Raw genomic sequence first — 70763 nt, forward strand, 5'->3', positions numbered from 1 at the left:
GCAGCCTGGGAGGGGCCGCCCCATGCTTCTGCCCCTGGCATTGCATATGCCCACATGCCAGTGCCCATCCCGGGAAGAGCCCTGAGCAAGGAGGGAGGGACAGGATCTGCCTGGCCAGGGGCTGGGGCTCAAACCTGGGCCCTTTGCCTTCCTCAAACACATCCAGGTTTGCTCAGCACCAGAGACACCTTTCCCTTGCTTGTCCCCACCTGTCATCACTGCCTGCAGGGCTCGGCTGTAGCTGGAATCTGGGGACACTTTCTCACTTGTGTCCCTGACACGGGTCTCTTCAAAGTACAAGAAAATTCAGTGTTTCAATAGAACTGAGTTCTTGATGGTTCTGTGACATCACTCAGGGGCTGGTGGCATCTCAGAGCTAGCTGTAACATCACAGGGCTGGTTGTGACATCACAGAGTAGGGTGTGAGGGCATAGAGCAGAGTCTGCCATCATAGAGGGTGGCTCTGTGGCACCAGAGAGTGGGTTGTGACATCACCAGGTGACTGTGTAACATCATGGAGCAGGCTGTGACATCACAGAACAGATTGTGACATCACAGGGTGACATTCTGACATCAGTCTTCTGTGACATCACAGCACTGCTGTATGACATCATAAGGGGACAGAGTTTGCTCTGTGACATCAAAGGGGCAGTGTGACATCACAGAGATGGCTGTGTGACATCAGAGGGACTGTGTGACATCACAGATGGCTGTGTGACATCACAAGGTCTGTGTGACAACACATGGGCAGTGTGACATCACAGGGGCTGTGTGACATCACAGGGGCAGTGTGAGGCCTCTGGGGAGGTCACTCTGCCCCGGCCCCCCTCACAGCTCGCCCCAGAGCAGGGTCCCCTGTCCCCCCAGGTCCCCCCACCCCCGGCCCCGCAGCCTCCCCCAGAGGATGTTCCATGAGATCGACCCCAGAGCCTGACAGGGGACGGGGGACTGGGGCCCTGGGGGTGGGACAGGGGGACAGGGACCCCCCGGCAGCGTCCCCGTGTCCCCCAGGGCCAGAGCCTGGGCCAGGGCTCCTTCACCCTGCTATAGATAAATATCATAATATTGGCTTTTTGCAAATATTAAAATGAATTTAATATGTGTTATGTTACAATAGCTTTGTTGTAAAGATATAATTTTTATTTCTGTTTTTAATTGAGCTTAGACATAGTAGCAAAATATCTGATAGAAGTGTGCTTGTGTTAAACTGCCTGCTTGGATGGGATCACATCCAATGCACACAAGATGAGGACGCCTGTACAGATCTGCCAACTATCAGCACTCACTGTCTGAAGGCAGAGTGGACCAAGGCCCAGAAACTGGAGGTGATAAAGAGGAGCCAGAACCACAGCCAAGAAACACACATGCTCTGAAAAGGCAGACCCAAGGAGCGGTCATGTAAAATTGTTCCTGGAATATGTAAAGTAGTTTATGGATTTGCATGAGGGTCTATGAATATGCAACAGGCTGATGTAAGGGGAAAGGTATTTCAGGGGGATCCCCGAAGGTAACAGGGTGCTTCTGGCTGAGAGCCATAATAACCTTTGCTCCATGGCCCTGGTCTCCCATTGTCCTTTATTAAACTTTTTACATTTTCACAGGAGGGTGAACGTGCTTTTCACCAATGGAATCTCAAGGAAACAAGGGTCAGTTGTTAAGCCAAGGCTCTCCTGTGACCAAGTGGGGCCTCATGGGACACAGGTACAACTGGGACATTGCCAAGTCTGCTAGGAACAAGGCTCCATTATTGCGCAGCAATGCCTCAGGGCGCCCAGGAGAGCGGCGTGACAATGACATCTTGGGGAACCAAGTGTCACCTGCAAACACAACGGGGCCTCATGGAAGCCAGGTGCCATTTGGATATTGCCAGGGCAGGTGGAACTCAGTGTTTACTGTGACACAGCACAGCCTCATGGAACTCAGCAGAGCACTGGGACAGCCTGGAATCTCATGGAGCCAAGGCTCTGCTTCGGCAAAGTGGGGCCCACAGGACACAGGTGCCACCGGGACAATGCCAGCTCTTGTGGAACCCAGTGTCCACTGTGACACAGCAGAACCTCATGGAAGCAAGTGTCAGTTGTGAACGCAGCATGGCCTCACAGAAACCAGGGGCAATGGGGACCGTGCTGTGGCTCATGGGAGCAAGGGGCCATTGTGACACAGCGGGGCCTCTTAGAACCCAGGAGAACATTGTGGGTCCATGGATCCTCATAGAAGCACGGCCCCATTGTGACAAAGGGCAGTGTCACAATGGTCTCCTGGGTTCCATGAGTCCTCGCTGTGTTTAGAATTGACACTTGCTTCCCCAAGATTCCATGGCATCCCTCTGCTCTCCTGTGATTTGAGGCTGTGCTGTGTCACAATGGACACTTGTTTACACCAAGGCTGGAGATGTCCCAGTAGCACTGGGCTTCCATGAGGCCATGCTTTGTCACAATGGGGCCTTGGTTCCATGAGATTCCAATGTCCCACAATGGTCTCCTGGGTTCCACGAGGCCTGCCTTTGTCACAGTGCAACCTTGCTTGCACGAGCCTTGGCAATGTCCCAGTGGCACAGGGGTTCCATGAGACCCTGTTGTGTCACAATGGGCTCTTGGTTCCATCAGGTTCCATTGTGTCACAGTGCTCTCCCAGGTCCCATGAGGCCTTGGTCTGACACAGTGGTGTCTTGTTCCTACTAGGCCTGACAATGTCCCTGTGGCACCTGTGTCCCATGAGGTCCCACTTGATCAAAGCAGAGCCTTGCTCCCATGGGATTCCACTGTGTCACAATGTTCTGCTTGGTTTCATGAGAACCTGATGTGTTGACAATTGATCCTTGGATCCTAGAGATTCCACTGCATCATGGCAGTGTCCTTGGTTCCATAAGGCCCAGCTTTGCCACAGCTGGACCTTGGTTCCATGAGATTCCATTGTATCACAGTGGCGTCCTTCGTTCCATGAGGCCCTGCTGGGTCACAGTGGAGCCTTTGTGCCGTTTGTTTCCACAGTGCCACAATGGTCTCCAGCATTCCATGAGGCCATGCAGCAAAAGAGTGGACCCTTGAATCCATGAGTTTCCATTCCATCACAATGGTCTCCAGAACTCCATGAGGCCATGCAGCAAAAGAGTGAACCCTTGAATCCATGAGTTTCCATTCCATCAGGATTATCTCTTGCATTCCATGAGGCCCTGCTGTGTCACTAAGGAGCCTTTGTTCCATGTGTTCCCATTGGGACACAATGGTCTCCAGCGCTCCATGAGGCTGAGCCATGAAACTCTGGGCACTTGGTTCCATGAGATTCCACCATGGTGTCACCATGGTCTCCTGGGTCCTGTAACAGTTCACACTTGGTTCCATGAGATTCCATGGTGTCACCCACTCGATCTCCTTTATCCTTCAGTTCCATTTTAAAAGTCATAATTACAACACTTCATTAGCATACTCCCATTTGCATAAAGCTGTGTCACAGTTTTACAAGCCTGTGCGGCTTCAGCACCTGCATCAGTTCCTCCTGTGGTGCTCATCAGTCTTCTGGTGGTCTTTTGATGAAGGCTTCTATCGTCCTTCTCACATTGGAACTTTTTACCTGGATCATCAGCCCATGCCTGGTGCTCCTTGTTCTGCAGTCTAACCTGGTTTGAGCTGATTTTGCCCTTTGCAAGTTCTGTTCAAACTTGCTCTCTTGCTCTTGGTGCGTTTGTTGTGTCACTTGCTCTGCTCTCTCGCTTTCTCTGCTGTCTCACTGGCTTTGCCTGCATGTGAAAAATGCATGTATTTTATGATTGGCTTTTCGCAAATATTCAAATGAATATTATATGTGTTGTGTTAGAAAGTAATGCTGTATTAATTCTCTTAAGTACTGTGTTAAATATAGTTTTAGGTTATAAAAACTGTTAAAATAGAAACTATGCTATGTAGGATTCTTTTTTTAAAGAAAGGACTCACAGGGAGATAGCAGCCACAGGACACCTAAATCGTTCAGAGAAAAAGAATTTGTTGCTCTCTTATGAAAAGAAATGAACTTCTTCCCGCCTCGAAGGCGCTGTTAGGATTCAGAGGAAGAAGGTGGCACTGACCAGACAGAATCCTGTGTTTGAATGGAATTTATGCATCATGGAGGAAGTGTCTGAATATGCAACAGGCTGTTGTTTTTAATGGTTAATCCTCTGTTACTGGGTGTCCTTTTTCGGGCTCATGCTGCCCAGAGAAATGTACTTGGACGTCCCTAACTCTTTGTCTCTATTCTCTCATATTGTCCTAATTCAAATTGTCCAAATTGTTATTACTCTAATTGTATTGCTATTTTTTATAACCATTTTATTGCTATTAAACTTCTAAAATTTTAAAAACAAGTGATTGGTGTTTTTCACACTTATTAACACCCCCCTCCATAAAAGAGGGACCACCCCCGTCTACCTGAGACCCTGAGCTCGGCTCTCCCTGCCCTGCAGCCACTGTTATAGATACATATTATAATAGTGGCTTTTCACAAATGTAAAAATGGATTTTATATCTGTGGTGTTGAAATAACTTTGCTATATCGTTTCTGTTTCTGTTGTTAATTAAGGTTAGACATAGTAGTGAAATAGCCGATATCATTATGCTTGTGCTAAAATGCCTGCTTTGGTTGGGATAACATCCAATTGAGAGGAACAGCAGATTTGTCTTTACAAACCAGCTGTGGGTCTGCTGGTAGATAAAACTAGCACTGAGAGATAAAAGAAACAATGGGAAGGATTCCATTGATTAATGGAAAAAAATAGTTGCCTTTATATGTAAACTTCAGGATTGGTGATAAATGAAATTAGACATTGAAAGATGAAAGAAACAATGGGGAAACCACTAAATTCCATAAGAATTAAAAATAAAAGGGAGGGTTATACATTAGAGGGAAATCTTTGGTATCAGGTGTTTCAGGAAGTCTGTGCTTCTCAAGTACCTCAGCCAATGGGGAAAGAGAGAAGGGAAATACAGCTGGGAAATTGGGATAAAAAGGAGGCTGCGTCCTCCAAAATTTTGAGAGACCCCAGGGGAATGCCCCATGGCCTCTCCCTTTATTTGAATAAGTAAAAGGACTCCTCTGTCTCCTTTCTGGACATAAATCTCTGATGTTTGTGGATTCATTTTCCTAACACAATGAACACAGGATGAGGACACCTGTACAGATCTGCCAACTGTCAGCAACCACTGTCTGAGGGCAGTGTGGTCTGGACCCAAAACTGAAGATGATGATAAAAAATGGACTAAAACCATAAGCCAGGAATACTCATGCTCTAAAAAGGCAGATCCAAGGGCAAGATAGGCTTAGGAGTTCTCGGAACATGTAAACTGGTTAGGGGAAATGTTTACTATGCATGAGGGTCTATGAATATGCAAAAGGTTGGTGTAAGAGAAAAGGTATTTAAGGAGTATTCCCAGCTGAGTGCCAAGATGCACCTGGCTGTAATAACCTTTGCTCTATGTTCCTTGTTTCCTATTGTCCTTTTATAATTTTTTAAATTTTCACAGGAGATTGAATGTGTTTTTCACACCCCACACCCCCTGCCTGCTGATACATCTTGCCAGCCCAGCCTGATGCCCTCCTGGGGCAACGGGATCGGCTACCCCTGTGGCTTTGCGCAGCAAAGCCTTTGTTAGTGCTGTAGTTTTTGTTGTTGTTTGTTTGCTTTATTATACACACCAGTAAATAGCTGTTATTCCTATTCCCATATGTTTGCCTGAGAGCCCCTTAATTTCATGATTCTAATAATTCAGAGGGACAGGGTTTACATTTTCCATTCCAAGGAGGGCTCCTGCCTTCCTTAGCAGACACCTGTCTTTCAAACCACGACAAGGTAAAAATCAGCTCTTCCCAAGGGGTTTCCAATATGGAGCTGAGACCCAATGGATGTTCCTGCCCCAGCGTTGAGTCAGGTGCCTACTGGGATCCAGGATGACGAGGAGACCACCAGCCAGGCGTCTTCCCAACTTGTCTTCCACAAGGTTCTGCTGCCATGGGGATTTGTCCTCCCTGCTCTCCATCCTCAGCTCCTGGTCTGGGGGAGGAAGGGCAAGGAGAGGATAGGATTTGCCTCCATGCCAGAGGGAAGGACATCCTACCAATGTGTCCCTGGCAGGATGGCATCAGCAGCAGGATTGTCCTGCAGCCAGGGGCCGTGGTGGGCTGGGAGATGGAGCAGGAGAGAGTGGGAAAGGGGCACTGACTTCCTCCTCAGCTGACCCCAGGAGCCTCCAGTATGAGGCCCGAGGGTGCCAATCCTGACCTGTCCCGGCTCCATCCCCGCTCCTGCCGCGGGCTGCAAGGGCTGCGGGGAACGGGGCACCGAGGGTGTGGCTGCTGCTGGGGGAGGAGAAGGAGGGAGGGAAGGGCAGGGATGAAGGGGGAGAGCCGGAAGGGATGAAAGACGAGAAGGAGGTGGGCTGAGGGAGGAGGAGGAGGAGGAGAAGGAGGGATGGAAGAGGAGGAGTGGGAGGAAGAGGAGGGACTAAGGCAGATCGAGGAAAGCAGAAGGAAGCCCCAGCCCTGAAAGCCTCCCTGAGCCTGGACTGAGCCCCCATGTGGGCAGCAGAGAAGGGGGGGATTCTGCTCCTCTGCCCCACTCAGGTGAGTCCCCACCTGCAGAGCTGCCCCAGCCCTGGGGCCCAGCACAGGAAGGAGCTGGAGCTGCTAGATCCAGTCCAGAGGAGGCACCAGAGATGCTCCAAGAGCTGGTGCCCCTCTGATCTGGAGCCAGGCTGGGAGCTCACCTGAAGAAGACAAGGATCCAGGGAGAGCTGAGAGGTCCTGCAGCTCCCTCTGTGCTCTCAGCCAGGCAGAGGAGGCTCTGGATTCAGCCCTGGAGCAGGGCAGGTGTTGGGGGTGTGTCATGGAGCTGCTCTCCTGTGGGATATTTCCTCCAGGCTGGAAGCACCTTGGAGGAGGAGTGAATCCAGGAATGTGACTGTGGTAGTCCTTCCTCATGGCTTGTCCCCAGCCCTGCTGTTCCCTTGCCCACTCCTTTGGGATATAGTGCAGGTTCAGGTGCCTCAGCACCACCCAACCCTCCCTGAATTTGCAGCCCTCACCCATGGGATCGTGACTGGGGAGGGGGAGCTTGGCGCAGATATCCTGGGGGGTCCCTTGGATTTTTCTGGGGGGATGTTTGGAGAATGAAGAAGCTGAGCAGAAAAGGCCTCTTGTGGGGACAGCAGAGCCCTGTGTCCCCCAGGAGCCCAAAGTGGGGAGCCCAGAGGCGGGGGAGTGCCACCATTGGCAGGAGCCTCCAGAGCCTGGAGAGGGGCAGGGGGGACTCCTTGGAGCCGCTGCAGGCCAGAGCAGAGAATGAAGGGAGAAGGGACCCCCAAAACCCCCAGCATGCCTTAATGGGGAGACAGAATAGAGAGGAGCTTTTGGGATTGCTGGGACACCCAGCATCCTGGACAGGGAGGAATCCCAGAACCCCAAAACTGAGAGACCAGAGATAGGGAACTCCTGGGAGGCTTTTTTAGAGCAGATTTTTATGGACACATGATGCTGACATCTAGACATGGACTTGGGCAGGGGGACCTTCAAACCCAATATGCTCATCCCTTCTTTTCCTTGCTAAGCAGGATTTCCCTTTCCCAAATCTTGGCCGGATGGAGGGGGATGTGAGGAAGAGGAAGATGCCCTGGAACACCCAGGCAGCTGAGGAGGAAGTCAGTGCCCCTTTCCCACTCTCTCCTGCTCCATCTCCCAGCCCACCACAGCCCCTGGCTGCAGGACAATCCTGCTGCTGATGCCGTCCTGCTGGGGATACATTGGGAGGATGTCCTTCCCTCTGGCATGGAGGCAAATCCCATCCTCTCCTTGTCCTTCCTTCCCCAGAGCATGAGCTGAGCATGGAGAGCAGGGAGGACAAATCCCCGTGGCAGAACCTGGTGGCAGAGACCATTTTGAGTGACTCCACAGTGCAGGAATCTGATGGGGAGGAAAATCCCCACATATCTCCCAGGAGGAGGGGCTGCAAACCCAGCCCAGGGTGCTCTGAGGAGGAAAGAGCCAGCCTGAGCCAGGAAGGTGGACAGAGCTTCAGCCAGAGCTCAGGGCTGGTGCTCCATGAGCAGCTCGATGATGGGGAGAAGCCCCACAAGTGCTTGGAATGTGGGAAGGGATTCAGCTGGAGGTCCCGCCTGCTCCGCTACCAGATGATCCACACTGGGGAGAAGCCCTACGAGTGTCCTGAGTGGGGGAAGGGCTTCAGAGACAGCCCCCAGCTCACCATCCACCATCGCATCCACACCGGGGAGCAGCCCTAAGAGTGTTGGGAATGTGGCCAGAACTTCCTCCAGAGCTCCCACCTGACTTCCCACCAGAAGATTCACTCAGGGGAGAGGCCCTACGAGCGTTCCGAGTGTGGGAAATCATTTCCAACCAGCTCCCTTCTCCTCACCCACCAGCGGAATCACACTGAGGAGAGGCCCTTCTGCTGCCCCGACTGCAGGAAGGGCTTCAAGCACAATTTCCACCTCACCAGGCACTGGCGCATCCACAGCAGGGAGAGGCTCCATGAGTGCCCGAAGTGTGGGAAGAGGTTCAGCTCAGTCTTGAATCAACACCAGCGGAGGCACCGCTAAGGGAAGCCCTGCAATTGCCCCAGCTGCAGGAGGAGCTTCGTGCACTGCTCCAACTTCCTCCCCCATCAGAGAACCCTCATTGCAGAGAGCCCTGGTGACCCACATTCCCAATAATCCAAGTTGGAAAAGCCCTGCTGATCCCCATTTCCAATAATCCAAGTTGGAAAAGGCCTGCTGATCCCCATTCCCAATAATCCAAGTTGGAAAAGGCCTGGCTGGTGGTCTCCACGTCATCCTGGATCCCAGTAGGCACCTGACTCAACGCTGGGGCAGGAACATCCATTGGGTCTCAGCTCCATATTGGAAACCCCTTGGGAAGAGCTGATTTTTTACCTTGTCATGGTTTGAAAGACAGGTGTCTGCTAAGGAAGGCAGGAGCCCTCCTTGGAATGGAAAATGTAAACCCTGTCCCTCTGAATTATTAGAATCATGAAATTAAGGGGCTCTCAGGCAAACATATGGGAATAGGAATAACAGCTATTTACTGGTGTGTATAATAAAGCAAACAAACAACAACTACAGCATTGACAGAGGCTTTGCTGCACAAACCCACAGGGGTGGGTTGGATGATCCAGGTGCCCCAGCAGGGCTTGGGCAGCACCAGGCTGGGCTGGCAAGATATGTCAGCAGGCAGGGGGTGTGGGGTGTGAAAAATACATTCAATCTCCTGTGAAAATTTAAAAAATTATAAAAGGACAATAGGAAACAAGGAACATAGAGCAAAGGTTATTACAGCCAGGTGCATCTTGGCACTCAGCTGGGAATACTCCTTAAATACCTTTTCTCTTACACCAACCTTTTGCATATTCATAGACCCTCATGCATAGTAAACATTTCCCCTAACCAGTTTACATGTTCCGAGAACTCCTAAGCCTATCTTGCCCTTGGATCTGCCTTTTTAGAGCATGAGTATTCCTGGCTTATGGTTTTAGTCCATTTTTTATCATCATCTTCAGTTTTGGGTCCAGACCACACTGCCCTCAGACAGTGGTTGCTGACAGTTGGCAGATCTGTACAGGTGTCCTCATCCTGTGTTCATTGTGTTAGGAAAATGAATCCACAAACATCAGAGATTTATGTCCAGAAAGGAGACAGAGGAGTCCTTTTACTTATTCAAATAAAGGGAGAGGCCATGGGGCATTCCCCTGGGGTCTCTCAAAATTTTGGAGGACGCAGCCTCCTTTTTATCCCAATTTCCCAGCTGTATTTCCCTTCTCTCTTTCCCCATTGGCTGAGGTACTTGAGAAGCACAGACTTCCTGAAACACCTGATACCAAAGATTTCCCTCTAATGTATAACCCTCCCTTTTATTTTGTAATTCTTATGGAATTTAGTGGTTTCCCCATTGTTTCTTTCATCTTTCAATGTCTAATTTCATTTATCAGCAGACCTAAATTTTTTTGTTATTTATAAAGGCAACTATTTTTTTCCATTAATCAATGGAATCCTTCCCATTGTTTCTTTTATCTCTCAGTGCTAGTTTTATCTACCAGCAGACCCACAGCTGGTTTGTAAAGACAAATCTGCTGTTCCTCTCAATTGGATGTTATCCCAACCAAAGCAGGCATTTTAGCACAAGCATAATTATATCGGCTATTTCACTACTATGTCTAACCTTAATTAACAACAGAAACAGAAACGACATAGCAAAGTTATTTCAACACCACAGATATAAAATCCATTTTTACATTTGTGAAAAGCCACTATTATATTATGTATCTATAACAGTGGCTGCAGGGCAGGGAGAGCCGAGCTCAGGGTCCCAGGCAGAGGGGGAAGGGTGCCTCTCTCAGTGAGGTGGGTGTTAATAAGTGTGAAAAATGCCAATCACTTGTTTTTAAAATTTTAGAAGTTTAATAGTAATAAAATGGTTATAAAAATAGTAACACAATTAGAGTAATAACAATTTGGACAATTTGAATTAGGACAATATGAGACAATAGAGACAAAGAGTTACGGATGTCCGGGTAAATTTTCTGGTAGCACAAACCCAAAAAAGGACACCCGTTAACAAAGGATTAACCATTAAAAACAACCGCCTCTTACATATTCATACACTTCATCCATGATGCATAAATTGCATTCAAACACAGGATTCTGTCTGGTCAGTGTCAGCTTCTTCCTCTGAATCCTAAAAGCACCTTCGAGGCAGGACGAAGGTAGTTTTTTCTGATAAGCTGGCAATAAATCAATAAATTCTTTTTCTCTGAAAGATTTAGGTGTCCTTTGGCTGCTATCTCAAGTCCTTTCTTTAAAAAAGGAATCCTACATAGCATAGTTTCTATTTTAACATTTTTTATAACCTAAAACTATATTTAACAAAGTACTTAAGAGAATTAATACAGCATTACTTTCTAACACAACACATATAATATTCATTTGAATATTTGCAAAAAGCCAATCATAAAATACATGCATTTTACACAAAAACGTTCCAGTGCAGTCTCACAAGCAAAGGCTCACCCTGATTTGCAGAAAAAACCCACAATTCGTAGAGGCTGTAAAGCCAGTATGATTGATTTCAGTACTGCCCTAAGGACATGGGCACCCCCAAAAATTACCAAGGCTATTTTACCTCTTAACTTGTTGCATATGCATATGAGAGGAATGTGGGATTTGTCTTTACAAACCAGCTGTGGGTCTGCTGCTAGATAAAACCAGCACTGAGAGATAAAAGAAACAATGGGAAGGATTCCAATCATTGATGAATGGAAAAAGATATTTGCTTTTACAAATAAACTCTAGGTTTGCTGATAAATGAAATTGGACATTGAAAGATGAAAGAAACAATCGGGGAAACCCCTAAATTCCATAAGATTTAAAAATTAAAAGGGGGGGGTGATACTTTAGAGGGAAATCTTTGGCATCAGGCATTTTGGGAAGTCTGTACCTCTCAAGTACCTCAGAAATGGGGAAAGAGAGAAGGGAAATTGGGATAAAAAGGAGGCTGCATCCTCCAAAATTTTGAGAGACCCCAGGGAAATGCCCCATGGTCTCTCCCTTTATTCAAATAAAGTCAAAGGACTCCTCTGTCTCCTTTCTGGACATAAACCTCTGATGTTTGTGGATTCATTTTCCTGGTACACATGTATTAAACTGTCTTATAAACTCTATAAGCCTGCCAGTTGTTTAGTCATGTAGTTGTAACCCAGATTCAGTTTTTCCATCTGCTTCAGCCCCAGGGTCGGTGCGGAGGCCCACTCTCCTTATCTCTCTTCAGCTTGGGTGTTTGCATTCCTTTCTAGGTAGCCTTGAATCTCCTTTGTTTCCTCTGCAGGCTTTTTTGAGAGCACACAAGTTAACAGACTACAGGAGATTAAACAGCAGACTTCAGCTAAATCTAAAATTGCTTTCTATCCCGACTTAAATTTCTAACCCACAGCTGGAGAAGCAGCTCTGGGCTGGGCTCAGGAGAAACTCCCAGATAAGAGAAGTGCAGCCAGATGCCCTCCTCCCTAAGCTTGATCACATCTTTTGTTTTCTTAAGTATCCAGTTGTTAGTGTTTCCTAGCAATTCTCTAAGTAAAAAGGAACAAAAGGAACCACCAACATACCTTTGCACCCTAAAAATTCTGCTCTGTCCAATCATTTCTTCTGGTGGCATCGAGGATAGCTGGATGATCCTTGCAGGTCTTTTCCAACTTAAATAATTTCCATCTTTATCCCATCAAAACACCCAGAACTCAGGTAAAAATAAAGAAATTAAACAAAGAGATCTAAAGCTGCACCACTTCACTGGGATTTGGAAGTGAATTGGGGGTTCAGAGGAATATCCAGGAGGATGTGGGTGTTGTAGGGCCATGGAGCCAGGCAGATGGGGCCACAATCTTGTAGCTGTGCTGGCAGAGTTTGTCCCCCTGAGCCCGTCTGCTCTCCAGGAATTCTGGTTTTGTCCCAGTCCCTGGCCTGGGTCTCCCCGTTTGGGGTGTCCTCCCAAAGTGCCCAAATCTCTGCTGAAGTGCCTGGGCTGCCCCTGGCTGGGGATGTTCCTGCCCACCAACCTCTCCTGGTCAGTGCCATGGGGGGGTGGGAGGGGGTTTGGGGGGTCCTGGGGGAACGGGGAGAGGCTTCTGTGGCTCTTGGGGTGTTTGTGGTGCTGGGAGGGGGTTTGGGGGGCTTTTGGGGCACACTGTGAGGGGGGTTTGAGGTCCTGGCCGGGCTGTGTGGCTTGGAGAGAATTTGGGTGGATTTTGGGGGAGATGGGAAGGGGCTTTGGTGGCTCTTAGGGCCATTTACATTGCAGGGAGTGTCACGGACATATTTCCTAAAAAATCCTTTCACTAGGATTTTTCTCCTGAGGAGCTGAGAGGCCTCAGAAAAGAAATGTAAACAATAACTATCTGATGGCTGTGGAATGTGATCTGGAGATGATTTACCAACAGGTGCATCTTTGATTGGTCTCAGGTGGTTGTTTATAATTAATGACCAATCATAGGTCCAGCTGTGTCAGGACTCTGAGCAGTCACAAGATTTTATGACTTTCTTTGCTAGCCTTCTGATGTCTCCTTTCTCTTTCTTTAGTGTAGTTTTAATATATCATTTTCTTATCCTATATATCATAAAATAATAAATCAGCCTTCTGAAACATGGAGTCAAGATTCTCATATCTTCCCTCTTCCTGGGGACTCTCAACCACCACCACAGACGGAGTGCTTTGGGGGAGTCCTGGCCAGGAGCTGTGGGGTGGTTTGAGGGGTCTGGGAGGGGTTTTAGGGTAGATGTGACCCCCCAAAGCAACCACCAGACCCCACCCTCCAAGATGCTGCCAGGGCTCTGTGGCTCCATGTTGGGGTTCATCCTCCTGGTGCTGCAGCAGAAGGTGAGGGGGGGTCCCCAGGGGCTGTGTGTGTCCCCCCCATGCCGGTGTCACCCCTTTGTCCCTCCCCACAGGGCTCTTGCCCCAGCTCCTGCTCCCCAGAGGGAATTTGGGGAGGGGGCAGAGGGGGTGCACAGCCCCCATCAGGGGATGACCCCAGCCCAGCCCCTTTGTTCAGCACCAGGCTGGGCTCAGGGCTGATGGCAAGCAGATCCTGCAGCTGGGACAGTGTCACTGTGATGTTTTCTGAAAAATCCCTTTGCCAGTGGGAAAAATGCCAATCAATTGTTCTTAAAATTTTACAAGTTGAATAGTAATAAAATGGTTATAAAAATAGTAATATAATTAGAGTGATAACACTTTGGACAATTTGAATTAGGACAGTATGAGAGAATAGAGACAAAGAGTTACGGACCTCCGGGTACCTTTTTCTGGGCAGCATGAGCCTGAAAGAGGACCCATGTTAACAAAGGATTGACCCTTAAAAGCAATAGCCTGTTGCATATTCATACACCTCATCCATGACGCATAAATTCCATTCAAACACAGGATTCTGTCTGGTAATTGTCACCATCTTCCTCTGAATCCTAACAGAGCCTTCGAGGTGGGAAGAAGTTCATTTCTTTTCATAAGAGAGCAACAAATTCTTTTTCTCTGAACGATTTAGGTGTCCTGTGGCTGCTATCTCCCTGTGAGTCCTTTCTTTAAAAAAAGAATCCTACATAGCATAGTTTCTATTTTAACATTTTTTATAACCTAAAACTATATTTAACACAGTACTTCAGAGAATTAATACAGCTTTATTTTCTAACACAACACATATAATATTAATTTGAATGTTTGCGAAAAGCCAATCATAAAATACATGCATTTTTCACATGCAGGCAAAGCCAGCGAGACCGAGACAGCAGAGAAAGCAAGAGAGCAGAGCAAGCGACACAACAAACACACCAAGAGCAAGAGAGCAAGCTTGAAAAGAACTTGCAAAGGGCAAAATCCGCTCAAACCAGGTTAGACTGCAGAACAAGGAGCACCAGGCATGGGCTGATGATCCAGGTAAAAAGTTCCAATGTGAGAAGGACAATAGAAGCCTTCATCAAAAGACCACCAGAAGACTGACGAGCACCACAGGAGGAACTGATGCAGGCGCTGAGGCCACACAGGGTTGTAAAACCGGGACACAGCTTTATGCAAATGTGAGTCTGCTAATGAAGTGTTGTAATTATGACTTTTAAAATGGAACTGAAGGCTAAAGAAGATCAAGGGGGTAACACCGTGGAATCTCATGGAACCAAGTGTGAATTCGGACAGGACCCAGGAGGCCATGGTGACACCATGGTGGAATCTCATGGAACCAAGTGTGAATTGTTGCAGGACCCAGGAGACCATGCTGATACTGTGGTGGAATCTCATGGAACCAAGTGCCCAGAGTTTCATGGCTCAGCCTCATGGAGCGCTGGAGACCATTGTGTCCCAATGGGAACACATAGAACAAAGGCTCCTTAGTTACACAGCAGGGCCTCATGGAATGCAAGAGATCATCCTGATGGAATGGAAACTCATGGAACCAAAGGTCCACCATTTTACAGTATGGCCTCGTGGAATGCAAGAGACCATTGTGATGGAATGGAAACTCATGGATTCAAGGGTCCACTCTTTTGCTGCATGGCCTCATGGAGTGCTGGAGACCATTGTGGCACCATGGAAACGAATGGCACAAAGGCTCTACTGTGACCCAGCAGGGCCTCATGGAACCAAGGACACCACGTGATACAATGGAATCTCATGGAACCAAGGCTGTAGGATAACCCCACTGCCAATCCCGTCCTGCTGGGGAAGCACTGGGGACATCTCCTTCCCTCTGGCACAGAGGCAAACCTCATCCTCTCTTTGTCCTTCCTCTCCCAGACAAGAAGCTGAGGATGGAGACCAGGAAGGACAAATCTCCAGAGCAGAACCTGGTGGAAGAGGCCACTTTGAGCAGCTCCACTGCACATGAATCCAATGGGGAGGAAAAGTCCCAGAGGTCCCACAGGACGAGTGGCGCCAAACCCAGCCCGGGTTGCTCTGAGGAGGAAAGACCCACCCTGGGCCAGGAAGGTGGACAGAGCTTCAGCCAGGGCTCGTAGCTGGTGGTGCATGAGCAGCTTCACAATGGGGAGAAGCCCTACAAGTGCTTGGAGTTTGGGAAGAGCTTCAGGCAGAGCAGGACCCTGATCGCCACCAGATGATCCACACCGGGCAATGGCCCTACGAGTGTGGGGAATGTGTGAAGGGCTTCAGCTGCAGCTCTCAGCTTGTTACCCACCAACACATCCACACCGGGGAACGGCCCTATGAGTGTTCCGAGTGTCAGAAGAGGTTTCGTATCAGCTCCTATCTCATCCTGCACCAGCGGATTCACACAGAGGAGAGGCCATTCTGCTGCTCTCGCTGTGGGAAGGGCTTCAAGCAAAACTCCCACCTCATCATCCATCAATGCATCCACACCGGGGAGAGGCCCTATGAGTGTCCCCAGTGTGGGAAGAGCTTCACCTGGAGCTCTGCCTTGACCAAACACCAACAGAGGCACCAGTAAGGGAAGCCCTGCAAATGACCTAACTGCAGGAAGAGCTTTGTGCACAACTCCAGTTTCATCCCCCATTGGAGAACCCACGTTGGAAAGAACACTGGTGCTACACATTCCCTGTGATCCTTACTGGCAAGACTCCTGTCCCTTTTCCTGCCCCTGCCAACGACATGATGTGGGATCGAAGAACGTAAGGGTCTGGCTAATGCCATGTCATTATTTTCACTCCTGCTTCAGGTCAATGCTAGGGGTAGGAAAGGGACTCTCTCCCCTTGAGAGAAGGTTGTCCTTTCCAGGCAGGAGTGAATATTTGGCTGGAAAGAGACAGTCAGTGGTGTTGTAGTTTTCCCTCTAAATAGTTTTTCTGATCCCTTCTGTTACCAGTGTTGTTGCTGTTCCTGTTTGTTCCTTATCTGGTTGCTGTTCCCAATAAATTGTTCCTATCCCAGGGTGGGATTTTTGCCTTTTGTGCATTCCATAGGAGGCGGGAGGGCAGCGAGCAGCAGCACGGTTTTAGCAGAAGCAGAAAATTGGGGAATCCCATTTCTGAACCCCGGCCCCTGGAAACCGAGCATCCCAGCTGGTCCCAGCCCTGGTGGCCATGGCCACAGCCTTGGGAGCGGGTCCCTGGCTGCGGCTGTGGGAGCCTCTTCCCTCTGGTGCCCAGGGACAGGAGTGGAGGGAACAGCTGCAGCTGAGTCGGGGCAGGCTCAGGTTGGATGTCAGGAAAAGGTTTTTGCCCAGAGGCTGCTGGGGCCATGCCCAGGCTCCCCAGGGAAGGGTCCCAGCTCCAGGGCCCTCGGAGCTCCAGCAGCGTTTGGACAGCGCTGCCAGGTCCAGGCTGGCATTGTTGGGGTGTCCTGTGCAGGGCCAGCAGTTGGACTGGAGGATCCTGATGGGTCCCTCCCAGCTCAGCCAATTCTGTGGTTCTGGGATCCCATGAGCCTGGGGATGGGGCTGCCAATGGTTGCCATGGCAACAGTCTCTGGCTTAAGGCCTGAGCTGGAGTCCATGGCAACCACCCCTGGCATGGGGTCTCCATGGAGCTGCCGAGGGACTGGGCATAGCAACAGGGGGCTGGTGATGGTTGTCATGGAAACTGACCATAGCAACAGGGGGCTGGTGGTGGTTGCCATAGAAACTGTCCAGAGCAACAGGGGGCTGTTGATGGTTGCCATGGAAACGGACCATAGTAGCAATTAGGTTGGTGATGGTTGCCATGGAAACTGACCATAGCAACAAGGAAGCTGGTGATGGTTGCCATGGAAACTGACCGTAGCAACAGGGGGTTAGGAATGGTTGCCATAGAAACTGTCCAGAGCACTGGATTCTGGTGATGGGTGCCTGCTAAGGAACTGAGTTGCCACAGGCACTCAGAGGGATTCCATGGGAGGCGCCCTGATTTTTTAAGATTTTCTAAGATATTGACATTCTTATAGCGAACTTTCTCACACACTTGCTGTAAATAACTCATTGTTTTGCATTCCTTTATGGAGGAGGAGAAAGTTGATGGACTCTTGGTTTGTCCAGTGTCATTGGAGAGGTGGCAATCCACTGTCACCCTTGGGAAACTATAAATGTTGGAGTCAGAAAATAAACTTCCTTTTTTTCACCGTGAGAAGAGCGGTGTGCACTTGTGTTCTTTCATGTCCTATAGCAACACATGGGGACATTCCAAGAGTCTCCAGGCCGTTCAAGAGCTGCAATGTCACACACAGAGACAGGGGCTCCATGGACACCTCCCAGGGTTTTCTGGGGGTGGTAAAGAGCCCTGTGATCAGAGGCAGTAACAGCCATTCCATGGTGACATCCCAGGGGACCTTGGGCTGCAAAGGCACCGATCTGTCACAGGCACTCACGGGGGCTCCACGGTGACATCCCAGGAGTCCCCAGGCTGCCAAAGACCCAGGATGTCCCAGACACTCACAGGGGTTCCTGTCATGGGCACAGTGGGAGCTTCAGGCAAAAGCTTTGTTTCTTCCTTGGAGAAACTCCTGCTGAGTCATGGGATGGAGAAATGGCACACAGCAGCCACCATAGAACCCATAAAACACTCCAGGACCCCTAGACTTCTTTACTTCCATCTCAGAGAGGAGAAGGGGTCCCAGACATTGACAAAGGTGCAAAAGATCGGACAGGGGGAATTGAACTTGTCCCACAGGATTAATGATGGTATACCAGACAGATTTCTAGAAATACAGCTCTGATTGATTCTGATCATGATTAGACAGAAAGATCTTGATCAGAGTTATTTCCTCCACAGCATAGGAGATCTAACAAGTAGAATATTCTTCCCTGGGAAGAAATTTTGAAGTCAACAGGGCCTTGCCGGAGTTGTTTGAGCACACTGCAGGCAGAGCCTCCTGCTCCAGCAGGAGCTGCCTTTCCTGTGCCATGAGCAGGGCAGGTCCCACTGCAGGAAAAGTCCCAGGCCAGCCCCAGCACAGGGAAGGGCTCGGGCACAAGGGCAGAGCGCCGTGCTGGGAGCTGTGCCAGGGAGAGCCTGAGGCACCAAAGGCACCTTGGCAGCAGCAGCTGCTTGCAGGCCATGGCCAGAAGCCTCCCTTGGCAGCCCAGCCTGGTGGCCACCACTGCAGAGCTGCTGCCTCAGGGCTCATTCCTGGCTGGGCTCTGAAAAGCCACTTCTGTTCCAGGAGCCTGAATGGGAAGCCATTGGCCCCAGCACCTCGGGGACAAGATATTAATGACAAAACTCTTCATGCCAGCAGAGCCAAGGCAGGGGCAGAGGAAAGGGGAGAGCCAGGCCCAGGGCACAGGGCTGCCATGGTGATGGCTGTGCGGCCACTGCCCCTGCAGCAGCCTGGCTGCCCTCAGCAGACATTCTGGCCAGAAGCCTTGTGAGGGCACTCAGCACAGCAGAGAACACACACTACGGGAATTCTGTTCTTGGGGTTGAGAGGGTTTCACTGGGTCAGGCTGCACAAAGCTCCCATTATTGGACAATCCCTGGGAGAGGGCATCCAATTCTCTAGAAAAACAGCTGCAGTTTCATGCCACTTTCATAATTGTAGCATATTTCTTCCTTCTAACAAATGTAAATCCACCTTCATTCAGTTTAAACATATTGACCCTTTTTCTGTCATGGCAAGATTTGGGAGAAAATAACTTTGACCACAATTTTTCCATTTTCACAGACCTTTTTTTTTTTCCAAAAATCTCCCAGGATGGGGTTTTGGAGGCCTCATCACAAAACCAGCAGGGGGAGTCTGCAGGCTCTGGGCTCAGTGGTGTGGAGACTGAGGACAGAACAGGAATAGTCTGGGAGGGATGGAAAGGTGGTTTCAGAGGGGCTGGAGCTTTTCTTCATAGTGGGAATGAGCCTGAAGAAGACATAATAGCACCAAGAGCAGCTGGGGAGGTGCAGAGTGGACACCAGCAGAAAGGAATTTCTCTACCAGGGCAGGGCTGTGGTGCAACACATCCCCAGCAGTAGCCTGGAGCAGCCCAAGGCTCTGTGTGGGCAGGCAGAGGCAGGCAGGAGGCAGAGCTGTCAGCAAAGGAAGGGCCCAGCCAGGGGGCAGCCAGGGGATGCCGACAGCCTGCAGGGACAGAGGTGCAGGGCAGGGACAGCCTGGGCTGCACAGGGATGGGCAGCAGCTGCAAGACAGCCCTGCCAGAGCCAACATGGGCAGCACTTTGGCCATGGCTGCTGGCCCTGGGCCTGAGGCCATGTGAGAGTCTGTCCAAAATATCCTTCATTTTTGCCTCACGGTTGCCATGAAGAGAGACCACCGAAAAATTAAAAACTGCTGAACCAGTGGGGGGAGGGAGGGAAAATCATGTGCCTCTTAGCTCATTGTTTCCAGAGGTGTTGTTTGCTATATGCGACACTGAACTCGAAGGAGCACCCTGCCCTTTTTCCTGAACAATGGTCCTGGAATTTCTCCCCGCCTCCTGGCCTGGCTGGTTTGAGCTTTAGCGTGGTCCCTCCTCCAAGAGAAGACCCCTCTAGCCTGTTCTCAACCATCGTGATAGACAAGTAGAGATGTAGGCCTCTTCATCAAGGACCCAAGACATGAAACCCCTGTGTGAGAAGACCCCCTCTCACCTTCTTCCAGGAACTGTGACTGAAACCCTCCCAACTCGGGGGAGCTGTGCAGAGGGCAGGGAGGAAAGCTGCCCAGAGCAAGCACAGGTGCAGGCACTGGGCCATGAAAACAATGGTTCTCGCTTGCTGCCTGGCTCAATTTTGTGTACCCCTGAACAAATACTATTCTTTCCCCCTTGTTGCCTTCTCAAGGCGTGGCGACCTGGTTCTTAGTCCGGCACGGTGGCCCTAACCCCAGGGTCACTCGGTCCATATGCTCCTGACACCAACGTGTTGGACAGCAAATGGCGTTTATTGAGGGGTCACAACGGTTTTTATAGTTTGGGCAGTCAGTGTCATTTCCTTCTGCTCACGTCCGGCTGGGTGCAGCCAGGTACGGAGCAAAGGTCTGACTGCAGGGTGGGGGGGATGTCCTGACTGACCGTACAGCCCAATTTCTTCCGCACGCATATCCCTAACTCTCCACGTTTCCCCCCTCCCTCATGATTAGTAAAAATCGTATAAAACTATAAAATGTAGAGGTTACAAAATTTCATGGGTTAGTAAAATTAGTATAAAATTGTAAGTGTGTTAGTAACTGGCACGCCTTAAAGTAATTGTTGGCACTCGACAAACATAATGTTAAGTGTTTCTGAACGCTTTTCAACGAATAGCACCAGTTTGTTTAATATGCAAGGCCCGAAGATTAGGGTTAGTAAGATTATAGCGAGTGGGCCTATTAGGGTAGAAATCAGGGTGGTGAGCCATGGGCACTGGTTGAACCATGACTCGAACCAGCCCTGTTGAGCTTCTCCGTCCATTTTTCTTAGGTTTAGTCGGTTTCTCAGTTCGGCCATGGAGTCTCTAACAACTCAGGTGTGGTCCGCATTAAAGCAGCATTCCTCTTTCAAGGCGGCACACAGGCCTCCTTGCTGCATGAACAAAAGGTCCAGTCCTCGCCTGTTTTGGAGGACAACCTCTGAGAGCGAGGAAAGGGATTTTTCTAGGGAAGAAATGGATTTCTCAATCCTATGCAAGTCCTCGTTGACAGTCATCTGCAGTTGTGCCAGTCCTTGATGTTGTGTTGCAAGGGCCGAGATGTCTGTGGCAGCGCCGGTAGCTCCTAAACCGAGGAGCATTGCGATGGTGATGCCTGTTATCACTTCTCGTTTGTGGAGCTGGTCGGGTTCCTCGAACAAGCGGTACACCTCTTCTTCCTGGCGATACAGGACTCTGGAGACAATTAAAACTTGGACACAAAAGTCAGTAGAATGATAGAATTTGTCAAGGAGTACACATGGGCTTACCCTGGATCGTTGACAGACCCACATTCCCGATGCAGCTGGGATCACCCACTGGAACTTCCCTCCCTTAAGTTTGACGAATTCCTGGCAGACGCCCATCTGCTTTGCCAAGGTTGCATTGCCAAAGCATTTGCCTTGGCCCATAACCTGACTTAGAGTAATGCCTCTCCGGGGGGTGTCCCATCTGCATTGGCGTGGATTGTCTGACTTTGAGAAGATGAATAGGAGATCAAGGGCAACACCTTCGGAAAAAGGGGGTTGTGCATCATAGCATAACCAGCATGACTCTGTGAGGTTCGGGTTGGATTGGTTTAACGATAAGAAGGTAGCATTTAACATGCTTAAGAATGGATTGGAGACGGTTGGTTTGGCTAAGAGATCGGATGGGGAGGAGGTTAGTTTTAGCATCTGTGTTTTGTGGCTAGAACTGCCGTTAGCTGTGATCCCCTTCCTGGGTCTACTCATTGCTAGAATCGGATTGGGTCCGACTGATTGGGATATTGGAGGTGGGAATCTGATAATTTGTATGTTCGCCCAGATGCGGCAAGAGAGATAAATAAACGCTGTCCACACTTTGCCCGTGGCCCAGCCATCATGGGTCGGCTGCAGGATTGTCATTATAAAGCCTGTGCAGGCGTGCTGTTTTCTGCCTTGGGGCAAAATCACGTACCCATCCATATCAAATTTTGGTTCGAGACAGCCATGGGGAGTATACTTAATTTGCAGGAACTTATCAGGCTGTTGTGGTTTCCATCTATTGCTTGTCACAATAGTTTCACACCCCCAATATCCACAATATCCATACCCTGGGTAATTACAGTAATTTTTTCCTGGATTGGAAGCAGGGCACCAGTAGGTCCGAAATAATGTTGTCTTCTCAAATTTGGGGTGCCCTGTATGCGAGGGAAAAATGTCTTTTAGCCCGAACTCGAAAGATGGGGTGTCGGCTGTAACAATTTCTTTGATGACCCCCTCACCTGAGAGATGGCATAGAACCCACCTGAATGGCTGGTGAGGGTAGTGTTTTGTGTCTGCCTGTCCTCCACCTGCTAACCCTAGAAACAAGATCACACAGAGATACCGTTGCTGCTTTGACTTTGATGGTGCGAGCTTCTCAGGTGATGTTGGGTTGCTCGGTGGTCTCTCTCTCTTTCCTGGTAGTGGGGCGTATGGGTTGCGGGGGCGTCCTGACTAGGGGCAGTTTACTGCCACATGGCCTGCCTGGCCACACTTAAAGCATGCCATCACACTGGTTATTGCAGTGTGAACTGCTGCTGGGATGGGAGCTAGGTGTTCTTCCTTTGCAACATGTCTGATCATGGCAGCAACATTGGACCCAGGTGGCAGTGATCTTAAAATGTCCTTGGTGGCTGAGTTGCATTGCTGGCCTAGGCAGTCTGCTAGCACAGGACCCTTCGCCTCTGAGGGTAATGCAGAGAGATCTAATGCTGCCTGAAGGCGGTCCACAAAGTGAGTGAAGCTCTCACTCTCACTCTGCTTTAGTTGACCATGGGGATGGTTTGGCTATTACTTTGGAAGCAACACGGATGGCTTCTCGGGCAGCACGGGTTGTTGTCATAACCTCATGGGCCCGCAGGCCCTCAGCCTGCGCCTGGGGGGTGATCATAGTGGGGTCTGTGCCCATTAGCCTCCGTATGCTGGAGCCATGCAGTGGATGGTCTGCCCCTGTTACTAAGGCTAGCTGCTTTACACAATTGTCCTCCCATTCCTGTTTAAAAATGATCATCCCCGCCCCATCGAAAATCAGCCTGCAAGTCTGCTTGATATCAAAGGGAAGCATATCATCGCCTCCAAAAACGCTGCCAATGAGTGTGGAAACCATGGCAGAATTAATCCCCCTGTCTGCAACCGCTTTAACAATTGCCTGCACGTCTTTTGGGTTTACCGGGGAGTAGGTTCTTTGATTTCCGCCTGCCCCCCCACACGGACCGGGAACACCAGTGTGGCAGACGGAGCCCACTACGCACAAGCCATTTTTATTTTCCACCAGTCTGTAAGTGGGGTTCGATCTTTCTCTGATATCCCCTTAACCCACGCAGGAGCGCTGCAGCTAGCAATCTTGTATGCCGCTGCTCCCTTTTTGTTAAAGCCCGAGTCGGTGTCGGAATCGTCCTCCGACCACCTTTCGAGCCCGTCCCAGCTCGAGTCAGAGTCCGAGCCGGAAGTCGACTGGCCGGGCATTTCCGGGCTGCTCAGCCGTTTTCTCGGGCTCTGACCCCGCCCCTTCTTGCGGGGGTCAAGCCGTTCCCTCCCCCTGGGCTCCCCCCGCCTCCTGCTGGGGGAGGTTCTTGCCCTTTAAGGACCTAATTTAAAATGAGCGCTTTGAATGGTCTTAGGCTCCTTCTCGGGGGCCGCCCCTCCTCCCCGCTCACCCACGCTTGTGCTGTTCAGCGAGCCTTCTGCATTTTCACCCCCTGTGTCATCATTCCAGCCCTGGTCACGTGCTCCGGCGCCATTTCAAACGCATATGGCAGGGGTGCCTTTTTATCAACCGCGTCGAGGTCCGATATTATAGCAGCATTCCGCGCCTCCTCTGCTAGCCCTTGCCAAAACGTGCTCCCCCCCCTCCGATGGTGAGTCCGGTCGCTGAGGGGGTTCCAGCGTTCGCGCCTCCGTGCACCTGAACGGGTCAAAGTCCTCCGCGGTTTGCATCACTGCCCCTACCCCCAACTGCGGCATGGCTAATAAACAAGTTCGCGCGGCTTTCCAGGTTTCTTGCTCTTGCCGAGCTTTTTGCAGAGCCTGAATAACTCTGCCCCATGATTTGAGGGTTTTCCCTGAGCCTGAGAACATGGTTTCCTCAGCCAGAGCCTTCGTGCAATTATCCCATATCTCCGGACGGAGAATTTCTACTGGGCTTTCTATAGCCCCTAGCTTTATCAGTCTCGGCACTGTGAGAATAAAATCTTTAAGCTTTAACTCGATACCCCACTGAGTGCGGATCTGACTTACGACCTTCGCAATAGCGTCCATGCTCCTCACTGGTCTGGGGGCGTCCCCCCCGCTGCACTAGGCCAGCTGTGCAGCCGCCGGTTCCTCATCACAGCGATCCCCGAACCCCAGGCGGTGATCGTGTCCCGGGTTTTTGACACCAGATGTTGCCTTCTCAAGGCGTGGCAACCTGGTTCTTAGCCCGGCACGGTGGCCCTAACCCCAGGGTCACTCGGTCCATATGCTCCTGACACCAACGTGTTGGACAGCAAATGGCGTTTATTGAGGGGTCACAAAGGTTTTTATAGTTTGGGCAGTCAGTGTCATTTCCTTCTGCTCACGTCCGGCTGGGTGCGGCCAGGTACGGAGCAAAGGTCTGACTGCAGGGTGGGGGGGATGTCCTGACTGACCGTACAACTCGATTTCTTCCGCACGCATATCCCTAACTCTCCACACCCCCTGAAGACCTTTGTTTCGGTTGTGAAATTCATTCCCCCTTCCCCCAACGCAAAATAGTATAACTTGGGGTCCAGATGAATTATGCCTCCAAGATCTCCCCGGACGTGGCCTGGCAGACTCCATCGGCTGGATCCCGAAGGATAACGCAGCACCACGTTTGGTAGCTATAACCCACCCCTCCTCTTCCTCCCTCTTTTCCTTATTTTCTCCTTTGTTCACCGGGTTCCCCTCACCAATGCATTTCTCTTGTGGTTATTTCAAGAAAATTGCACTTGTTGATTGTTACTGCAAATCCCCTGTGCTGTGTTGTTTTTTTTTGCACCCTGAGATCACCCCTACGAACCATCACATCATCCATTCACTAGGACGGATCATGACAAATGGTCTCCATGATTCCATGGGGCCTTGCAATGTCACAATGATCTCCATGGATCCACGGTGCCCCTCAGGATCACAACGGCCCTTTGGCTCCACGAGGCCCTGAAATGCAGCAATGGCCTCTTGGTTCCACAAAGCCCTGCTGCTTCACACTGGCCCCTTGGGACCATGCAGCCCAACAGAGCCGCAATGATGTCCTTGTTTCCATGAGGCCCCACAGTGTCACAATGGTCCCTTGGATCCATGGTACTCTGCAGTGTCACAATGGCCCCTGCATGTCACAAGGCTCAAAAAAGTCACAATGGTCTCCATGGTTCCTCAAGACCCCACAGTGTCACAATGGCCCCATGGATCCATGGTACTCACAGTGTCCCAATGATCTCCTTGGTTCCACAAGTTCCTACAGTGTAACAGGCTCCACAAGGGCTTGCAGTGTCACTATGGCCCTTTGGCTCCACAACACCCCGCAGTGTCACAATGGTCTCCATAGGAAGGAAACAAGTGAGCCCCAGTGGTGCAGGGGCAGATGAGAGGCAGTCACCAGAGGCCAAGGCTAGCCAGACTTGACTGTATTAGCAGATTTTATCTGGGAGCAACCCTTGGATACAGGGAATTTTAGAGGTGGAATCCTAATTTCAGCCATGGGAGGCTAGACAAGAAAGACAGTTCTTTTCCATAGGAATAAAAGCACAGAGCCCCAGTGCCTCATGGTCAGATGGGAAGTGGCCCTTGGCATGGCTAATTCACTGGGACCTGTCAGACAGCCCACAGGAGGCCAAACCAGGCGGACCTGTTCCATGTTCCCCTGATTTCATGGAGTCCCATACTGTCACAATGATCCCCTTGATTCCACGAGGTCTTGCAATGTCACAATGGTTTCTTGGTTTCATGAGGCCCACATGGCTCCATGCGGTCCTGCTGTGTCACAATGGCTCCTTGTTCCTATGGGCCCCACAGTTTGATCATTGACCCTTGCTTCTATAGGGCCTCTGAGTTGCACAATGGCCTCCTTGATTCCATGAGGTTCCATAGTCTCACTGTGGTGTCCTTGGACCCGCATTGTCACAACTGACCCATGGTTTCATGAGGTTCCGTAGTGTCACCGTGGTCGCTGTCAGAGGCTGGATGAGATCGACGTGCCGAGACACCTTGGGATGCTCGGAATGCCCGTGTGGGGCCAGGGCCGGGTCAGGCCTTGATTTGTGGTGGGACAGAGCCCCGCCCCCAGCCCTGGCCCGGCAGAGCTGTCAATCACACAGCAGGGGGTGATGTTAACCCAGCTCTGATTAGCCCAGCTGTTAATCAATCAATCACACACTAGCAGCTGGTGCTACCCTGGCTCTGATTGGACAAGCAACTGGCAGTCCCACCCAGAGGTGGGCTCATGAAGGCCAGGGGGTTAAAAGTGGAGCACAAGGCCAGACCATGGTCTGGGTCTTGCCTTCTCCTGGGGTTCCTTTGTTAGCAATGCTGGAACCTGAGCAGTTGGTACCTATGTGTGTGTCTTTCTATGGATCTTCTGTCTTTCTGTTGTTCGCTATTTCTTCTCCTTCTAATCCTACTTAGCTGGAACACTTTTGGGTAACATAACATCTTAAGGGATAAAGGTTTTTCGATTAAATTTTTATATTAAGTTATTGAATTTAATGCTATGATAAGGGTTTCATATTGAAGTGGATATTGTACTAAACCTTTTGCAAAAGTTCCTTGATTGTCTATATTTTGCCAGTAAAATTTTGGGTCCTTTTGACCTCTTAGCTCCATTGATCAGAGCATGGTGCTAGTATTAGTGGGGCTGTGGGTTCAACCCTGTGTGGGCCATTCACTTAAGAGCTCGACTTGATGATCCTTCTGGGTCCCTTCCTATCAAGAATATTCTTTGCATCTGTCCATGTTGGGAATATCTGGTTGGTGTTTCTCCTGTGCACCAAACTCGAGTCAAGGAACCTTTGGTTACCCCCAGCATTTCAGTGTTCTGGGGTGTTGCAGCCCTGCAGGCTCACAATGGCCTCTTGTTTCCATGAGGCCCCACAGTGTCACACTGGCCTCTTGGTTCTATGGGCCCCAACAGTGCCACAGTGATCCTCTTGGTTCCACAACTTTCCACAGTGTCCCACTGGCCTCTCAGTTCCCTGAGGATCTGGAGTGTCACACAGGTTTATGGCATTTGTCCTTGCTGCCCTTCACATCCCCCTGGCCCACAAACAGCCCTGAGCCACCCGTGAGGGACAGGCCCTGCTGTTCCAGGCTGGGCTCAGGACTTGGCCTTTCTGCTTCCTGCAGCCTTGCTCAGCACTGCAGTTCCCTGCTCAGAGCCTTGGGCTCCCTGCAATCCTGGCCTCAAGGATCTGCTCTCAGCAGTCCCTGGGCAGCCTTTGGCACTCCCTGCCCTCACTGGGGCCCAGCCATGCTCCAAGGCACTTGGAGTTTTGCTGCTGACTCCTTGAGCAGCTTCTTCATCCTTCTCTTCATGCCTGAGGCTCCTGGACCCAGCTCCAAACCCACCATGGGGATCATGAAAATACAGAATGCCCTCATGGGCTCTTTGTCTCTCTTCCATTGTCTTTGAGTCTCCGGGGCTTGTGCAGTGATTAGAGTCAGTTTGGAGTTCTGTTCAGGAGGATAATTTCAAAGTGCACCTCATGATTTATAGTTTTTTAATCACGAGTAGTTTTTTTTATTTTTAAGTTCAGAGAAAAGGTAACTGAAGCTTTCCCCAAGTGATCTTGATGCTGAATGTCTCCTTAGGAGGTCTGGGCGCAGAGAAGAATGACACCCTTGCAAGCTGACTCTCTTTGGACAACCCGCTCCTCATCCCCAGCCTCACCATGTCTGACATCGTCCACCTGGGACTAACATCCCAAAATATTAAAAAAAAAAGTAATTTATTCTTTATTTTCAATATTTTTCAATTAAATGTATTTATTGTATTTATTTCTTATTTGTAATAATAGTTGTTTCATTTTTATTACCTAATTTTATATTTATATCAAAAATCTATGCGTGTTTAACAACCAATAAAATTAATGGTAACTGGTTCTAAGTATCACAATTCCCTTCATTCACTACTTCACCTCTATTGGTTTTTAATTTGTCCTCTATGCTAATTCGCCCCATGTTTAGTCCTTTTTTAATCTTTTTAGTCATGTTTTTCTCACACATGGTTCAAGGGGGCACTTGGGCTTACACGGAGATCGTTTTGGGGCACATTTGGGGCAGTTTTGGGTCTCGGGGGAGAATTCAGAGAGAACTTGAGCATCGGGAGAACACTTGGGGGAGCCGGGTGGGAAATGGGGGGTGGGGGGAAGCATTCAGGGATTCTGAGGGACAATTCGGGGTCCAGGGGACCCCTTGGGGATGCAGGGGGGCTCTTGGAGATTAGGGAGGGGAATTTGGGGCCCTTCGGGGTCCGGGCGGGCCCTTGGGGGACTCTAACGGGGCTTTCTGGGCGCGGGGGTGAAGGCGGAGTGCTAATGGCGCCCTGCAGAGCGCGGGCGTGAACGGGAAATGAAGTCCCGGCTGCATTCAAACGCTACGAGCGCCGCGGAGCATGATGGGAGCTGTAGTCCCGGAAGTGGCTCCACTGCAGCACTTGGGGGTCCGGGGAGCCAGTTGTGGGTGCGGGCGGCCACTTGGGGTCCTCAGAGGGAACCTGTGGGGAACCTATGGTGCCGGGAAGCCCTTGGAGGACACCTGGAGAGTCGTTCCCTTTGGGGCACGGAACATGACGGGACTTGTACGGCCGGAACGGGCTATGTCGGGGCTCTGGGGTCGCGGGGCATATTGAAGATGGTGGTCCGGCTACAAAGATGCTCTACGGTGCGCAGAGCATCACGGGAGATGAAGTCTCGGCTGCACTGGCGCTCAGTTCATGCCGCGGTGCATGATGGGAGCTGTAGTCCCGAAAGGACCCATTGCTCGCTGTCATCCTCACCAGCCCATTCCATCATTCCAGAGGCTGGTCCATCACAGGGGATGTCCTAAATCCACTCGGTGCCTGCTTCTTCCCCAGGTTTCTGTAAGATTGCTTTGGCAATGAGTACCACACTGATTAAATTCTTTCATGGGGCACCTGTGCCCATAGCACCCATTTCCAAGCTCCAAGCTCAGGACAGTGTCCCAGGCAGTGACATGGGACACAGGGTCTGTCTGCAGTCATCCAGGGGTTGTTCTCGCCACCACAGGTGCACAGCACTTGCCGTCGTGGGTTTGGGGTATAGTCAGTCTGCCAGGACTCCCCACACTTATATTCCAGCCCTCAGGAGCAAAACCCTCCCCAAAAAGGTTTTTTATTTGGGAGGTCAAAAACTCTTTATTTGATATTTCTGAGCCCAAATCCTCCCTAAATGAGTGTTTCTTAGCTCCCCAAACTGGTATTTCAGACACCAAAATATCCTTAAATTGATGTTTCTCAGCCCAAAATCTCTCTAAATTGCTGCTTCTGAGCTAAAAATAGCCCTAAATTGCTTTCGTTGAGACTCGGAGCTCCCTAAATATTTTTTTTTCCCCGAGCCAAAAGCCTCCCCAAATCAGTGTTCTGAAGCCCCAAAGCCCCCAGAATTGCTCATTCTCGGCCCCAAAGCTCCTGAGCTCACCGTTCTGGTCCCGAAGCTGCTGACACAGGGGTTTCTAAGCCATGAAGTTCCCAGATCAGTGTTCCAGAGCCCTGATGCCCCTCACTCACGCCCTGTGCCCGGTGTGCCATCAGCCCGTGGGGTTCATCCCAGCCTGGGAGGCTCCGGGAGCGATGGGCGGGGAGCGCTGGCTGTGCCCATTTCCCACCCCCAGCCAAGGAACCGCTCCCTGACCGGAGCGGGGAAACTTCATTTAGGGGAAATCGGTGTAAAACCGGGAAAGGAGCTGCGGGGAGAGAGGGAGGAGCCCGTGGGGGCGGGAACGGGTCGGGCACAGTGAGCTAGTGAGCTGCATCTATCCCAGTTTTTAAGCAGTGCTTGCGCCCCAGCGCAGAGCGGCTTCTTCCCAGACCTGTCCCAGGTAAGCGCCTGCCCCTTGCTCCCGGGTTTCCTCAGGGCTTGCTCCTTCTGCTCCCGAAATTGATGTTTCTCAGCCCAAAAGTTCCCTACATCGCTGTTTTGGAGCTCCAAAGCTCCCTAAATAGGGACTACAGAGCCCAAAATCGGCTTAAATTGGTTTTTTGGAGCCCAAAAGCTCTCTAAATTGTTCTTTTTGCTCTGAAAATATCCCCAAATCACTCTCCCTGATTCCCAAAGCTCCCAACATGATTTTTTCTCAGCCTTGAACTCCCCAAATCAGGGTTTCATAGGCCTGTGTGTCCCTAAATTGGTGTTTAAGAGCCCCAGTGCTCCCTAAATCAGTATTTCTGAACCCAAATGCTGTTTCAGGTCCCAAAAACGTCCCCAGGTGGGTGAGCCCCAATGCTCCTGAGACTCCTGTATTCTCAGCTGTGAACGTCCCCAAATACCAATTTTTGAGGCCAAAAGTGCCCTGAAATGGTATTACTGACACTCAAAGTATCCTCAATTGCTGCTTTTGAGCCCCAAGTGTCTGGAGACCGAATTTCTGAGCCCTGAAGTTCATTAAATTGGTGTTCCTGAGCCCTGAAGCTCCCCAAGTTGCTTTTCCTAACCCGCAGAGCTTCCTGAGTTCCCTTCACCTGAGCTCCAGGTGAAAAGGCAGCGCTTGGGAGGTGGAGCACACGGGCCAGCAGCCAAGCAAGGCAGCAGCACCCGCGGCTGTGTGAGCAGGAGCCCCGCCAGGGGAAGGGCTGATCCCTGCCCAGCACATTGACACCACACCTGCCCAGCCACAGGGGGCTGTGGCACTCAGGAACCACTGCCCTGGAGGTCCCTGGGGTGGCAATCCTCCTCCAGCTGTCCTTCAGTCCTGGTGGGATTTCCTAAAGAATATCAGTGTCTGCAACAACAGAAGCGTGACCCTGTCCAAACAGAACTGTCTGCAGCAGAGCAATCTGCACAGTCTGCAGCCTCCCCTGTGGGCAAGGCCAGTGCAATCACTGTTGGCCATGCACAGCAGTGACACCCCCTCCTCACAAGGCCTCTCGGGCAGTGACCATCCCTGGGCTGGGCACTGCTGAGGGCCCTCAAGTGCTGAGATCAGTTCTGCCAGAGGGGATTGAGTGGGAAAAGCTCCCTGGACCATCCTGGGGCCTTCACTGGGCTTTGCTGAGGCCTGAGGGAGCCCTGCTGCCCTCCAGGGCCCCAGGGCTTTCAGTGTCTTTGTCTCATCAAGGCCTAGCAGTGCAGCAGAGGGTGGGGGATCAGTCAGGAAGGGTTGGAGGGAGACCACAAAGTAAATATTTCATAGAATTCCTATTCAAAGTCTGTTGTCCCTTCCTGCCCAGAGTCTACAGAGACTAATGCAGTTCCTAATTTACTCCTACAGAGAAAAAAATTGTCAATTCAGGCCTTATTTATTTATTTAATGTTATTTTTGATCAATAGCAAAAATTGTTGCCATGACTCTTGCTACACATTAAATGGGAGAAAAGTAAAAAGTAAGTACCATGTTGATTAGGCCCAGCCTGGATGCCATGAATACATTATGGCCAAATGTTTGTTTCTTTGATCTTGGGGGATCAGGAAAAATTTTTAGTCTGAATATGTAATAAATAATTATTTCATGGAGTGATTAGAACTTAAAAATATAAAATATAAATATTAAAACAATAGCTCACCTTAGCACCCCAGACAAAGCATAATGAGATTTCACCACCACTCATACAATGCTCCTGGATTTAACTCACATGCTGGTATTAATGTTGTATTAGACTCAATGCATAACTCAAAATGTCTAATTTATTGGGCCTCTGTTGGCGGACCAGACTCTGTTGGTCTCTGGACAAGAGACATCACTGACAATGCAGAAGAGAGAGTTTTTTGTGATTTTTTTTTTGTTTTCTTTTGGCTTGGTTTTTTTGTTGTTGTTGTTGGTTCTGTTTGTTTACCTTTCTCCTCTCTCCCTGCAGCACCTCATTTTCTTTTCCTTTCTCCTCTCCTCTTCTGTCTTTCCTCCTTCATTTTCTTTTTCCACCTCAAAGCTTCCACTTTGGCTCAGGATTGCAGCTCTGGCCCTGTCAAAAATAATTCTCCTGTCTAAAGCAGTTGTCAGGGCTCCTTCCAAATATGAGAGACAGAGAGGACAATGTGTCTCTGACTGTGAGAAGTGGGGTGACCCATCCCTGGAAGCACAACCATCTTTCCATGAGCGGTGATCTGATCTAATGTCTGTGCTCATCAGTGATCAATGGCAGAAGCACATCCAGGACAGCTCCACGTGCACATCATCTACTCATTGTTACTGTTTGAGAAGCCATCTCGCTATTGCTCTGCTTTCAGGAGCAAACCCCTCAAACTCTGAGCATTTTTTGCCATTTATATGCTTTCCCTCCTTTCAGACCAGAGCAAAACAGCAAAATGTAGTGGGAGGAGATGGAGCAGGGTTCATTCCTGGGAAATCACCCCTGGCGTTTCCTGTCTGATGCCTTCAGTTAGACCCCTGGGACAGCCATGGGCCCTGGGGCTGTGACTTCTCTTGGGTCCCTGCCAGCATTTCTCTATTTCTAATCCTCCCCTCTTTTCCTCACCTGGGTCTATCCTCTCCTTGAGCACCAGGAAAGCTTTCTTACATGCAGCAGCTTTTGGCAAGGGGTCCCTTGATTCAGTCCAGGTCCTCCTTCTCTGGAACGTGGCCAAAGAAAACAGAAGGTCCCAAGGAGCAGAAAGCCCAAGGAAATGGAGTGCAAGAAAGAGGGAGAGCAGAACACAGCAGTGAGCTGTGCCCTGAGCAGACCTTTCCTCACTCCTGAGCAGTCCCTGTTTCTGCCTTCACCTCGTCCCTGCTGCTCTGATGGATGTGCTCAGAAGGGACAGGTGGCTTTGTTGGAAGGGTCAGCAGGGCCCTGCTTTCTGCAGCCAGCTGTGCAGAAGAGGATATTTGGGAAACTTCCCAGTCTGACCCTTCCCAAGGCTCTCTGGCCATCACACTCTAGCCACCAGAGGTGTTCAGTGTTGGGAGGAGCCCCTCCACAGCAGTGGCTGCAGTGCCCCAATGGGCCCTGCTGGACTCCCCACACCCAGCCCCTGTGTCCTCCCTGGTTCCAGCCCAGGTTTCCCAGAGCAGTCTCAGCTGTGTGATTCCATAAAGCCATTTATTCCCAGTGCAGTGACACAGGAACAGCCTGAGCTGTTCCCCCAGCAAGGGAGCCCCTCAGTTTTATCCCCTCAGTCTGCATGCCCAAGGCTTAAGTCTGGCTCTTCCTCCCGGGCCCTCAGCTCCTGCTGGGTCTCTCGGTGCCCCTTCCCCAGCGGTGCCACCACTCTTGGTGCCCTTTGTTGGGCTCTGTTGGCCATTCATGAGCTCTTGTCTCAGGCTCCCACCTGGAGCTCAGCTTGCATCAGGCACTGCAGCTGCCCCAGCCACCTGCACCAGGTGTGTTCACAGCCAGGAGAGGGAAGAGTGGGAGTGAGGTGATTTCAGTTTTGTCTTTGTGACCCAGCTTGCTGCTCTATTGGGAATTGCTGAAAAAGCAAAGCAATCATCCCCAAGTGGAGTCTGGTTTGCCCATGGTGGCAGCTGGAGAGGGATGTCCCAGGCTTTATGTGAGCTCTTCAGTTGTATTTTTTCCTCCTATCCAGTTGAGGAGGGGGAGTGAGAGAAGTTTGATGGGCATTTGGCAGCCAGTCTGTAAATATTCTCAGTTCAGTCAAAGAATGAACAGAGACAATTTCTCACAAACTGAACCTAACAATCCTAGAAAAAAAAAATCAAACAATTATTATCTCTCTTTCTATAACCATTGTTTATAAAAATGGTTTGCGAGAGTGTACTATTCATAGTGCATCAATAGTGTGAGAGGTTTTCACCTTAAGACCAATCAGGTCTTACGTCCACTACTGTTCCTATATGAACTGTATATTTCTTAATACTATACACGAATAATAAAGTGTCTTTCATGCCTTCTGCATCATGGAATGAGTGGTAATTATTCTCTGGTCGGGACACCTCCTGCGTCGACTCCAGCCAAGGTCACTTGTCCTTTCACCATAGATTTCTTCATAGCTGGTCAGGATAACCTCCAGGATTTGAGTCTGAAGGAATGGAAAATGGTCCCTTGCCTCTGAGGAAAATATGACTGGGGTTGAACACCAGGTTCTGCACTCTGCAAAAGCAGGTCTTAATTTTTACCAAGGAAGATGAAGTGTGTGTCTGTGAGAATTCTCAGAGCTCCAGGGCAGACAAGATGGGTTAGGGACCAGCTGGGAGTGCAACAGAACATCTTATCAACGGCCTTATCTTCTCTAGTGCTGAGATGTTGCTCACCACAGAGATTTTGCCCCTCTTTTCCCTTGCATTGCAGAGTGAACCTAGAGAAAATGATACGGGAGACCAGAAGCAAGGACTGAATATCTTGGAAAGAGCTGTATTCTGTTTGGACAGTGATGGAAAGGAAAATCAGTAAATTAAAAAACCCTGACTAGATCAGAGGTTTGAGTAGTATATTTTGAGGGATATATGTGTCACAAAAAAGCTCTTAAATGCATTTTTTAAAACCTAAGGGGAAATATGATAGTGAAGCTTCCTCTTGTTCATTTTTCTTTTTCTTTTCAGGTGAACCTAATGGCCCCAAAAGAGGGAGTTCATGGCAGCATGACCAAGGAGGCCAATTTGAGTCCATAAGTAAGTGTGGACTCATGGCTCCCATTGCTCTTGCCTGTGCCCATCCTTGGGAACCTTGGATGGGATGTGGTATCCCTTAGAGAAGTGAGGCCAATGGACATCTCTCCCCTGAGCATGTTGCCTGCAGAACCCCTTCCAGAGCACAACAGAAGGCCTGACCATTGGGCTGGGATCAGTTTGGGCAGAGGGGTGACCTCCTTTGACCAGAGACACATCCTACTCTAGCAGGGGGTGTTGCTGAGCAGGGCTTTGAGGGTCAGGTTGAAATGAATGTGCCAAGGGACAGTGAAGGGGCCTGAGAGGTTCCTCTCCACTCCTGGTGTGTGGCAGAAGAGTCTCACCCTCTCGTGAGTGGCTGTGCTCTGGTGGGACTGAGGCACCTGTGTGGTGCCTGAGTGCTGTGGCAGCTGAGGCAGCTCCCTGGCCCAGGAGAGCCTCAGTGGGCCCGAGGGTCAGGGATCCCCCAGCACTGCATGGGGCTCCTGGGCCAGCTGTGGGATGTGTTCTGCCCCAGAACCTGCTCAGTGCAGTCCTGGAGTTCCTTGGGGAAAGGTCCTTGTTAAATATCCTGTCTTTGATTTTATTTTCATGTGCACCTGATGTCCAGTGTCTGTGGCTGCTTGCTGTCTGGCTCAGAAAGGTGTAAAGCGCTATTCAAAGAGCTAAGTATGTGTGCTGGATCCGATTGCTTGTGTCTGTGGCCATCCTGGGAACCCTTGGGATGGGATGGGATGTGTTGTCCCTGGGAGAAGTGAGGCCAGTGGAGATCTCTCTCCTGAGCACATTGCCTGCCGAACCCCTTCCAGAGCACAGCAGAAGGCCTGGCTTTTGGGCTGGGATCAGTTTGGCCAGAGGGGTGACCTCCTTTGACCAGGGACATGTTCTACTCTAGCAGGGGTGTTCCTCACAGTTGGTAACGGTTTCAAAGACAGAGCACATCCCTTCTGGGATTTCCTTTCCTTTCTTTGAGCACTAAAAGAGGAATCTCACCCTGGGCTTAGCTACAGGGACAAAAGGCAGAAGCCTTTCTGTGCAGGTGAGTGCCAGTCCTTGCCCACACTCCCTGGAAACTGAACCCTGCCAAGCAGGAAGGAGATCCAGAGCTCTGTCCTGCATGAGGGCCCAGTGCAGTCAGATTGAGCAATCCCACCTGTCCATAAATTCCCATTTCCAAAGGCCTGCAGCCAGTCCTTTGTTACACTGCCCATGCAGATGCCCAGGCTGCCAGGGTGCAGACATGTCCCAGCAGGGGGTTTTTCCCAGCACAACCAGAAGGAGAGGAAACAAAAAACCAACCTGTAGAAGACCTAAGAAGAGACCTGTGGGAACCCAGAACATCCCTCTGGCAGTCCAGGATGGCCAGGACCTCTGCCAGGGGGCTGAGAAGCCCTAGCACAGAGCCCAAAACACCAATGGATTTGATTATGACCCGTGAAGCAAATTACGGACCTTATATGAAGATCAGCAGGCCACAACAGTTTAGGTAGAATATTAGTGAAGTTATCACGGGATGGAAAAGTAGGTTTTGGGGTTTTTGGTATGGGGGTTCAGGAGGCAAGATGGAGGGAACTGGGTGTGTCCAGCCTTTCTCCTTCTTCTTCTTGGCCTCCATCTTCTGCTGTGATGTTGGCACTTACTGATTGGTTTAGAGTAGAAGCTCACTGTCTAACATAGGTGATAGGTATTGGAAAGTAATTGTAAACATTGTACACGTAGTTTTTAGTATAAAGACATAACACCGCCCCGGGGGCAGGCAGAGTGCCTCAGACTGTCCTGCTGAGCTGACCTCGGCAGGGCAGAAGAAAATTTTTTATAGATAAGATAAAATAAACAACCTGAGACTGAGAAATGAAGAGCCCTGACTCCTTCTTCAAGCGCCGGGCTGGGAAAAGAGACTTTGAACTTTTCTTGGGATCACTCTGAGCAGCAAGAGACCCCGAGACACTGGTGTCCCTGGTGGGCTCCAAGAGGGCACCCAGGTGGGCTCTTGGCAAGCAGCCACGCCACAGCCATCAGCCACTGAAACCCAGCCCGAGAAGGAAAGGAAACAGGCACTCTCAAGGGAAAAATCCAGAAAGAACATCTCAACCTCTGCTGAGAAGATTCATTTCAAGCTCAACCCGGAAAGAGGAGGACCAGAAGCGCCCCTGGAAACCCTCACCTGCGAGCTGCTGGACGGTGACCAGGCCAAACTCCGGACTGACCTTGCAGATGATTCAGCCTTTGTTAAGAAAGGTCAAAATTGAGAACATGGGGGGACATGCTCCCAGGAACAAACCAGCATCTTGTCAGCCCTACAGGGCATGGCAGCCACACACTCTGTGAAAATCTCTGAGAAAAGATAAAACGGCCTTGAAGCTTTTATCCTCAGCAAGGGTAATGTTAGAGGCAATTTCGTGGAATTCCGCGGGGGCTGCCAGCTATCAGCAGGCAGCAGTATTCTCTCGAGGATGGGGGAAGTCATCCTGCCATCAGCAGGCGGCAGTTGCCCTTACCGACCAGGGAGACGTAAAGGTAATCCCTAGCAAACAGGTGTGGGAGGAATTGGCATCATCTCCAGAGTGCCCAGGGTCCCATGGGTCCCCAGAACGCCCAGAACTCTCAGGGAGAGGAGGGCGGAGAGGGTCGGGGAACCCGGGGCAGAGCCGTTTGTCGGCGACTGGCGAACCCGTGCCACGGCAGCGCCGGCCGGGAGCAGCCCGGGGGGGCCGCAGAGGCGGCCGTGGGGGCTGCGGAGGCCGGCGGGGGCCCACGGGGGCAGCGGGGCAGTCGCAGGCACAGCAGCGGCGGAGGCGATAGCGCGTGCAGGGCACGGCCGGCGGCTGCGGGGGCAGCGCCGAGCGGGGCCGGGCCGGGCGGAGCGCGGGAGCGGGAGGCGCGGGGCTGGCGGCAGCGGCGGGCGCATGCGCGATGGCGGCGGCGGCGGTTTCACGCAGGGGGTGCCAAAGCCGCGCGCGAAGGGCAGAACCCACGCGACTGCGATGGCGGCGGGCAGCGGCACCCGGGGAACGCGCACGGGCCGCGGCAGCCGCGCCGGGCGGGACTGAGGCGGACGGGACGGGACGGCTGCAGCGTCCCTGCGACCGCCACGGAGCGCGGCAGGCGCCTGGTGATGACGCACAAACCCGGCAGCCGGAGCGGGGCGGGTTTTTCCCAGTGCGCAGACGCGGCACGGAGGCGGCCGAGCGGGGACCGGAGCCAGAACGGGACCGGGGCCAGAACGGGACCGGGGCAGCGCCGCTGTCGGTCACGGGCACAGGGGGCGTTCCCCAGACCGCGCCTGCGCCGAGAGAAGCGCCGGGGAGGCGCGGTCGGGGCGGGGGCATCCGCACTCCCGTGAGGGCAGCGGCAGAGACCGGGCGCGGTCTGGGTGCAGAGGGTGCCCGAGGGACCGGCCCTGCTCCGGTCCCACGGCAGCGGGCACGCAGCCAGCCCCGGCAGCCAGCACACAGTTTCAGCCTCCATCAGAATCTCAAGCGGGAGATTTTTCGCGGCTGCAGCGCATGTTGTGTGAGGCGCACCGAACTCCTCAACAGCCCGGTCCCACAGAAGTGACGGAAACAGCATTTACCAGATGATCAGGCTTCAGATGCAAAAGATGGACATGTCAAAAAGCTGTCCAAAATCAGTGTAAAGTGAGAAAGCAGCTAGGTTTTTGCCCAAGATACAGAAAAAAGGGGAAACCAGTGCAAATCAGAGGTATTCCAAATATGATATAAATGGAAATCTTCTGTTGTGCAAAATGCCTCTCAGGGAGGGAAACCACCGTAGAGAGATAGAATTATTAGTAATGATTCAATTACATGAAATGTCTCTGAAGACAGAGCATTTGAGAAATATCAATCAGATCCTATCTGTGGGGTCACCAGCTGATTCTCCAATGATTCAGAGTTTTGTTGGTATTGAGTTTGTAACCTTTGTTATTTTTGGATTTTATAGGTGATACTGATAAATAAGGATTGTTATTAATGCTATATGAATACTTTAGAAAAGTTGTCATAACCCCTTCAAACACTTCCTGTTGATAAGTTGATTATATCGTGAGAATTCTCAGAATTTATTATAAGAATTATTATCAAGGTCTTGTAATATTTACAGCCAGCTTTCATGTGTTTCACTGTCTCTTTGTGTGATCATCTACAAGACACGTGTCTCTTCAGAATCTTGTCTTTTTGTTTTCTAACTACTCATGTTTTTTAGGTTTCCTTTAAATCCAGGTTGCCAGTTTTGTGGTTTTCTTCAGTTATTATTTCTTCAGTTATTATACAGTACCTCAGCCGAGAATTCAAGAGGTTTGCTGTGTTTGAAGGATTTCTGTCCTGACAGAAGTTTTGGAGGGATTCAATTATTTAATGGTTTGATTGATCTTTAATCCTAAGGTTTCCTATTCATAATTGCTGTTTTTAAGAGTCTTGTTTTAAAATGTATTAAGTGATGTCCATCAATTAGAGATTGAACTCTGGCCAAGTTCTAGCTCTACTTGAATGGAATGATTGACAATCAGCCCAGATGTTTTCTGCAACAAAAAGTATTCAAGTCCTTTTGGCTTGGCAATTTGACCATGTATGATAGCTGAGCCTGATTTCAAAGGGAGTTTGGAGAAACATGAATCCAGAAATGAGTTCTCCAGTTCTCTGTTGTTTTAAGGTTCATCAGCTATCGCAGACTCTGGGATGACAGTTCAGTGTTGTAGTGATTGATAAGTATGATTGCAGATGTGTCATTGGTTATGTCCATTATCTGATTGATTTCTAATTGTTGTTATCTTACATTTCCCTATGCAATATTGCATAGAGACTGGAACAGAACAGACCAATGTTTTATTTTCAGATATGCGAAAAGCCAATCATATAATGTGACTTTTTTACAGTGCTGGTAGCACGTAGCTGCAACGCAGCTTTGTCTCCCCTTCCCAGGGAAGTCCTGCTCCATGACCTTTATCTTCCTCCCCAGCAGCTCAGTGGTAGGAAAAGCCACTTGAAGTGGCTGGTGGATTCTCCCTCAGTTGTGGTAGAGGCTTTGAGCCAGGAGGTTCTCTGGAGGGATGCTGCCTCTGGAAACCTCTCCTGAGCTTGCAGGTGTGGAGTAAAACTCCCTGCTGGGCCAGTGAACAACAAGTTATCCTCTGATCCATCTGGGACCCCCATGGCTTGGGGTCAGCCCTTGCTGGGGAGCTGCTGCTTGGGAGAAATAGCCACTCCCTTTTCATAAGTTGAGAGAGGTTTATTAAACCTTATCAAAAATACAACAGAAGACTGAATAGAGAAAATATTGTGGCGCCAGGAGCAAAGGATTTTCCGCACCATGTGCTCTCCCACACAATGGAGGTTTTGCCTTTTAACCCTTTAGCCCCTCCCAAAATTCTGTCCATTGAACCCTTCTACACTGTCCAGTGGTGGAGTTTACTTCCTCAAATCTTGATTGGAGGTCAGATGTCACTGTAGTGACAAGGCGACCCTCCCAAATATCCCAACCCTGGCTGTCCCTTGATAACAACTGCGGGGGTAAAAAAATTTTTCTTAACCTCTATACATGGTATTTGTCTGTTAATTGTGAGAGTCAATCATTGTGGCTTTCGCATTCTCTGAATGGAGAGACATAATTCTCTCTGAAGGTTTCTTTTCCTGGAGAAGCATAGAGAAAAGCAAGAAAAAAATTCTTATCTCTATCATGTGGAAAGTGTTACGAAGATTATTTACCTGAAGTGATTTGTCAGTTGGATTCTGCTGAGGATTGTTTTGTTTCCTTGGCCAATTGGAAAAAGCTTTGTCCTGGCTGTCTGGAGACAGTCACAAGTTTTCTTTAGTATTTTTTAGTATTCTTTGTAGTATAGTATGCTTCTTTAATATAGTGTAGTACAATGTAATATAATATAGTTTAATAAAGCAACTGTTCAGCCTTGTGAATCAATGGAGTCAGCTGCCAATCATTCCCTGCAATGGGGCATCCTGCTTTTTGATAAATCATCACATTACTCATCTCTCACACTGCTGCTCCTCCCCAGTTGCTTTGCTCTCCTGCACTCACACTTCTCTCTGCCAATCTGTGGCTTATTAAACAGTCTGCTGGCTTTGTCTCTCCTGTGGCTGCAGGCAGCGTCGATTCCTGCGGACACAGAGAAAGCTGTGGCTGGAAAAATTAATGGAGGGGAAAGAAACAGGGAAGGAGAAGGGTTCTTGTGAAGATCACACTGCCCTCCTGAGGCTCCTGGGGGAGAAGGCAAAGTTGCACCAAGACCCCATGCTGTTCTCTGATGACATTTTTTTAATTGAGCCAATGGTAAGTGATAGGTGAAAACCTCATTTTCCTCCTCTTCTTCCTCCTCATCCTCCTCCCCCTCTTCCTCCTCCCACCCACTCTACCCCCGGCTGCGGTCACTGGGCAGATCCTCAGCTGGCTCGATGTGCTGGGAGGGAAGACATTGAGTTTCTGGTGCCCCTGCAGAGCTCGCCTAAAAATGCCAAATGCTAAAAGCATTTCTGCCCTGGAAACTCAAGGCAGGGTTGGGAGCCTGACAAAGCCAAGCTGTGCTGCCAGGGCCTGAGCTCAAGGGCACTCTGTGCGTGTCCTTGCAGTGTCCACAGGGAGCAGTTCTTATAGGTAGGGGCTCCCCCCACACATGAGGTTCAGCAGAGGCTGTTGGAGCACTGCCAGGCCGCATTCTGACCTGAAGCTTGCAATGATTTGCTGGGAAAGTGAGGCCGAATTCAGCCTAAGGCTAATCATAGAAATGCCAATCCCCTCCTGTAACCACACCTTGCACTATTTCTGAGTGTCCCTTCCAGTGTCCTCTATGAACCTGGACACAAGGGTGGAAGGTTGAAATGGGCCTTTGGAGTTGTCCTGCACACAGGGACAGAAAACCTTTTCCTTTTCTGTTTCTGCAAGCAAACCACCACGTCCTCGTATCAAACAGAGCCCTGATTCTGAGTACTGGCATTGTGAGAGACAATGAATGCCTGGTGTCTGCACAGTGCAACATCCCTTCTCATCTTGGAGTAAACGCTAGAATAATGCCAGCCTCTGCTTTCTTTCAATACAGGTTAAACTAATATTTTTATTTCCAAGGTTCTGGTTCCAGGCAAATTTGGGAGAGAACCCCCAAAGGGGCTCCTCTAGGAAAGCAGATTCAATCGGCCCCTACCCCCAACCTGTCCTGGAGAAAAGACCTCCTTGAAGTGGAAAAAACCTGTTTATTAAACAATAAACCCTAAACAGTATTAATCAATAAAACTCCTTGCTGCTCCAAAAGAGATGACAAACTGAGAAAGTCCCTCCCCGGGTTGCAGCTCAGCTCACTCAGTCTCTGATCAGTCCCTCTGGTCCTGGAAATGTTGCAGGCCAGGCCCAGCCCAGTGGCCACAGCTGGAGCTGCTGGTGCTCTTCTGGTGTTCAGTCCAGAGCAGTTTTGAACAGGTCCAAAGAAAAGGGAAAAAAACCCCACAGTCCAGGGAACTTCTTTGCCTCTGATGCCGAATTTTGCCCCAAAAGGCGAGAATAACTGCCTAAGAGACTCAATTTAAGTCAGCATAGACAGGAGATATTTTATTGCGACGCGTCGGAGAAATCACAAAAGGGATTTCTGAGTATCTTGTAACAAAAGCAAGCCTTTTATACAGTTCTGAATATAAAGTTACGTCATATTACATGCATAATCATGTTTTTGCATGCATATTCATAAGAGGCGTGGTGTAGGCGGAGCGTGGGCGGAGACATCTCTTTTGAGGATCATTTTGGTGGTCGTTCCGGTTGCCTTCATCGTGGGCAGGGGTCACCTGATGAGTCTTCCTCCTTAAACTTTTGAACTCCTATCCTAATATGGCTAATTCCCGGTGTACTTGGCTTGGTCCCATGGCTTGGCAAGGTTCTTAGGGTCAGTTGGCTCTGAACATGCTTAGCCCATCAGTTCCCCTATCCCTATCTCTCTTTCCTGTCACGGTGTTCCATGCCTTAGCCGATTTATTGCCCTATATGTTTCCTAAGTGCTAAGCTTTCTTCAAATGTTTCACATTCCATGTTTTAACTCATTTTTTTTCTTGAAGGCTATCCGATTTGGGGCTTCACCTCAGCAAACTAAATTAACTAAAAGCAAAGGAAAGCGTTGTCCCGCTGTCTGTCCATCCACAGACAATGCAGTCCAGAAGCAGGAGTGTGGAGGAGTGAGTGCAGTGTCTGAAAACAAACTGCTGCTTCTTCTCTCCCCCCTTCACTCTCTGCAACAAGTCTTAAAGGTGCAAAACTTATTATTCAGCGTAAACAGAACAAGACAATTTGGGATAAAAGCATCATATAGTCAACCCAAGACAGGGATCATATTCTCTTCTTCTTGTGAAGAGCCACCAGTGCACAGTGGCAGTTGCATCCCACTGTAGCTGACAGCAGCATGATGTGACCAAGAGCTTGTGTCAGAGCAGCAGGAATATTGTGGAGGGTGTGAGCTGATCAGCTGAGCATTGAGAGCTTCCAGCGCTGTGTTGAGCTGGGTTTGGAGTGTTTCCTTGGGCTCCTTGTGTTGTTCACTCATTACTAATGCTCTAAACAGAGGCTTACAGGAGTGTGGTTGAAAACAAGAAATGTTAAGTTTGCAGAGCAATGTTTTGCTGTCTCTTTCTGCTGTAGGAGGGAGAAATTGGGCCGATTTGTTTGGCCAAATTCAAGGTGACCTTCAAACCCCTGGAAGCACTGCAGAATGGAAGTGTGGCTTACTGCAGCATCTCAGGTACAGCTCCTTTGCCCTGCTTCTCTCCCCCTCAGCGAAGCCATGGTGCAAGCCTGAGCCCACGGGGCTCCCATGGAAGTGCTGGGAAGAGTCCCTGGTCAGCAGGGCAGTGCTGGCACATCCCTCCTGGCCCTGCAGCTCCCAGGGAGTCTCCTGTGCCAGGCCAGGGCTCAGAATGCTGTGTGTGCCTGACTGATCCCAGAACAGCCCAGGCAGTGCAGGGAGAGGCTTTCATGCCATGGCTTTGCCAGCATTCCCTCAAAGGCCAGAGAGCTGCAGAGCAGAACAGCTTTAGTGAACAAGCACTCAGCCCCTGCAGGCCCCTGGCCTCCAGGATGATGGGTCCATTTAACATGGATCCATCATCAGGCAGCAGGAGCTGAGTTAGAAATGTGTTCCCTGAGCCTGGATCACCTCCCAGTGCCCAGACAGCAGCAGAGCAGAGGTGGCTGAGCCCTCCTGAGCCCAGGGTGTTGGTAGAAGGAGCAGCCTTGGCCAGCACCTGCCTCTCTCCCTTTGTGGGAATTGACCCCTTGCAGCTCTGTCTGTGGAAACAGAACACAGTGCTGAGTGTCAGGAGTTGGGGACTTTGGCAACAAAGTCCTGTGCTCCTGGACCAGGTAGTTTGGCAATTGCCAAACTCTTTATGAGCTCTGTGCCTTCACTGAATGATTTCAAAGCTCCTCTAAGTGCATGGGAAGGAAAGCATAGAACCAGAGTATGTTAAGGATGGAATGGACCTTAAAGGCCTCTGGGCAGGGACACCTCCCCCTAGAGCTGGTAGCTCCAAGCCCCATCTAGCCTGGCTTGGAACTGTTTCAGGGCTGGAACCTCCACAACAGCCCTGGGGAACCTGCTCCAGTGTCTCACCACCCTCAGAGTAAAAAATTTGTTCCTAATATCTAAGCTAAATTTCCTTTCTTTCAATTTATACCTGTAACTCCTTGGCCTGTCACTACAAGGCAGCAGAGATGTTTTAAACTCAGCAGACTGGTGGCTGAAACTGGAAAGCAGCCCAACGAATGGGTTAGAAATTAGAAGTCAGCCCCAAGGCTGAGGGAAGAGGAGGGTCCATATCCTCTCCTGCAGCATCAGGAGCTGGTTGCATCCAGCTCAGAGTCAGGGACTAGCACTGAGGCAGCCTGGAAAATAGAGTATAACAGAGGGAATGATTGTACTGCAATGGACATCTCTCCCCAGGCTGTGAGAGCAGGCTGCCCCTGCACCTCTCAGGGGAAGGCCAAGGACCCTTGGAAGAATTCAGCTCTCCTACTCTGAACCTTGCGAACATTTCTATTGACACCCCCCACGTCTATGAGGTGAGCAGCAGGGCTTGGGGTGGATCCTGATGGCTCCTGAGGGAGGAGCAAGCCTGGTGGAAGTGTAGAATTGCTGCCAACCTGGGCAGTTGTGAGCAGGGAATATTTGATCTACTGGTGAAATCTGGGAGGGTCTGAAAGGTGTGTCTGTTGTTCACGAAGACCCAGTTCCTTCCTTGGGAATCAGCTGGGAGGCTTGCTGCAAAACAACCCCTTGGCATATGAAACGAAGCCTGGGTCAAAAAGGGATGTTCAGAGGCTTTTGTGGCTGTTCCAGACACAAGGCACCTTTGGACTGGGCTGTTCAGAAGCAGCTGGAAGAAACTGGCTGCCTTTGATCTTCAGTCCACTGCAGACAGCTTCCAGTCAAGTGTCTCCTGCTTATTGCTGCAAGTCACAGGAAAGCCATCCAGCCTCCTGGCTCAGTGCTGGCCCTTGCAAAGGGCTTGGGAGTTCTTTCCCTTGCTGACCAGTCCCTCACCACACTTCAGCCTTGGTGCATCTCTGGCTCTAGAAAGAGAAAAGTGTTCCTGGGAATAAAGCAAAGCATTTTTCTACCTATTTGCCTCCTTCCCAATAGTGTCAAGTTTGTAAAAAAAACCAAAGAGAGAGCAGCTGAAAGAGGTAGAAAATGAGGCACTACATCATGCCAGACACTTCCAAAAGCTTGGCTGTGGGAGGCAAAGACATGCTGAGTTTTCTTACCAAAAGATGATGCTGTCTATACATTTTGATGCTGATGTCTCATAATCAATGTATTGTTTTCATGACATGAGAAAAGGTGAATGAGTAGATGGTGGTGTTGGAGCTGTGCTCAGTGGGGCAGCAGCAGCTCTGGGGTGATTCCCTACGCAGCTGCAATCAGCCCACGTTGCTCTCAGGGCCAGGTCTGAATGAACTTGGTGATGCTGACCAGAGGGGCACTGCTCTGTGTCCATGGGATAACCCCAGGGTTGTGGACTCCAGTTCTGTGGAGTTGCCACTGCTTTGCATGAAAACTTCAAGGCAGAACTTGTCCTGTTGTATTTTTTTGCCATTCATAGCATTGTCTGCTATTTCTGGGTATTAATTGCATCATTAGACAGTAACTCACAAGAAGGGAAGATTCCACATATATTTCCATTTTGCTTTCTTGCTGCTGCAGGTGAAACTGATTAACCTAGGAGCTATTGATGCTCCCTTCACCTATAGCCCTTTAACTGCAAACATGGGCTTCTGCTTCAAGTTTGCGCCCAAGGAGGACATCGTTGCACCAGGTGGGACCCAGACTGCTCAGATCTCCTTCAGTGCCACCACAGTGTGGAGGTTTGAGGAAGAAATCCAGTTCAGTGTGGCTGGATCTCCTATGTCTGCAATCCTGACTATCAAGTAAGGATGGTCAAAGCCAGGCATGCGCCTGCACGTCCTCAGCACAAGAGAAAGGGGCCGCTTCATGTGAGCGGTCCCAGCCCCTCCATGTGTGCGGGATCGGTGCCAAAAGCCAGACAGCTCTTAGTGGTGGATCACTGGGCTCATGCGTTAATGAAGAATGCAGCTAGCTGCAAGAATTAATATGAATTGCAGGACACATTGGTCATCCACACTTTGAATGCACTTGCGGCCCTGGGTTCCTCCCAGGGCTACACCCGTCTGAGCATTTCTTGACGATCAGTCGCTGTCCGGGAGCCACCACGGTGGTGTGGCTGGCGTCGCCTCGCAGGCCAGTTGACTGTGGTCAGCGGCGGAGACGATGCTGGGTCGCTGGTGCCCAGAGGGAAGGCAGTCAGGGGTTTGGCAAGAGATGCGTTTCCCTTGGTGGCCTCAATTTTTTTCCTGTGACCCAGCAGGCGTCATCATCGTCGTGGCTGTCATCGTCATTGTTGCCGTGCAGGGCCTTCATCCCCCTATATGCAGACTCAGGGACTGATCCATAGCTCCCCACTCCTAGAGTGAGCCACTGAGGCAGAGTTTGTCCTTGCAGCACCCATGCCGCGGTATGGTGGTGGTGGCAGCTGAGGAGAGTGAGAGACAGCGTTGAAAAAGTCGTGGGCCGAGAGAACAGAGAGGGCAAGAGGGAGATGAGGTGCAGGCCTCACCCATAGCCTCCCAGCCACGCAGGCGGCTGTCTGCGGGTGGGTACCACGGGGGTACTGTGCTGTGCTGCCGCGTGTGCGCGTGAGGCGAGAGCGCCGGGGACAGATGTTCCGACCCCCTCCTCCCTTCACCTGCCCTCCTCCTCTTCTGTCGCGGTCTCGGGGTGCAAATAGCACCATGGCTTTTCTCTCTCTCTCCACCAAGGCCATCACGTGCCGCCACTCAGCTGGTCCCCCATCAGGGCTGTCTCTGCCATACTCCCTTTTTGGTTCTTGTCTCTGGGATGGGGCAGTCTGTCTCTGCTTTTCTCCCTCTGGCTTTGTTTTCCCCTGGCGCGTAGGAGCCAGTGGGGAGGGAGGTGAGAGTAGTAGGTGGGAGAAGCTGGCTGGCTGTTGGCCTGTTGGCATGCCGCTTCTTTAGGAGCAGCATGGGCCGGGAGGTGTGGCCAAGCTTTGGCCTTGCAACCTCAGATCAGACATGGAGACCCGCTGAATTTAAGCAAATTAGTCAGCAAAGGAAAAGAAACTAACAAGGATTCCATCAGTAACGGTGAGCAAAGAGGGAAAAGCCCAGGGCTGAATCTCCCCCCGCAGTGGGGCATGGGACATGCGACGTACAGAAGCCCCCCTCCCGGGCGGCGCTCTCGGGGGACCCAAGTCCTTGTGATCGAGGCTGCAGCCCGCAGACGGTGTGAGGCCAGTAGCGGCCCCCCGGCGCGCCGGGCCCAGGGCTTCTCGGAGTCAGGTTGCTTGGGAATGCAGCCTAAACTGGATGGTAAACTTCATCTAAGGTTAAATACTGGCACGAGACCGATAGCCAACAAGTATCGTAAGGGAAAGTCTAAAAGAACTTTGAAGAGAGAGTTCAAGAGGGTGTGAAACCGTTAAGAGGTAAATGGGTGGGGCCTGCGCAGTCCGCCTGGAGAATTCAACCTGGCGAGTTTCAGTCGTCTGGCACAGGTTTGGCGGATCCTCGGCTCCAACTCCCTCCGTCGTCCGGGCGAGCCCCGTCCACGGTGGCGCCATGGCGGGGGGCGTCGCTTCTTCCCTCGCGGGGGGTAGGCGTCCTCACAGCACAGCGTTTTGCGCAGGGGTGCAGGGGCTGGGCCCGCTGGCCCCCAGCACTGCTGTCAACCGGGGGCGGACTGTCCTCAGTGCGCCCCGACCGCGCGGCGCCGCCGGGCTGGGCTCACAGGCTGCGATGGGGCGCCCGGGGTCCGCGGCGATGTTGACTACCCACCCGACCCATCTTGAAACACTGACCAAGGAGTCTAGCATATGCATGAGTCAGGGGCCGTTGTCGAAAGCCCACGGCGCAATGAAGGTGAGGGCTGGCACACGCCGGCTGAGGTGGGATCCCGGGGCGCGTGTAGCGCCTGGCAGCCCCGGGCACACCACCAGCCCGTCTCGCCCGCCGCCCCCTCGCGGGGCCGGGGAGGTGGAGCGTGAGCGTCCGTGCTAGGACCCGAAAGATGGTGAACTATGCCTGGGCACAGCAAAGCCAGAGGAAACTCTGGTGGAGGTCCGTAGCGGTCCTGACGTGCAAATCAGTCGTCCGACCCAGGTCTAGGGGCGAAAGACTAATCGAACCATCTAGTAGCTGGTTCCCTCCGAAGTTTCCCTCAGGATAGCTGGCACTCGTCAATGGGCAGTTTCACCTGGTAAAGCGAATGATTAGAGGCCTTGGAGCTGAAACAATCTCAACCTATTCTCAAACTTTCAATGGGTAAGGGGGCCGGCTCGCTGGCGTGGAGCCGTGCCATGGAATGTGAGTGCTCAGTGGGCCACTTCTGGTAAGCAGAACTGGTGCTGCAGGATGAACCGAACGCCGAGTTAAGGCGCCCGATGCTGACACTCATCAGAGCCCAGAAAAGGTGTTGGTTGATCCAGACAGCAGGACAGTGGCCATGGAAGTCGGAATGCGCTAAGGAGTGTGTAGCAACTCACCTGCCGAATCAACTGGCCCTGAAAATGGATGGCACTGGAGCATCGGGCCCATACGCAGCCGTCACCAGCAGTGCGATGCCCGCGGGGGCTAGGCCGCGACGAGTAGGAGGGCCACTGCGGTGCGCCTCAAAGCCTGGGGCATGGGCCTGGGTGGAGCCGCCACAGGTGCAGATCTTGGTGGTAGTAGCAAATATTCAAATGAGAGCTTTGAAGGCCGAAGTGGAGCAGGGTTCCATGTGAACAGCAGTTGAACATGGGTCAGTCGGTCCTAAGCGATAGGTGAGCGCCATTCCAAAAGGGCGGGCGATGGCCTTTGTTGCCCTCAGCTGATCGAAAGGGAGTCAGGTTCAGATCCCCGAATCCGGAGTGGCGCAGACGGGCACCACGAAGCACCCAGTGCGGTGACGCAACCGATCCCAGAGAAGCTGGTGGGAGCCTCGGGGAGAGTTCTCTTTTCTTTGTGAAGGGCTGGGCGCCTTGGAATGGATTCGTCCCGAGAGAGGGGCCCTCACCTTGGAAAGTGTCGCGGTTCCAGCGGCATCCGGTGAGCTCTCATTGGCCCATGAAAATCCGGGGGAGAGGGTGTAAGTCTCACACCGGGCCGTACCCATATCCGCAGCAGGTCTCCAAGGTGAACAGCCTCTGGCATGTTGGAACAATGTAGGTAAGGGAAGTCGGCAAGCCGGATCCGTAGCTTTGGGATAAGGATTGGCTCTAAGGGCTGGGTTGGTCGGGCTGGGGCGCGAAGCGGGGCTGGGTGCGTGCCGCAGCTGGACGAGGTGCCACGCGCAGGTGAGTGCACTCCGCACGACCCGCCCGGGCGCTGGGGCGTGCACGTGCACGGTGGCGACTATGGACACACACCGGGTCCTTCCTGTGGATCGCCCCGGCTGTGGCGGGCGCCGCCCGCCCCCCGCTCCGCCTGCCCCCCGCTCCGCCCGCCCTCTGCCTTGCCGCAGCCGGCGCCCCAGCGGCGGCCGTCATCGTTACACGCCGCCGCCCCAGAGGTTCCTGCCGGTGGGGTTCCCACGGTGTGTGGCCAGCACGCGTGCAGCTGTAGCCGGCGTCGGCTGAGCGGTTTGTGCGGGAGAGGGTCCCTGGGGGAGGGTCCCCGGGCCAGCGCCCCACCTCAGTCAGTGCCTAGCAGCCGGCTTTGAACTGGTGCGGACCAGGGGAATCCGACTGCTTAATTAAAACAAAGCATTGTGAAGGCCCGAGGCGGGTGTTGATGCGATGTGATTTCTGCCCAGTGCTCTGAATGTCCAAGTCAAGAAATTCAATGAAGCGCGGGTAAACAGTGGGGAGTAACTATATTTACTAACTGGGCATAGTCGCGGAAGTCGCACCTCCTCGTGGTCCTGCCAGATACCCTCGTGGTAACTGAGTCGACTTCTGCCCCAGTGTGAGAGAGGGCACATATCAGCCCTCCCTATTGTTGGACTCACCACCCAACAATAGTTTCACAAATCGCTGAAACAAAAAGGTTGGCACAGTTAGTTCGCTGTTGCAAAGAGCCTTGTCCACGGGCTGTTGTTGACACAGTTGGTAGTTTGAGAGAGGGTCAGCTACTATATGCTTCTACCCTCACTTGGACTTGTCACTTTATTGCTTACCGGACTGACAAAATGGCTTTGCGTTATATCTCGACTACCACTCAGACTGACCCATTAGATCTAAGGGTCATTGATGCCAAATTACCATCTATGCCCTCTGTGCCCAGGGAAGAGGGATTCGATCTTGCAAGTTTGGAGTTTTTTAACTCCAAAATTGTTAAAGAAGATGGTGTACATCATGTGGATGTTTGGTAGGGTTTGGGGCAACTCCCTGAGCCCTATGAGATCTCCCCTATGGGGATGGCCCAGGATGAGGCTGAGAGTGCGGTGGGAGGTACCGAAGAGCCCAAAACACCTGAGGCTGAGAGCGCGATGGGAGGTAGTGAAGAGCCCAAAACACCCGAGGCTCCTCACAGGTCTGAAGGTGATGGTACAAAGCCACAAACACCTGTCGTGTCCATGCCTGACAAACAACCATCTTGTCCTTGTTGTGAGACCTGGTTTACTAGGATGTTGGGGCTGATTGACCATCTCAAAAGGACACACGGGCAGAGAAAGATCATTTTCAGGTGTTCAAAATGTGGTAAACAAAATCTAAAATACCACAGTATCTCCTGTCACATCCCGTGCTGCAAGGGGGTGGTGTGTGTGGCTCCCACTGGGGAATGGGTCTGTGAGGTGTGCCAACGTGGGTTCGCTACTAAGATTGGCCTGGGTCTGCACAAGAGAATAAGACATCGTCTTGTGCGAAATGTGGAGCGGATTGTTGCTTCTCATCCCAAAGAGTCATTGGCCTGAGGGGCCCACAAACGGGTATGGACTGAGGAGGAAGAGGCTCTTCCGGTACAATTGGTGGACGAGTTTGCCAGTAAGAGGAATATCAACCAACTTATAGCGGAGCATATTCCAACTAAAATGGCAAAGCAGATTAGTGATAAAAAGCCTCCCTCCGTGAAAGGTCATGAAGGACTAGTAGGTGCCACTGGAATTGAACATCCTCCCGGGTCTGCTAAGGTGCCCAAGGAGGGACAGTTAAAGCTCCAATTCCAGAAAGTCATCAAAGCGGGATTATCGTTTGGCAAATGGACCATGTATCAGGAAGCCTTCAAGAAAGTTCTTGATGGGCAAGATCCAGGTCGGGTGATGAATGATGTTTATAAGGAGTTTCTTGGTATTCTGGGTGTGCCTAGTCAAACTAAATCTATCAAGGGTCAAAAGACGCAGGCCTCCCGTGGCCAAAAAGCATCCAAAACTCCATCAAATTGGATGCGCAAAAGAGCTATTAAGAGGGGATAATTCTTGAGGTTCCAACTGCTGTACGAGTTACATAGAAGGCGCCTCATGCATCATCCTGGACAGCACGGAAGCCTCTCAGTGCCAATTACCATCAAGTGTTCTCCACGATCACTTTAAAAGAAGGTGGGATACATCTGGTATATTTGGTGGCCTACTGAATTTCCCTCCATATAAGGAGGCGGCTAACACCACATTCGAGGCCCTAATTACTGGAAAAGAGATTGATAAGAACATGAGAGAGATGTGTAAAACCTCTGCTCCCGGGCCAGATGGGATCACTTTGAGTCAGATTATTGCAAAAGGCCCAAAGTTTTCCCAGATGACTGAGATCTTCAACCTCTGGCTTATCACCGGTACTGTTCCAGATGCGCTGCGGGACTGCAGGACAGTCTTGATACCCGAGTCTTCGGATGCAGAGAAGCTTGGTGATATCAATAACTGGAGGCCTATTACTATTGGTTCAGTGGTGATTAGGCTGTTTTCCAGGATCGCTACTGTGAGGCTGTCCAAAGCATGTCCCATCAACCCCTGGCAACGGGGTTTCATTTGCGCATCAGGTTGTGCCGAAAACCTCAAGTTGTTACAGCTTGTGGTGGAGCAGCTAAGTGAGAGCATAAACATCTGGGGGTTGTGTTCGTGGACATTGCTAAGACATTTGATACCGTCTGTCATCAGCATATATTTCAGGGTCTGGTCCAGAGAGGGGTGGATCCACACATGATAGAGTTGGTGAGGGAAATGTATCATGATGTTAAGACGTGCATTTCCATGGGAAGAGAAAGGACAGACCCCATATACATTCAGGTGTCAAGCTCAGGTGTCAAGCAAGGCGACCCCATGTCACCTTTGCTGCTCAATTTTAGCGATGCACCACCTTCTATATAAACTCGAGAATGAAGGTGAGGTTTTCCATCATGAGGGCTGGAAATTTACGGCCATGGCATTTGCCCATGACTTGGTGCTGCTGAGTGACTCTTGGGAAGGCATGTGTCATAACATCAAAATTATGGAGGCCTTTTGCAATCTTACTGGCCTCAGTACGCAGGGGGGAAAATGTCATGGCTTTTACATCAAGCCTACAAGGGACTCGTATACTATCAATGATTGTCCCACGTGGGTGATTAATGGATCCCCCCTTAACATGATCGACCCAGGGAGCTCAGAAAGGTACATCAGCACATGGGTTGACCCCTGGACTGGCTTTGCAGATCCTAGACTATCAGAGAAGCTCATGGATTGGCTTCATCGGATTGGTCGTTCGCCCTTAAAACCTCTTCAGAAAGTCGATATACTCAGGACCTATACCATCCCGAGACTGATATATCTGGCTGACCATACCGAAGTCAAGGTGGGCCTACTTGAATCCCTTGACCAAGTAATTCGTAACACGGTTAAGGAATGGCTTCATCTTCCCCCAAGTACATGTGATGCGGTCTTGTATTCAAGTTTTAAAGATGGCGGTTTAGACCTCATCAAGTTAGCGGCGCTCATTCCAAGTATTCAGGCGCGAAGACTCCATAGATTAGCCCAGTCTTCGGATGAGACTCTTGTGAAGTATCTAAAGGAAGTATATCTGGAACGGTTATTTGAAAAATTGTGGTTGAAAGCAGGGGGGACACAAGAGTCCATCCCATCAATTTGGGAGCCTTTACCATTGGTAGAGTTGGGGGGCGACGATGGAACCTGGCTGGAATGGGAAGCACCCATCCCTAAGATTCGTTACCCAAGACCTTGTAACTGGAGGAAACGAGAATTTCATAAATGGACCCATCTGGTTGCCCAGGGCCATGGGATTGAGCATTTTGAGAATGATGAGATCAGTAATGCCTGGATAAGGCAGTTTAAGGGCATACCTCACTGTAAACTAATCACAGCCCTACAACTCAGAGCGCATGTCTACCCAACAAGAGAATTCCTGGCTAGGGGTAAGCAAGAGAATGTTGTTCAATCATGTAGATATTGTGGAGCTAGATTTGAGACCACAGCCCACATTGTCAGAAACTGTGCCATCACTCAAGATGCCAGGATTAAGAGACACAACGCCATCTGTGAGACCCTTAGCGAGGAGGCTAAGAGGGAGTGTTGGACAATTTTTGAGGAGCCACACCTGAGGGATTATGTAAATGAACTATTTAAACCGGATTTAATCTTTGTCAAAGGTTCTAAGGCGGTTGTGGTCAATGTGACTGTGAGGTATGAGCACTGTGATGTCTCATTGAGTGAGGCCGCCTTGGAGAAGACCAAAAAATATCAGCGCCTTCATACACAAATTCAACAACTGACCAATGCTGATGACATTGAATATGTTGGCTTCCCCATGGGAGCCCGTACCAAATGGTTTGGCAATAATACTGAGTTGCTGACCGCCCTTGGTCTCTCTAAAACGAGGCTAGAGAGAACCATGTGGGCCCTAGCATCCAAAGTACTCTTCACCTCCGTTGACATTGTATATATATTCGTTAGCAAAGCTAGATCAATTATATCTGTGTAAATACTTGGTAAATAAACTAGGCCTCTCCCCTCGACAGGTTCGCTGGACAGTGGAATTGGTTTTTGGGTGGGAGGGGTTCATCCGTCATAACCGCGTCTAGCCCATTTTGGGCGATAAATTCCAATTTGGTCATTCAGGTGGACGGGCCACCTTACTTAACCCGGAAAAGGAACATATACAATTTGTATGTGTTTATTAAATAGCCAAATGCCTTGTCATCTAATTAGTGATGCACATGAATGGATGAACAAGATTCGCACTGTCCCTACCTACTATCCAGTGAAACCACAGCCAAGGGAACGGGCTTGGCGGAATCAGCGGGGAAAGAAGACCCTGTTGAGTTTGACTCTAGTCTGGCGCTGTGAAGAGACATGAGAGGTGTAGAATAAGTGGGAAGCCGGGCGCACGCTCGGCGGTGCGGGGCGACCCGCCCGCCAGCATCCTGGCCATCAGTGAAATAACACTACTCTGATCGTTTTCACTACTCTGATCACTTACCTGGTGAGGCAGGGGGGGCGAGCCCCGAGGGGGGCTCTTGCTTCTGGTGCCAAGCGGCCGGCACGCGCCGGCCACGACCCGCTCTGGGGACAGCGGCAGGTGGGGAGTTTGACTGGGGCGGTACACCTGTCAAAGCGTAACACAGGTGTCCTAAGGCGAGCTCAGGAAGGACGGAAACCTCCCGTGGAGCAGAAGGGCAAAAGCTCACTTGATCTTGATTTTCAGTACGAATACAGACCAGGAAAGCGGGCCTCACGATCCTTCTGGCTTTTTTGGATTTTAAGCAGGAGGTGTCAGAAAAGTTACCACAGGAATAACTGGCTTGTGGCGGCCAAGCGTTCATAGCGACATCGCTTTTTGATCCTTCGATGTCGGCTCTTCCTATCATTGTGAAGCAGAATTCACCAAGCGTTGGATTGTTCGCCCACTAATAGGGAATCTGAGCTTGGTTTAGACTGTCATGAAACAGGTTAGTTTTACCCTTCTGATGATGTGTTGTTGCAATAGTAATCCTGGGAACCCTTGGGATGGGATAGGATGTGTTATCCCTTAGAGAAGTGAGGCCAATGGAGATCTCTCCCCTGAACACATTGCCTGCAGAACCCCTTCCAGAGCCCAGCAGAAGGCCTGACCATTGGGCTGGGATCAGTTTGGTCAGAGGGCTGACCTCCTTTGACCAGGGACACATCCTACTCTAGTGGGGGATGTTGCTGAGCAGGGCTTTGAGGGTCAGGCTGAAATGAATGTGCCAAAGGACAGTGAAGGGGCCTGGGAGGTTCCTCTCCACTCCTGGTGTGTGGCAGAAGAGTCTCACCCTCTCGTGGGTGGCTATGCTCTGGTGGGACTGAGGCACCTGTGTGGTGCCTGGGTGCTGTGGCAGCTGAGGCAGCTCCCTGGCCCAGGAGAGCCTCAGTGGGCCTGAGGGTCAGGAACCACCCAGCACTGCTGTGGGGCTCCTGGGCCAGCTGTGGGATGTGTTCTGCCCCAGAACCTGCTCAGTGCAGTCCTGGAGTTCCTTGGGGAAAGGTCCTTGTTAAATATCCTGGTTTTCTTTTTTATTTTATTTTCATATCTACTTCATGTTCAGGATATGTGGATCATGACTGTCTGGTTGGGAAAGTCCTAAACCTGATATTTTATGCAGTCGCTAAGTGTGCTGGATCCCATTCCTCTTGTCTGTGGCCATCCTTGGGAACCCTTGGGATGGGATGGGATGGGATGTGTTGTCCCTGAGAGAAGTGAGGCCAGTGGAGGTCTCTCCCCTGAGCACGTTGCCTGCAGAACCCCTTCCAGAGCACAGCAGAAGGCCTGGCCTTTGGGCTGGGATCAGTTTGGTCAGAAGGGTGACCTTCTTTGATCAGGGACACATCCTACTTTAGCAGGGGTGTTCCTCACAATTGGTAATGGTTTCAAAGACAGAGCACATCCCTTCTGGGATTTCCTTTCCTTTCTTTGAGCACTAAAGGAGGACTCTCACCCTGGGTTTAGCTACAGGGACAAAAGGCAGAAGCCTTTCTGTGCAGGTGAGTGCCAGTCCTTGCCCACACTACCTGGAAACGGAATCCTGCCAAGCAGGAAGAAGATCCAGAGGTAAGGGCGTGGTGCAGTCAGATTGAGCAGTCCCACCTGTCCATAAATTCCCATTTCTAAAGGCCTCCAGACAGTCCTTTGTTATGTTGCCCATCCCCATGCAGATGCCCAGGACCCTGGGATCACAGGGGGCACAGATGTCCCTGCAGTGGGCTTTCCCCAGCACAGGCCAGGACAGCCTGGAGGACAGGAAACCAAAAACCAACCTGTAGAAGACCCAAGAAGAGACCCTCAAAAAGAGACTTTAAAACAGAGGAGTTCATTATCCTCAGGCAGGATGAGTGGGCTCCCCTTCAAACAAGCAATGTCAGTTTCCCACTAACGCCAATCCTTTTCTACAGGATGGACAAATAAGGAGTAAATAAAAACCCACGGAATGTGACATAGATGAAGACTTCCAGGAGCCCAGTTATGAGGTGCAGAGGTTCAGGGACATCACACCATGACCAGTATGATCCAGTGAAGCCAAATTTTTTATCCCTAAAAAGACTAGATTTATAATAAGTTTCTACTGCCCACGCGTCTCTAGCTAATACATGATTGGTTAATCCTAGCTGTTTACACATCTAAATTAAAATGCTGATTGGATCATCTAATTTTTCGTGCATCTTGCTGTGGTCTGGCCCACCCACTGCTTTCTCTTTTTTCTCACTCTCCCAAGCTTGCTGACAAACTTGCTGAGTCCTGAGGACTCTTCTTCTTGTATCTTTCTCAAGGATATACTGACCCCATTTCTTAATATGTCCATTATCCATCGTTTGTGAATATGTTCATTGTCCACTAGTACAAGCAGGCTGGATTGTGCATCGGCTGAATATGGCCATTGTCTAGCAAGAACTCCTCAACCTGCAAAAAATCTTCAACACCCCAGAGCCTGACCCTGCCCCACAGCCCACCTCAGAAATGAACCACCCAGATTGGATGGGGGGTCTGGTGAAGGAGATGTGTGAGATGGGCCAGATGCTGAAGGAATACACTTCCCCAGCTTGTGAGGAGACCTCCCCCTGCCTCAAAGAGGGAGAGTCTGATGGTGCAGCAGCAGAACCCACAGATGTTACAACTGTCCAGGTTCCAGCTGAACTGCAGAGGCAGTCACAGCCAGCAGCAGTTGCCCCTGTGGAAACGAGGAGGTCTAAGATGAAATCAGAGCGCCCAGACAAGGATAAGAATGGAGGGCCCTCACAACTCACAGGGGAGCCAATGGTTGAGATCATCACTGAGTCCCTGATGTACAAAAGTCTCTGTAATCTGCACAAAGACATTGTACGACAGGGACGTGAGGCTTATACAACCTGGTTACTCTGAGTCTGGGATCTTATGGGTACAGGTGTCCAGCTGGATGGTGGTGAGGCAAGGAATTTGAGACGCTTGACCCAGCACTCAGGTATCAATCAGATTTTTGTAAGGGAGCCAGGGCTTTTAATAAGTGTCAGAGAGAGGTCTGTTCACAGGGAGAGAATGCAGGAGCAGCACCATAGAATGTGCTGGAAGACTCTTGAGGATGGGATCCAACAGCTGAGAGAAGTGGCAGTATTGGAGGCACTCTTTGGGAGGGATGGACAGCATGATAATGACCCCAACAAGGTCAGGTGCACAGGGCAAATGTTGTGGAGCCTGGCAAATCTGGGGCCATCCCAATACACTACCTTTATTGCAACAATTAATGCCAATACCAGCTGAGAGACAGTGGGTCATGGGGAGCTGTTCAAAGGGGAGACAGTGACAAGTCAGGGCAGACTTTGCTGAGCTCTGTCCAAGCCCTTTCTCCCAGCCCTGCCCCTGTTGCTCTGTGCCCCCCAGTTTTCCTTTTCTCAGAGCTCTTCCTTCAGCCCCGTGCCTGGAATTTTGCTGGGATCTGGCCCCATTGCTGTGATGAGCAGGGGCTCTGCCCATGGACACCAAGGGGTCAGCTCTGCTCTGCAGCAGTGGGGTCATGGAATAGGGACAGGGGCAAGTCCTGGGGTAGGATTCCATCAGCTCAAGCAGCTTCTGAGGCTGAGGAGCTCAGCAGCATCTCCTGTCCCAGGACTAAGGGAGGGTGATGGCCAAAGGCAGTTTGAGAGGGTTTCCTGCTGCGCCCAGGGAGAGCAGAGACAGCTGTGCAAGGCAAGAGCAGTGGCCGGAACTCAGTGAAGGGGTAGGGGAGCTGCTCTGTCACTCCATCTGTCCCCAGCTGCCCTTTTCTGCAATCCAGGGCAGTCCCTGTGTTCCCCTGGAAATCAGCCTGACGCAACTGAGAGCAGAGGGACCCACAGCAGAGCAAACTGGTTTAGCCTTTCTCAGAGTCCCAGCCCCACGCTGGCCAAGGACACTCCTGTCCCCCAGTGTCCCCTGGAGGCAGCTGACAGCTTGGATGGCATCCTGAGGACAAACCAAGGGTCCTGTCCATGGCACTGCTTGAGGAGAGTGGGCTCATTGCCAGGGTCCCAGGCTGCCCTGCCCACAGCTCCCCGGGCACAGGGAGCTGGGACACCCCATTGCTGTGCTCAGCCTGCACAGGAGGAGCCCAAGGGCTGGGCCTGGCCCTGCAGCTGGAGCTGCCACTGCAGAGAGCCCCTCAGCAATGCCAGCAGCACCTGGGCAAGGCAAGGAGAGAGAAAGAGCTGGGCCTGAGGAAAAGCCTTTCCCTGCCCAGCCCTGCCCAGCCCCTGCCAGGCAGCAGCAGGGCAGGACAGTGGCCCTCAGGCCCTGGTCAGCAGGGAATGGGCACATGGCCACAGAGATGCCCCTCATCTCTGGGGCTCCTCTGCCAGCCCAGGAGGGACTGACGTCCCTGAGCCCCCGGGCTGAGGGCTGTGCTGGCTGCGAGGGGACACAAGAGCTGTGCTGCTCAGGGTAGTGTCTGCCCTGCAGGGCAGGCCCAGCAGGTGCCACATCTGCCCTGCAGCAGGGCTGCCCTCAGAACTGCCTCCCTCCCTCCCTGCCCACGGCTCTGCTGCTGGAGCTGTCCCACCCCGAGCTGCTTCTGTGGCCCCGGGCTCCTTCCCTGCCAGAGCTGCCAGAGCCCAGCCCAGCCCCTGGGCCAGCCCTGCCCTGCAGCTGCCCGGCCCTGCAGGGATTAAAGAACAGCTTCCCCAGCCTGGGCACCAGGGAAAGGTGATGCTGCATGGATCTGGAGGCTGGGCAGGTGTGGGCTCTTGCTGAGGTTCCCAGGAAAACTCAGTGTGATGGCTGAAGAGCCTCAGCCCCTGCTCTGCCCTGCACAGCTGAGTTTCCATTGCCACCAAGCTGAGTCAGGGAAAAGTGGGAGCACAGATTCAGGAAAGCAGAGACCCCAGCAGGAAACCCCTGCCCTGAATGACCCAATGAAAAGTCCCCTCAGGAATGAGCTGGGCATGAGCTGGAGCTCTGAGCAGCCCTGGCCCACACAGCACCCTCTTCACAGCAGCAGGACCTGCCCTGGCAGGAGTCACTCTGTGCACCCACAGCTCACCTGCAGCGTCCATGGGGAGCTGCCAGGCAGGCTGAGAGCTGCCCCTGGCAGGTGGCACATGCCCTGGGCTGGCCAAGAGCCCTGAGGGCTGCAGGAGCTGCTCTGCAGGACAGCCCTGGGCAGCCCTGGCTGCAGCCCCAGCTTCACCCCCTGCAGCCGTCCCTGGCAGCAGGAGCCGTCCTGCCCTGTCCCTCTGACGGTGCCCAGGGCAACCCCGCTCTGCAGCACATCCTCCCCCAAAGCAGAAAGGGCAGCAGAGCCATCCTTACAGTCACATCAGTCCTGCCATCTCCAGCTTTAGGAGGTCCCTGCAGCCAGAAACTGTGTCAAAAACTGGGAAGATTTCTCCATGAATGAGCTCAAAATTGTCCTTCCAGTTCCTTTAAGTCTCTCTCTGCTTCACTGCTCTCAGGTACCTGCAAGCAGTGCCCTCAGCCCTGCTGGACTGAGAGAAAAGCTGCTCATCAGGAGAAATGACTTTTTGTGTTCTTCTTGGTTTCCAAGAGCTCCTGTGGCAGAAGCCCAGCCCAGCTCAGCAGCACAGACACAGCACAAGGACTTTAATGACCCTCTCAGGGCTTTGCTGCTTTTTACATAAGACTCAGTCCCAGAGAGTGTTCAAAGAACTTCTCAGGAACTAAAAATTAAATTTAAACTCCAAAGTTTCTACAAGTTTTAATGGGTCCCACTGAGGGACACAACTGAGGAAGTTCTCCAGGCAGAGCAGAACACTGGAGGCAGTGATATCTGGTGGGGACAAGCAAGGGAAAGGTGTCTCTGGTGCTGAGCAAACCTGGATGTGTTTGAGGAATGCAAAGGGCCAAGGCCTGAGCCCCAGCCCCTGGCCAGGCAGATCCTGTCCCTCCCTCCTTGCTCAGGGCTCTTCCCAGGATGGGCACTGGCATGTGGGGATGTGCTATGGCAAGGGCAGGAGCATGGGGCGGCCCCTGCCAGGCTGCTGAGCAGGGACAAGGAGGCAATGAGGCCCCAGGCCTGCAAGGGTCACTTGTCCCCTCCTGGCCCCAGGGCCAGCAGCCATGGCCAAAATGCTGCCCAAGTTGGCTCTGGCAGGGCTGTCTTTCAGCTGCTGCCCATCCCTGTGCCCTGTGCAGCCCAGGCTGTCCCACGGAGTCCTTGCCCTGCGCCTCTGTCCCTGCAGGCTGTCGGCATCCCCTGGCTGCCCCACCTGCCTGGGCCCTTCCTTTGCTGACAGCTCTGCCTCCTGCCTCCCTCTGCCTGCCCACACAAAGCCTTTGGCTCATTATCAAAAGGGTTAATTAATTTTTACTGTGCCTGTGAGCTTTTAGCACAGGAACAAGGCATGCAGGGGCTGCCTTCCCAGCAGGAATGGTTGGAAGACAAGAAGACATCTGGCTCAAGAATGCAGTGATAGAAAAAAGGACTAAATCTGGGAACGTGGGGTGGGTTTTACGGTAATGGATAAATTGTAATACACATTTGGTGACATTGGTAGAATTACATGTTCACATAATGTTAGGAGTTATCCCTTGCTAGACCTCAGGCCTGAATAAATGATGCCCTCTTAAACTGCAAATGTGGGAGATTAGGGACCGATCAGAAGATCTCGCAATGTTATGGGTAGACAGAACCCCTCCCCTTTACTGTTAAAGTTACTTAGCCCCCCATTTTGTTGGCTGTTAACCCCCGTTATATATAACCCTGTGTAACCGTTAATAAATGCCATTTGCTGTCCACCACATTGGTGTCTGTGAGTACGTGGCCCGAGCGGCAGGGGGATTGTCGCTGTGCCATTCCCGAATCAGGTCGTCACGCCTCAAGCGGAGGCAACAAAGTGGTGCCAAAACCTGGGACTTTGCCCGGGGGACGGGGATCGCCTGGTCGGGTGAACGACGGCCGCAGCAGCTGGCCCAGCGCAGCGGGGAGGATACTCCCGGACCAGCAAGAGGAATGGAGGCCCTCGCAAAGGTCATTTTTCAGATTCTCTGGCAGTGGGGTATTGACTGCAAGCCAGGGGATTTTGCCCTCATAGTATTGAGGCTACTGCGGGTTGGGGTTATTGGGCAGCCGGTGGATATTCTCCACATAGAAATGTGGTATAGGTGTAGCAAGGCCCTAGCCGAGGAGGCCATATCCTCAGGCTCGGGGCGGAATCTCAAATTATGGGGGAGAGTCGTGTGGGCTCTACGGAAAACACGGCAGGCGCAAGAAACGTGGAAAGCCGCGCAGGACTGTTGGCTAGTGGTGCCCTGGCTGGGTGCTGGGGTGACTACGCAGACTGTGGGTGATTACGATTTTGCTGAGTGCAGGGATTCGCAGCCGCGGGGACGCTCTTCGCGGCTCCCAAGCCCAGGCGCGCCGGCTGACGGAAAAGAGCAGGCGCAGTCATTTTGGGACGGGCTGTTAGAGGAAGTGCGAGGCACCACCGTTAACTCGGAGGCGCGAGGCACCGTCATTAACTCAGAGTCTGAGAGCCTGGGCGGAGCCTCCGCCTTCCGCGCTGCAGGGTGGTGAACCCCGGGGTAGAGGGACGTGGGCATGGTCGGCGGGAACAGAGAAGGTTTGCAGGACACCGCACATGCTGGCAGGAAAGAGAGGAGGGTTTTTCCCCAGTTCTCAGATGCGGCACGGACACCGCCAAGTGGGAACGGAGCCAGATCGGGATTGGGACAGCGCAGGTGTTGGTCACAGGCAGAGAGGATGTTCCTGAGACCGCGCCTGCGCCGAGACGAGCGCAGGGGAGGCGTGGTCAGGGCGGAAGCGCCTGCACTCCCGTGATGGCACAGGCAGAGATGGGGCATGGTCGAGATGCAGAGGGTGCCCAAGGTACCGGCCCTGCTCCGGTCCCACGGCAGCGGGCACGCAGCCAACCCCAACAGCCAGCTTTCATGTGTTTCACTATCTCTTTGTGTGATCATCTACAAGACATGTGTCTCCTCAGAATCTTGTCTTTTTGTTTCTTAACTACTCATATTTTTTAGGTTTCTTTTAAATCCAGATTGCCAGTTTTGTGGTTTTCTTCAGTTATTATTTCTTCAGTTATTATACAGTACCTCAGCCGAGAATTCAAGAGGTTTGCTGTGTTTGAAGGATTTCTGTCCTGACAGAAGTTTTGGAGGGATTCAATTATTTAATGGTTTGATTGATCTTTAATCCTAAGGTTTCCTATTCATAATTGCTGTTTTTAAGAGTCTTGTTTTAAAATATATTAAGTAATGTCCATCAATTAGAGTTTGAACTCTGGCCAAGTTCTAGCTCTACTTGTAATGGAATGATTGAGAATCAGCCCAGATGTTTTCTGCAACAAAAAGTATTCAAGTCCTTTTTGCTTGGCAATTTGACCATATATGATAGCTGAGCCTGATTTCAAAGGGAGTTTGGAGAAACATGAATCCAGACATGAGTTCTCCAGTTCTCTGTTGTTTCAAGGTTCATCAGATGTCGCCAACTGTGGGATGACAGTTCAGTGTTGTAGTGACTGATAATTGTATTATTTCAGATGTGTTATTAGTTATGTGTATTATCTGATTGATTTCTAATTGTTGTTATCTTACATTTCCCTATGCAATATTGCATAGAGACTGAAACAGAACAGATCAATGTTTTATTTTCACATCAGGACCCATTCTTCACCTCCAAGATTTTGAGATAATCCTCCAGTCCCTGCGGGGACATGGATTTGTTTGTGTTTTAGCAGGTGCAAAAGTCCAGGTAGACCTCAGTAAATAATGTGAAACTTGATCAAGTGCATGAGAATGCTCACAAGAAGCATGGGCAAGAAAATGCTGACCATTCCACAAGCAAAAAAAACAAAAAAACAAGAAGGACAGATGTTGACTGCACGACTGCACAGAGATTCCAACCCTTGTGCTTCACCCACAGAAGATTGTAGACTTTACATTGCTTCATAGATGAGAGCCCCGCAGTGATACCTACTAGTGTCACTAGAACTTTGCCCAAAAGACAAGACTTTGTAATAATTAGTAAAGACAGAAGCAGCATCCTTAGACTTGTCATTTATCCTTCGATTGTTTCAGCAAATCAGAATGAAGAGCTGACAGACTTAGCCAAAGCTCTTCAACCACTACTGACTGTTCCAGAGAACACCCCAGTAGCCAAAGCTATCGCGTTGCTACCACATGCAGCAGAACAAGTCATGCTAGTGTTTGATCAGCAAGACTTTCCCTCTAGAGACCACGTCCATAGAATTCTCCAGTGTTCGTCATTCAGGAGAAAACTTCAGGCTCATAGAGACTGCTGCACAACCTCAAGAAGATCAATGAAGTCATTGAGGACATAGAACTGCTTCAGGAAAGACTTCACTCTTAATGATTAGCCACTTATGATCTCAAAAACAGTTTCTTCAGCTTCCTCCTCCATCCAGATGATGCTCCTCCAGTTGCATTCTACGTCCCAAACATCAACAAAGAAAAGCCTCTACAAAAGTACCGACACAACAAGAGCTGCAAAAAGCTTGTGACCATCCTGCGGAAGAGACAAGAATTGAACCCCCTGTTCATGCAACAGAGAAGCCTGTGTGCTGCCTTGAAAGAACAATGTTGTTTTTACACAGACCATACCAAAGTCATAAGAGACTCCATAGGCAAACTGAAAGAAAGGCTAGCACAGAGAAAGACTGAGAGAAAAGCCCAGCAAAGACAGTTTGAGTCATAGTTTGACTAGTCCCCATAGCTGACCACCCTGGTTTCCTCCTTATTAGGCCCAGTTGCTATGATACTCCTCACATTGATTTTTAGACCTTGCATTTTAAACAAGTTAGTATTGTTTGTTAAAAACCAGTTAGAAAAAGTTAACATTTTATTTGTTGACCACCAACAGTTGCTTTGAAGCGCGTTAGTTGCAGACATGTTGTATTGTTTTTTACCAGTTGTCACTTTTGCCATGTATCAGTTTGATAGCCTTTGTATTTTTATAACCTTTACACTTTCTGTGGTTTTAATTAATCATAAAGGGGGGGAGGCAAATCTGGGAGATTAGGGACCGATCAGAAGATCTCGCGATGTTCTGGGAAGACAAAACCCCTCTCCTTTACTGTTAAATTTACTTAGCCTCCCGTTTTGTTGACCGTTAACCGCCGTTATATAACCCGGTGTAACCATTAATAAACGCCATTTGCCATCTATCACATTGGTGTCTGTGTGGCCCGAGCAGCAGGGGGATTGTCACCGTGCCATTCCTGAATCAGGTCATCACGCCTCAAGTGGAGGCAACATGCAAGTTAGTGTTAATGAGTCTTATTCTGATATTTTTGAGATTTGGTGTTGGCGAGGCCTTACAGAACCAAGGACTTAGCTGTGACACGGTGCAAACTCATGGAACAAAGGGTCCATGGTGACACAGCAGAACTCCATGGAACCAAAATCCATTCTGGCACATTGGAGCCACATTGAACCAAAGTGATACTGTGGCTCCAAGGAGACCATTGTGACTCTGAGAAACCTCTTGGAAAAAAGGGTCCATTCTGACACAGCAAGGCCTGGTGGAACCATGCGTCCATTGTGACACTGCAGAACCTCACGGAACCAAGGTGACCGTATTCTACTATGGAACCTCATGGAACAAAGGGGCCATGGTTACACTGCAGAACCAAGGAGAGTGCTGCTGGCAGTGTGAGAGCTCACGGAACCAGAAGTCCACTGTGACACAGCAAGGCCTTGTGGAACTAAGGGTCTGTTGTTAAACTGTGTGGCCTCATGGAACCATGAGCCATTGTGACACAGCGTGGCCACACGGAGCCAAGGGGCCACTGTGACACTGCGGATCCAAGGAGACCATTATGACTCAGGAGCTTCACGGAACCAAGAGTCCATTGTTCCACTGTGGGGCCCTGTAGAATCAAGGGAATGACAGTGACATTGTGGGGCCTCATGGAACAATGGAGACTGTTCTGACACTTTGGGACCCAGTGGAACCAAGGGGCCATTATAGCATGGCAGGGCCTCATGGAATCAAGGGGACTCCAGTGAACACCATGGGTCTCCATGGGATGAAGGGTCCAACAGAACCAAGGAGGCCGGTGTGACACACCGGGGCATCATGGAACCAAAGGTCCATTGTGACACAACAAGGCCTCATGAAATCATGGAGGCCTTTTTTACACTTTGAGGCCTTGTGAAACCAAAGGGCCATTGTGACACTCCAGAGCCTTGTGGAGCCAAGGGGACCACAGTGACACTGTGGGGCTCAGTGAAACCAGTGGCCTGTTGTGACACTGCAAGGCCTTAGGGAATCACGGAGACCATTGTGACTCCGAAGGCATCATTGAACCAAGGGGCCCTTGTGACACTATGGAGTGTTGGCAGGCCAAGGGGCAGTTGTCACACTGTGTGGCACCATGGAACCAAGGAGTCCATTGTGACACTACAGGGCCCCATGGAACTAAGGATTCATGGAACAGTGTGGGACCCCATGGGACCAAAGGTCCATTGTGACATTGTGGGGCCTCATGGAATCTTGGAGGCCATGATGACACTTGGAGGCCTCACTGAATCAAGGGGCTTTGCAGGGCCTCATGGAACCAAGAACACCCTTCTGACACTGTGAGTCCCCGTGGAACCAAGGATCCATTGTGACACCATGGAACCAAGGAGACCCCAGTGACACTGCAAGGCCTCATGGAAGCAAGGGACCATTGTGACACTGCAGGGCCCCATGGATCCAAGGGAACAGCTCTGGTTGGCTTGGCGTGACTGGTCGAACTGCCCTTGGTATGTTGAGGGTCTCTTCTCCTGTACCCCTGAGACACTGGGGCTCTGGACTTTCCTTCAGATAGAAAAGAACTATCCTTCTCATTCAACATCCATGGCCAAAATGGGATTTCCCCTTCAAAATTCTCAATATCCAGGGATTGCTCCCAGATAAAGCTGCCATTACCAAAAAGTCTGTCTGACCTTTACTTCCTGAGAGCTGTCTCTCACCTGCCTTCAAACACTGTAAGGCTCAGTGCTTTCCTTCATATGGAAAAGAGCCCTCCCTCCTGCACAGGCACCCCTGGCCAAAATGAGTACTTTTCCTCCAAAATTCCCTATATGCAAGGGTTTCACTCGGACAAAAGCTGCCAGGACAGACTGCTCTAGCTGGCCTTGGCCTCTGGTGGTCACCTCTGTTCTGCCCTGAAACACTGTGGCCCTTTCTTTCCCATGGAAAAGAACCATCCTTCTTCTCCAGGTGCCCATGGCCAAAATTGGGATTCCACCTCCAAAAGTCCTATATCCAAAGATTGCTCCTACACAAAAGGTGCCATTACAGACCGGTCTGTCTGGCCTTGGCCTCCTTAGGGCCAGCTCTCATCTGCCTTCCAAACACAGGGGCTCCATGCTTTCCTTCCTATGGAAAAGAGCTGGCCTTCTCCTCCAGGCAAAAAGGGCTGAAATTGGGATTCAACATTCAAAGCTTCAAATATCCAAGGATTGCTCCAGGAAAAACTTGCCAGGACAAAAATACAGGCCTGGCCTTGGCCTTTGGTGACTGCAGTTCATCAGCCCCTCAAACACAGGGGCTCTGTGCTTTCCTTTCTGTGGAGATATTGGTGACACCGTGGGGCCTCATGGAACCAACAACATCTTTGTGGCTCTGTTGGGCCATATGGTCCCACAGGGCCAGTGTGAAGCAGCAGGGCTTTGTGGAACCAAGAGGCCATTGCTGCATTTCAGGGCCTCGTGGAACCAAAGGGCCGCTGTGATCCTGAGAGGCACCGTGGATCCATGGAGATCATTGTGGCATTGCAAGGCCCCATGGAATCATGGAGACCGTTGTGACACTGCGGGGCCCCATGGAAGCACGGGGCCATTGTGACACTTGAGAAGCAAGGAGAACATTGGGACACTGCAGATCACTGTGAAACCAAGAGAACATGGAACAGATCTTGCTGGCTTGGCCAGCCAGGTGACAGGTCCAGCTGATCTTGGAATGTTGAGGGCTGCCTCTTATCAGCCCCTGGAGAACTGGGGCTCCATGCTTTCCTTCCTATGAAAAAGAATCCTCCGTCTTTCCAGGTGCCCACAGCTAACATTGACACTCCCTCTGAAAAATTCCCTATATGCAAGGGTTCTCCCAGACAAAACCTGCCAAGACAGAGAGCTCTGGCTGGCCTTGGCCTCTGGTAGTCACCTCTCATCTCATGGAAGCCCTGAGGAAAGTATTTGAACAGGTTTGACTGTTGGAACATCAATGAGTCTCTGTTCCTCTGAAAAACTCAGATGCTCTTCTAATCATATGTGGGGTTTTTTTCTCATTCTGTATTATACATGAAATATTATTTTCAGCTAAAAAAATATTATTCTTACCACTCTACCAATGTTATCTGGCACAAAATTCCTCCTCTGTTAATGGATCCAGGTCACCTGTATAAGCAAACAAATAAAAAATCCAGCAGGAATTATTTGTGTCTGCTCCCATCTGTCCCATCTCCTCTCAAGCTGGAGGTGCAGCCCCAGCACTTGGGAAGGCTCAAGGGCTCACAAGCTCAGCTCCCACACAGAGAATGTGCACACCCTGGCTGCTCTTCTTGGCCCCTGCATGCTCAGCCAGGCTGAGATGGATACTGATGGTTTCTGGGCCAGGTTCTCGGAGCCCAGCCCAACTCCCTGCAAGTTCTGCCAGCTGCCCTGAGCTCTGGGCAGCACCAAGGGCCTCTCCCCAGCCCAGCCCGGCCGGATCTGGCCCCACAGCTCTGCTCAGGCCAGGCTGCTCTGGGCACTGCCCCACGGCCTCAGCCCCTGGCAAGGCCGCAGCAGCAGCTGCAGCTGCCACAGGACGCAGCCCCACCATGGGGGAAGGCGCTTGGCCAAGGCCAAAGGAGGCTCCCTGGCTGCCCTGCTCCCCTCGGGCTGAGGTGCTGAGAGCTCTGCAGCCCCTGCTGCCATCCCATCTGCCCAGGGCAGCACAAGAGCCCTGGCCTTGGGGCCCTCAAGAGCTGCTCCTGCTCCAGACCCAGGGCCCATGCCAAAGCTGGGGCAGCCACAATGCTGTGCCCATTTCTGTTCATTGCTGCTGTCATGGGGATGGATCGTCAGCCTCTTGGATGTTGCTGATGAATTTTATTACTCCAGAGGCCTCTTCTTTCTTGAGCTCTACAGTTCAGGAATTCACTGAAAAAGGCTCATAAGCATTTGTTCAAAAGGCCCTGGGAATATCTTAAATTTTCAATTCTTCTGTGGTTAATTAGGAATATTTCAGAAATGTATTAAAAGTGAATATAGTATTTTGAAAACAATGCAGACATTCCACTATCATATTTTCTGAAAAATCCCTTTGTCAGGATTTCTTCCCCTGGGAAGCTGAGAAGCATCAGAAAAGAATGAAAACAAATAATTATCTGATTGCTTCTCCTGTGTTTGCTGCTTTGGAATGTGGTCTGGAGATTGTTTAACAACAGGTGCATATTTGATTGGTTTCCGGTGAATTGTTTTTACTTAATGACCAATCACCATCAGCTCTGTCGGACTCTGAGGAGTCAGTCACGAGTTTTCATTATCATTCTTGTTAAGCCTTCTGTCTGTATCCTTTCTTATTCTTTAGTATACTTTTAGTATAGCATAATGTAATGTAATGTAAAGTAACGTAACGTAACGTAATGTAACATAACATAACATAACATAACATAACATAACATAACATAACATAATATAATATTATATAATATAATATAATATAATATAATATAATATAATATAATATAATATAATGTATCAGCCTGCTGAGAACATGGAGTCAGATTCTCATCTCTCACCTCATCCTGGGAACCCTCAAAAACTCAAAAAAGACAGAATTGTTTTGCCTGCTTTCGTTTCCTGTTTATAGATTGATATCAGCCATGTCTAATTGATACTGACCGCCAGCACCTTCAAATCCAGCCTGAACAGATATGAAAATCAAGGCTGACAAACAATATCCCTTTGTCCCCATCCCCAGCATTTCCCTCATCCAACCCTTGGCACCCCTATGGATCAGGAATGGTGTGGCCAGCAGGAGTAGGGCAGGCATTCTTCCCCTGTGCTTGGCACTGCTTGGGCAGCACCTCAAGTGCTGTTTGTAGTTCTGGGTCCCCCAATTTAGGAAGGACATAGAAGGGCTGGAGCATTTCCAGAGAAGGGCAACAAGGCTGGGGAGGGGTCTGGAACACAAGTCCTGTGAAGAGTGGCTGAGAGAGCTGGGGTTTATCCTGGAGATGAGAAGGCTCAGGGGAGACAAGGCAGTGTCAGGGCACAGGTTGGACTTGATGATCTCCAAGGTCTTTTCCAACCTTGCTGATTCTGTGATTCTCTGAAAGCACCCTTGGAGCAGTTGCAGGATGAGCCCTGGGCCTCCTCTTCAGAAGCTCCAGCAGCCCAGGTCCCTCAGCTTCTCCTGCCAGCCCCAAAGCCCATCCTGTCAGTCCTGCAGAGCCTCTGCAGCTCCTCCTCACTGCCCAGAACAGGGAGCCCCAGAGGCAGACACAGCAGCCCAGATGTGCCCCCCTGGCCTGGGGTGCCTCTGGCAAGGGAGCAGCACCAGGCACTACAGGAGCCTGCAGGCAATTCCTGCAGCACATGTAGGATGATCCTGCTGCCCAAGGGACGTTCCCATGGGGCCAAGTCAGGAACTGCAATGGGAAGTGCAGCCAGAGAGGAAAGGGCAAACAGGGATGGGCTGTTTGCAGGCGAGGGAACAGGGGTGGGCAATAGGAAGAAATTTGTACCAGGGAAGAGTAAAGAAAGCAAAGGTGAAACAAAGGAAATGCTATAGGCAGTTTGGGGCTGGCTGCCAGGCAGCCCTGGCTCTGAGCAACAGCGTCTGCGGTGGGACAGGAAAGTCCCAGCTGATGGGAACAAACTTTCTGGCTGACTGCAGAGGCCAGGACAAAGCTGAGTGGTTTCCCTGGTGTCCCCCAGCCCTTGCTGGCCCCAGGGGCTGATGGCATTTGTGCTCCCTCAGGTTCATGTCCCCACACCAACAGCATGGGGGTGCTCCCCCTGCTTTGTGCAATGCAAACAGGGGCTCCTGAGCCACTGCTGCCGTGTCTGTGCCTGCAAGGATGGGGCACCTGTGTGAGCTGGGGGAGAGGCCAGGGCTGCAGAGGGGG

At 51.0% G+C, this 70763-nt stretch overlaps 1 protein-coding gene, 1 non-coding gene and 1 pseudogene across 2 annotated transcripts; all 3 read left to right on the plus strand.

Moving 5' to 3' along the window:
- The first annotated feature begins 40026 nt into the window (after window positions 1-40026).
- LOC128937672 (hydrocephalus-inducing protein homolog) lies at window positions 40027-57093 on the plus strand. The gene is made up of 4 exons (XM_054277464.1): window positions 40027-41062; window positions 43403-43502; window positions 45966-46189; window positions 56610-57093. Exons 2-4 carry the CDS (start codon window positions 43473-43475, stop codon window positions 56620-56622), a joined length of 267 nt encoding a protein of 88 aa, XP_054133439.1. The 5' UTR covers window positions 40027-41062; window positions 43403-43472; the 3' UTR covers window positions 56623-57093.
- Window positions 46308-46460, plus strand: LOC128937709 (5.8S ribosomal RNA). The gene has a single exon (XR_008483068.1). It is a non-coding gene; the product is annotated as a 5.8S ribosomal RNA (ribosomal RNA).
- On the plus strand, window positions 47356-55314 carry LOC128937698 (28S ribosomal RNA; annotated as a pseudogene).
- Window positions 57094-70763: the final 13670 nt, after the last annotated feature.

This window comes from Melozone crissalis, unplaced genomic scaffold, assembly GCF_028551555.1.
Source record: "Melozone crissalis strain CALT ecotype California unplaced genomic scaffold, PUWL_Pcris_2 ptg000021l_1, whole genome shotgun sequence".
NCBI lineage: Eukaryota > Metazoa > Chordata > Aves > Passeriformes > Passerellidae > Melozone > Melozone crissalis.

Bases quoted from the DNA above. Each gene is read 5' to 3' on its own strand.
- LOC128937672 (XM_054277464.1), top strand. From the start codon at position 43,473: ATGGAAGTGTGGCTTACTGCAGCATCTCAG. The intron at 43,503-45,965 runs GTACAGCTCCTT...TTGCTGCTGCAG, and splicing joins GGCTTACTGCAGCATCTCAG to GTGAAACTGATTAACCTAGG.